Here is a 72,089-nt window from a genome sequence, read left to right as displayed (position 1 = left end):
CCTTCTACACTGGATTTTGTGAGTATAATTTTTTCAACAGGTACACCATGGATTCTACATGGAGAAGAGGACCGACCCTCGTGTGAACATAGGTAAGTATGTGTATATGGAGGTGTGGATGTATGCATTAAAGTTTTACTTTCAAGGTGTGTGTCTTATGTTTTTATTGGGGTATTTTTTTAGTAGTAGTAGTACTACAGGTACCAGCGGGCCCGGTTTTCCGTACTACAGGTACCAGCGGGCCCGGTTTTCCTCCGCATGCTGGTACTTGTGGTTCTCCAAGTACCAGCTTGCAGGGGAGGCTTGCTGGGACTTGTAGTACTGCTACTAAAAACAATATTCATTTTTTTACAAAACGGCTATCAGTCTCCCATCCGCAGCCCTTGGATGGGGGGGGGGACAGCCTCGGGCTTCACCCCTGGTCCTTGGATGGCTGGAGGGGGGGGACCCCTTGATTGAAGGGGTCCCCACTCCTCCAGGGTACCCCGGCCAGGGGTGACTAGTTGGTTATGTAATGCCAGGGCCGCCGGGACCTAGAAAAAAGTGTCCCCCGGCTGTGGCATTATGTATCTGGCTAGTGGAGCCCGGTGCTGGTTTCAGAAATACGGGGGACCCCTACGCTTTTTGTCCCTCGTATTTTTGGAACCAGGACCAGGCGCAGAGCCCGGTGCTGGTTGTTTAAATATGGGGGAACCCCTATCATTTTTTTCCCCATATTTTTTCAACCAGGACCGGCTCAAAGAGCCCGAGGCTGGTTATGCTTAGGAGGGGGGACCCCACGCAATTTGTTTTTGGATTTTAACACTGATTTTAATTTTGAAAAAGGTACACAATGAAGCCCAGCACGGATCTCTCAGATCCGGCCGAGATTCATTGTATTAAAGTCGGCAGTGTTTTACAAGTCACTCACGTAAAACACTGCCAAAAAACCCGAATGACATCGACATCGGTAAATCCGAAAATGCAGAATACGGCATCTTAGTAAATTAGTCGTACTAAATTCAAAAAGTTGCAACTTTACACTTTCGATGTCATTCGTGATTGAACTTTGACCTCAAACGGGAAAATACGAATTTTAGTAAATATACCCCATAGTGTGTTATTCACTTACAGTGAGTAGTGTTATTTACAACAAGGTTTGCACAACATATTTAGCCTAGCAAAATATTAGTCTAAAAAACATGTAGATGTAATATACTGTATGTTAGTATTGGTATAAGCATGGTGTTTGCAGATTACTCACCAGACACAGTAAGACATGGTGATTCATCAGTGTCATGCACATTTATGCCACATATCGCTTTCTGAGGGATAAATATCTTGACCCGCTCCTCATATTTATAATAGGGGATCTCCACGGGTGACCCACCTCCAGTTGCACCAGGCCATCTTTGATTTCACTAGTCTCCTTATATTGGAGAACCATTTTAAACACTGCAATTTATTGTGCTTAATGTTGCCAAGGTGATTAACAACATCTACAGCCTTCTGTCACATGCTGTAACACTTTTGCTCCTAGAAGATGTCTGCTGGGCACTCTTCCCAAATAATTCCTCAAAATGTAAACTAAAGAATTAACTAGGGCACGATTTATTTCATAACTAAATTGCACATCATAGCCAGATTTTGTTTTGCAAGGTTGTGGTTTCTCACCAGACTCCGAGAGGTGGCCTCAGTCTCCTTCAGATTAGATTCAGCAACTGCTGGATCTCTCGCCTATGAAGTAGGTCTTCTTCCTACAAGTCCACTCTCTACCACCTCCCTCTACTGTGTTCCTCTACTCCTATCAGCTGCCATCTCTAAAATAAAAGAAAAAGCAGTGCAATTTGCTCAGACCACTCTCTGCACTATGGAGCTCATTCAGAGATGAATGCAGATCGCTGCATATGCAGCCAGATCTGCGTCCATCTCCTCACATGCTGGAGGCCACCCAGCATGTGTGAAGCCGCCTCCCGATGTGTCCGCAATTAGATTGCGGATGCATTGGAACTAAGGTTGACCCCTGGTAGAGCAGCCCAGCTGCGCTGTCAGTCCGCCATTTTTTTCATCAGAATAGCTGCGCATGATGTCATATAGCCGCTCCGAAAATGGTCCTGGCCCACCCCCGTTTGGCCCGCCTCACCCCCCCCCCAAGTCACAGCGCTGCCTCGCAAATGCCCGCCGCAGTCAATCACATTGCAGTTAAATCCATCAGGGATGTGATCGCAATGTGGGTGTCTGTGCACGTGCTATGCGCCAGCTGCATGTGTGCAGTTTGCAGATTTCTGCAAACTGCGCTGCGAGCCGCATTAGTGGCCAGGTCTGAATAAGACCTGGAGTGCACAACTCTAAACTCCCTTTCACTTTCAGTTTTCTAGAGTGTGCACAGGTGCTTCCATAATAATTTTCTGATGATTATTGTGCATGTGATAACATTTGATCAATAAGAAGAAATGAGGAAGTCATATTCAATTTTGCATTCATTTGTATGTACACATATGCAAAGTTTGTACCAGTCTCTCTCCCCCTTTTGTTATATATGAGCATGGCTGGATATTGCAGTAAAGTCACATCTCACAAAAGTTGTCTGTAAAGTTTCAATGTTGTCTATTTAAATAATTTCAAAATATGATTTTTGGTTGTGCTGTCTATTGTATCAGACCAAACATTTCTCAATGACAGAAAATATAGCTCTTTGATCAAAATATAAAATCTTGAGTAAAACTGCCTTAAGTGTATCTAGAGAGGGTGAAGAAGCAACGATCCATGATTTCAAAATGACTTTCTTAGCAACTGTCAAAACAAGAATGAGAAAGGGTGAAAATTCCTGGACCCAATGACCACTTTTAAAAATTACAGCAAAGCATTGCAAGTGGGTCACGTCTAAAAGAGGTAAATGAGTTACAGAAGAAATAAATACTTTATCCCAAAATTTTCTGACTTTATAGCAATCGCAAAATTGGTGGAAAAAAACTTGCCTTAGGTTGTCTACATTTGAGACTTGCTCCCGATTCAGTCTCTGTCATATGCCTATCTGCCATCAAGATATAAAGGCTGGGATGTAACCGGTAACCGATAATGCCACCCTGGAAATTATCACACCACATCAGACATTACAAATGTGCGTCTATTATCCGGAACTCAGCCAATGTAATGGCATGCATCTTTTTCCCGTCTATTTCCTGGCTTCTGCATGTTGGATCCGAGTTGTCGTGGTATTTAATCGTCCAATATTTTTGTACCGGAATGCATTTTAAACATATGTGCATCATTTTCAGGCCTACCAGAATGTGTTTTTATTTTTACTTTAGGAGGTCCACAGTGTGACAGAAAGTCACCCATTGGCCCACCAAAGTCACATGATTGAAGCATCACACCACACCCTACATAAACCCCACACCCTCAATTTTGTCCTTTGAAAGGATGTAGGTGTTTTGGAGAGGAGCAGGTGGACTTAAATTTGATCTTTAACCTGTCTGATTACTATCTTACTGAAAGTGAAATGTCATTGCTGTCTCTTGGTTTGTCTTTTGCACTTACATTTAAACATTACAGTTGACCAATTTAAATTTGGGTGGAAGCTCAGATTGGAGGAATATTTAATGGATAAAAACAATGATGTAGTTTCAACCGTGAATGAATCCTCACTATTTACTGCACCTATGTTTGACCATCAGTCATCAAATGCAAGCGTACATACTTTTCTAAGGATGACTGATGATGATTTCAACTCAGCTGTATCAACACACCACTATGCAAATTTGTTGTCTGATCAAAGACATGCTACCAACACTCTATGTAACAATCAGACAATTGTTATACAAAGACAGGGCTGTGGTTGTGCAAAACCGCAGTGATTAGGAGGCTGAGATCAGATGTCAGCATGCGGGTAACCTGATGCCTAGGATTAAAAAGGATTATTGATGGTGTAATTGAAAGAGGTGTTAATTGTGGGTGGCTCACTGATCAAATCTCCAATTTCCTGAAGGTTGAATATCTGGTATGTGCGGTGAACTACACCTTGCCAAAGGTCCACAAGACAAGGGGTTCACTTTTGCAGCCAATAGCAATGTTTGTGGATCATTTGTTGCAGGAATTAAATACTATGATACCCAGTTACGTGAGGGACACTGGGGACTTTCTTGATAAGATCAAGCTAATGGACAACTTATTGGATGACATGCTGCTTGCAACCTTGGATGTCTCATTGTTGTATATGATAATCCCTCATGATCTGGGTATATCTGCTGTAAGGAAATGGTACAGTTGTGAGTGGTCTACCTACTGAATTTATTTTAGAGATGCTTAAGTGTATTCTGGAATACAATCACTTTATGTTTGATGGATGTTTTTATATACAAGCATCTAGAACAGCAATGTGGCCCTGGCTTATGCTGGTATCTTTATGTATGAGTATGATACTACTAACATTTTACCGCTATACGGAGATAAGATAATTCACTATAAAAGATTCATTAATTCATTTTTTTTTTTTTTGGCAGGGCACTGTGGAAGAGTTTAATATGATGCTTTTTTAGTTAAATCATTTGGATTGCACTGTGCGCTTTACTGGCAGCTGTAGCCATGTATCCATCAATTTTCTTGATTTAACTGTCGGTCATGATGGACCCAAATTAGTTACCATGCTCTTCCGTCTAGAGTGATTGCAATACAATGTTATATGCTAACAGCAATCACCTGCCTAAGTTGAAAGACAATTTACCTATCTCTCAATTTATAAGAGTACTGCAAAATAACATGGATCCTGCAGTGGCTGAACGCCAGCTTTTGGAGATGAAGGAACATTTTTTGCAACGTAGATTTAAGAGGAAAATAATAGAGGGTTCCTCATTAAGGCACGTAGGAAAGGTCCAGCAAGTCATACAAAGGCACAGAATCATGTCATGTTTGTTACTCAATTTGACAAGATGTCAACCAATGTGACTAAATTAATTGGCCCATTGTGAGGTTGAACCAACAGCTTGAAGGATTATTTGATCATCCAGCTATTTTAGATCATTTTTATGTAGGGGAAAAAGTTTGTAATTTTTTCTTTAACAATTAAAATGATTGGAACTTAAATTAAAAGTGACCACATTGTCCCAAAGATACTTTTTAAAAATACTCAAAATACTTTTAAAGTATGCATAAAGGTTTGCATATTAAAAATATGTGCCACTAGCCCTGAAGAGGTTTAAATGTTAGTATATGTAATTTGTATAAACGTTATGTTTGATAAAGTATGTTTGGTAAAGTATGACTGTATGCCATCCTCAGTCTTTTTGTGTTTGGAAGGCCATTTGCACATTATGTAAGGAATCTTTTATATGGTACAATGCATTCGAAAAATGTTGTTAATCATAGTAATACCTTTCACACTTGATTCAAGTTTTTGTGGGGCATTGTGGTTTAATGAGTACTGGCAGCTTGAGTGTGTGTGTGTGGGGGAGAAGTGGATTTATTGTGTGCTGACAGGATGAGTGTGTGTGGGGAGGGGTTGTTTAATGAGTGCTGTCAGGATGAGTGTGTGGTGGTGGATTTATTGTGTGCTGACAGGGTGAGTATGTTTGGGGGAGGTGTAATTTATTGAGTGCTGGCAGCTTGAGTGTGTGTGTGGGGGAGGGGGGATTTATTGTGTGCTTACAGGATGTGTGTGTGTGGGGAGAGGTGGTTTAATGAGTTTGTGAGGGTTTATTGAGTGCTGGCAGGGTAAATGTGTGTGTGTGGGGGGATATATAAGAACTGGCGGGGTAAGTGTGTGAGGTAACTTTGTTGAGTGTTGTCAGGGTGAGTGTGTGTTGGGGGTGTCTGATGATGATTGGCAGAGTGAGTGTGTGTTTGGGTGGGTGGATTTATTAGGTGCTGACAGGGTGTGTGTGGTGGGGGGGTTTAATGAGTGCTGTCAGGGTAAGTGTGTGTGTGCGTCTGTGCGTGTCTGTGTGTGTGTGTGGGGGGGGTGGATTTATCCAGTGATGACAGTGAGCCTGCGTGGGGAAGTTTAATGAGTGCTGGCAGAGTGAGGGTGTGTGTGTGTGGATTTATTGAGTGCTGGCAGGGTAAGTGAGTGTGTGTGTAACATTTTAATGAGTGCTGTCAGGTTTTGTGGGTGTGGCTTAATTAGTTCTGGCAATGTGCATGTAGGTTAATGAGTCCTGGCAGGGTTAGTGTGGGGGGGGGGGGAGGAGTTAGTGGGTGCTGACATATATTGGGGCACAGATGTATAGCATAAATATGTATTAGGGGCATTGCATGGCATAATACACACTATGTGGCATACAGATGTGTCCACATACACATTTCCTATATCCTGCCATGTATGGCAGGATATAGGACTCAGAGATTTAGCCATAGACTCAGAGATTTAGCCATGCTTTGTGTTTTTGTCTAATTTTCTTCTTTAATATGCTACTTTATACATATTCTATTGTGGCAAACCAAAAATGTAAAATACCATCCACTCATTACTCGTAGCAAATAACTTAGCCATGCTATGCATGGCGTGCCAATTTGAGCAAAATAGAAAAGGTGAAAGTGGACACATCAACTCTACAATACATTTGGGCCATAGCTGTTTAGCATATTATCAAAAGACGGCGGCATTCCAAATAAACACAGAACACCAGTGCTTACTGCAACATTTCAGCGCCCTGCAGCGCTTTTATCAAGCATTACAAAGAATAAAAACATACTCACATATCACATACTCACATATCACATACTCACATAATCCTCGCCATTCGGAACAAGCGCTGGCTCCTGCTTCCGGTCATCACAGCCACTGACACTCCCACAAAAAACAATACATACAAAAAGCAACTTTAACACTACAGCACATAAATAATAACATTACTTATATAACAAAAAAAAAGTACATAAAACAAAAAACAAACATGTAAAGCAGCTGGAAAATTCCAGCAAAACACAATACTGACCTGACTAGCCACTGTTGATGGCTAAGCGGGATGCATGTACAGATAGGTCCACATTTATCTTGACTTATTTGCTGCGCCTAGGCACACCATGGTTTATTAACATAAGCCCTTCATTTATTGTTCTCAGCTGCAATATAATACAGAGAACAATACAGCAGGGGATTAAGTCTGACTGACCTGGCTCAATTAATCCTATTAAAGGCCAGGATAAACATGGATCCATCTGAACATATAAACAAAAGAGGAAAAAAGAAAAAAAATGGAAACAGGCATCAAAAGGTTACATTATAGAAATATAGCAATTATAATGAAGCTGAAACACCACAAGTATAATGGACAGCAACTGTACCTCAAAGAGCCAAGCTCACTTAAAGGGCCATATTGGTACCCAGATGTTCCATAATATAAATGTAATCATACATAGTCTATCTAGACACAAAAACAGTAAAGAATCAGTTGCATCAAGGTGTTTTACAAAAAACAACTCAGACCCAGTGTCTCATTGAGACCACGAGGGGCTAAAGTATCCAGCCACTCGATCCACCTGGATTGAAGCATCAACAATTTTTTCCATCTATCACCTCCTCGAACTGATGGAGGCACCTGATCTCAAATGCGATACCGCAAGGTAGCCAGGCTATGCTTTGCCTGGGCAAAATGCCTGGCTACCGGTTGCTCACTGGAGCCTGACAAAGCTGAATGATTGGCATACTGGTGTTGGGCCATGTGTATTTTAAATTCACATTTGGTTTTGCCCACATACACTTTCGCACACGGGCAAGTAATGGTGTATACTACAAGTCAAAAAATGGCATATATTAAATTTGGCTCCTGAAAATGGGTGGAAAAAAACTGAGCCAGTCTGCAAAAACTACAGGTGGTACAATTGGGGCATTTAAAACAACCCTTGGCTTCCTAAAAAGGATGACATCTTAGGCTTGCCAAAATTTGTGATGTCGGTTTGCACTACATAAATTTGTTATTATTTATGTGTTGTAGTGTTAAAGTTGCTTTTTGTATGTATTGTTTTTTTGTGGGCATGTCAGTGGTGCTTACGTCAACTCCTGGTCCCGGGGCTGTGATGACCGGAAGCAGGAGCCAGCATTTGTTCTGAATGGTGGGGATTATGCTATATATGTGAGTATGTTTTTATTCTTTGTAATGCTTGATAAAAATGTTGCAGGGCGCTGAAAGGTTGCAGTAAGCACTGGTGTTCTGTGTTTATTTGGAGTGCCGTCGTCTTTGGATGTATGCATACCACCCCACTTGCTTGCCGGGCGTTCTCGGAGGGCACCCTCACTAAACTGTAAGAGATACTGTGAGTGCTGGTAATTGGAACTGTGTTTGCATATTGGGGGTCATTCCGAGTTGTTCGCTCGCAAGCTGCTTTTAGCAGCTTTGCACACGCTAAGCCGCCGCCTACTGGGAGTGAATCTTAGCTTATCAAAATTGCGAACGAAAGATACGCAATATTGCGAAAAGACTTCTCTGTGCAGTTTCTGAGTAGCTCGAGACTTACTCTGCCAGTGCGATCAGTTCAGTGCTTGTCGTTCCTGGTTTGACATAACAAACACACCCAGCGTTCGCCCAGACACTCCTCCGTTTCTCCAGCCACTCCCGCGTTTTTCCCAGAAACGGTAGCGTTTTTTCGCACACACCCATAAAACGGCCAGTTTCCGCCCAGAAACACCCACTTCCTGTCAATCACATTACGATCACCAGAACGAAGAAAAAACCTCGTAATGCCGTGAGTAAAATACCTAACTGCATAGCAAATTTACTTGGCGCAGTCGCACTGCGGACATTGCGCATGCGCATTAGCGACTAATCGCTCCGTTGCGAGAAAAAAATAACGAGCGAACAACTCGGAATGACCCCCATTGTGTATTGGGGCTATAAATGTGTGACATATTATGATTTGGAAGGAGCAGAGGCGGTGGGTGAAATGTTGCCTAGGGTGCCTGGAAACCTTGCCCCGGCCCTGCCTATGCCCCATGTGCGACCGCCACAGCAGATGCAACCACCACCACCTAGGCCACAGCCCAACATTCCCAATGTGGAGGAGACATCCATCTCCCTCCAACAAATGCAATGACAAATGTGGTTTATGAATTGAACTGTGGTGGGGGCGCAGGGCACCCACACCTGAATCACCTTGCAGATCAATAATCATCAGCAAGAATTAACCCAGGCCACACCGGATTGGATGTAGTTGGCCCAGGATCAACTGCAGGTGACCCAGGTGTATACGCAGGTCATCTGGGAACAAACCCAGAAGTTTGTGGCCGTGCAGATGGAGCTGGCTGTTACGTTCACTGTACTTGGTACTCCAGAGACAGGGTGGATGAGCCCCAAGTACAGGAACGTGATGCTGCAAAAGATACGGAGCTCAGCAGCAACCCCTATGGAAACATGACTCCGTTGTCTCACCCTCGTAGTCAGCTTACGCCTGCGAGACTATGGTTTCTTGGGCCCACGGCAGCCACGTTTGAAGGGCGGATTATGTCTGCCCAACTCCGATGCCCCCGGTTTTAGTTGGAGACAAGGCATAAACTGAGACAGGATGATGACAAGGGGAACCTCTAACTAAAGACAGAAATACAGAGTTAGGGGCGCTACAGAACTAAATGAAAGTATGCGCGGCACAGCCGCCAAGACAAAAAATAGAACAAAGACAGTGCTGTCCACACGCCGACACAACACCGCTGTGTTCCGGTGAGGACAGCACACGCAGAACCCTCTGCAGAAAATCCAAAGCAAAAGCAACAGGTAGCTACGGCCGAGGCCGAGGGACGCGGTGAAGCCGCTACTCACGAAACCGGTACGAATACTGGCAAAAGGACAGGAACCCCCAAAGTAGCTGACACAGGCTCTCAGGACCGGAGGACAGGCAGAATTCCAAACGACAAACCAGTGGACACCAAGAAGCAGGTTACTGGATCAGACACAGGCAAAGCCACAGGACTCTTGGACAGGAATGCTTCAAGGCAGGATACTGGATCAGACACAGGCAAAGCCACAGGACTCCTGGATAGGAGTGCTTCAAGGCAGGATACTGGATCAGACATAGGCAAAGCCACAGGACTCCTGGACAAGAATGCTTCAAGGCAGGAAGCAGCTAGACAGAAGCTATCACCGGCGTCTTTGTAATGCACTGAGACAGAATATAACAAGGATTTCTTCCAATCACAGCAGGGACCCTAATTAATTATGTCGTGCAGCTGCCCTGCTGCATAACTCCAAACTGACAGGTGCAATTAACAGACAGGTGAGGCTAAACACATGGAAACAGGCTGCAATTACACAGACTCACCACCGGCGGCCAACAAGAGTCTTTTTAAACCAGAGCAAAGGAAATCCTGGCCTGCAAGAGAACCGTAACATAAAATACATAACCAAAATGCAAAACAGGAATGAGCCACTGCCGTGGCTCATAACACTGGCGGCTCAAAGAGCAGGCCGTGAAGAAGCAAGTACAACAATGAGAAGCTCCCTCCACTCCGGAACACCAGTCACCCCCACAAGGCATAGTGCTGCGGGGAAGGGGGGGCATGGAGAGGTCAGTGGTATTCCTCCTCCCAAAGAATTTTGTTTTTCCCCCTTCTTTGTTTTCTTTCAACAATAATGTGTTTGTGTTTTATTCCAATCAAAAGTTCATTTGAAAGTCAAATTATTATTTACCTCTAATGTGTTGTCATTGTAAGTTTTGAAGATACACTAATTAGGGGTGAATTAAGGCAACATAACAGTACCCCCCCCCCTTGAGGAGGGGTCAACGGACCCCAAAATTCAGACTTTACAAAACAAGGTATACACTGGAACCTGACACTGGAACAAACAGACAATGACAATGACAAGAAACAGAAACAAGCTGTGGCAACAGCTTGTAACAGTGCCCCCCCCCCTCCCTTGACAGTAGCAACTGGACACAAGACAATGAAAAAAATCCTTTTTTTTTATATACAACAAGGCAAGAGTCAGCAATTATTTATTTTTCTTCTTTTTTTTACAAGATTCTTGAGGTCTGACCAAGATAATTCCCCAAACATTGTCTGAACTGATGGTACCTTCCAGCAAGGCTGGGTTCAAATCAGAGATTGGTTTCTTAACCTTGGGAGCTGAACTTTCAGGCAAAGTACTACTACTAGAAGAAGACAGAAAAGCACACCCTGCAGTCAAAGCAATGGGCTGAGATTTTTGTGCCGAGTTTACAGTATACGGTGGACACTCAGCAGATAAGACAGGTGACCTAGAGGAACCTGAACCAATTTCTTTGGAACCATATCTCTTAATAACTGCATCACTGAATGCAGGGGGATCCTGAAGAATGGGATCATTATTTTCAACTAAGTTGGATGCCCATTCTAAAGGCTCCCCTCTAAAGGAATATATCAGATAGAAAACCAGGTTCTCTGAGGTGATGCCCAAAAATGGTCTAGGCAGCATAATGGTGAAGTAGTGTTTGTAAAGCGCCAGAAATTAGACTAAGTCCCCATCAAAGATTATAGATGTTGAGATATCAACAGAGTCAGGAGCTACTTCATTCCCATCTGACTGACTGGAGTGCATTGCTAGGACCAGGTCACTACTGACCATACTCGAGGCTGTGGCCTTCGAGACCCTCTTTGGGGCAATGACCCTTGGAACCCCCTCTGAGGCAGTGGCGCTCGCATCCCCCTCTGGGGCAGTTGCCCTCGGAACCCCTGCTGGGGCAGTGGCCCTTGGGAACCCCGCTGGGGCAGTGGCCCTTGGGAACCCCGCTGGGGCAGTGGCCCTCGGGAACCCCGCTGCGGCAGTGGCCCTCGGGAACCCTGCTGGGGCAGTGGCCCTTGGGAACCCCGCTGGGGCAGTGGCCTTCAGGAACCGCGCTGAGGCAGTGGCCTTCGGGAACCCCGCTGGGGTCACCACCTCGAATTCTTTTACTGGGACCGGACCGTCGGCCTCCCTCTCTGGGACCGGACCGTCGGCCTCCCTCTCTGGGACCGGACCGTCGGCCTCCCTCCCTGGGACCGGACCGTTGGCCTCCCTTTCTGAGTCGATAATTATCAAGACTGCTCCCGGGATTATGACCTCCGGGACTTTTGCTGAAGCTATGACCTTCAGAACCTCCACTAAAGCTATGCCTCTTGAGTCCTTTCCTGGGGAAGTGACCTCTAGACCCTTCTCTGGGGCTGTGTCTCTCGAGACCCCACTTGGGGATATTACTTCAAAGATCCCTTCTGGGGTTTTGCTTCTCGAGTTCCCTTCTGAGATTGACACCTGAGCTATTATATCCGATGTCCCTCTTCGACCCAGAGCATCGGGCACCGCTCCAGGACTCTGGGCATCGGGCACCGTTCCAGGACTCTGGGCATCGGGCACTGCTCCAGGACTCTGGGCATCGGGCCCCACTCCAGGACTCTGGGCATCGGGCACCACTCCAGGACTCCAGGCATTGGGCACCGCTCCAGGATTCTGGGCATCGGGCACCGCTCCAGGACTCTGGGCATCCACTACCGGGGTTTGCAACTCTGATTCAACAGGAAAGTCAAGAGAGGAGAGAAACTTTCTCCTTTGGTTCCTGAATCTATAATGGGGCTCCCTAGCCCAAGGACCCCAATTACAGGACAGAGTGCTTTTTAGTGTGGGTTTTGTGACAAGTACCTCTGCCACAGTGGAGACAGGAGTAGGTCTTAAATCCTAACTTGACCAGACAGTAGGACTTGTCGCCACACTTGGCTTGCGCAACTCACAGGTCTGCAGATAGTGGCCTAAACTCCCACAATATAGGCATAAATTTAAGTTTCGGTGACGCAGACGCTCCTCTTCTGAGAGCCTGGGCCACAGAAAACTTTTAAACCTTTTCTCTACAACAAAACCTGAGGATTCTCTTGTCACAATATTGTGAGCAAGAGTCTCTTTAGAAATAGATGTACCTTCAACAACTTCGGGCAAGATAAGCAAAATCTTGGTCAGAAGGTTTTGCAGTTGCTTTAAGGATTGCTGCAAAACTTCCAGCCGCTCAGGTTTCAAAGCACTGAAAGCAGAGTTCAGGGCTGAGAGAGATGCCTGCAGGGCTTGCATAGTAGGCATAGGAGGACTTCAGACTAGACAAGACAAGACTAGACAAAACAAGACAAGACAAGACTGGGCTGGGTTCTGAACACTGGGCTGGGTTCTGAACACTGGACTGGGTCCTGCACACTGGACTGGGTTCTGCACACTGGACTGGGTTCTGCACACTGGACTGGGTTCTGCACACTGGACTGGGTTCTAGACAGGACACTGGACTGGGCCAAAAAATAAAAAAACTACTATTTAGCTTTGTTTCTTTTTTGTTGTGTGGCCGGTGATAATGTTACATTCACTGTACTTGGTACTCCAGAGACAGGGTGGATGAGCCCCAAGTACAGGAACATGATGCTGCAAAAGATACGGAGCTCAGCAGCAACCCCTATGGAAACATGACTCCGTTGTCTCACCCTCGTAGTCAGCTTACGCCTGCGAGACTATGGTTTCTTGGGCCCACAGCAGCCGCGTTTGAAGGGCGGATTATGTCTGCCCAACTCCGATGCCCCCCGGTCTTAGTTGGAGACAAGGCATAAACTGAGACGGGATGATGACAAGGGGAACATCTAACTAAAGACAGAAATACAGAGTTAGGGGTGCTACAGAACTAAATGAAAGTATGCGCGGCACAGCCGCCAAGACAAAAACTAGAACAAAGGCAGTTCTGTCCACATGCTGACACAACACCGCTGTGTTCCGGTGAGGACAGCACACGCAGAACCCTCTGCAGAAAATCCAAAGCAAAAGCAACAGGTAGCTACGGCCTAGGCCGAGGGACACGGCGAAGCCACTACTCACAAAACCGGTATGAATACTGGCAAAAGGACAGGAACCCCCAAAGTAGCTGACACAGGCTCTCAGGACCGAAGGACAGGCAGAATTCCAAACGACAGACCAGTGGACACCAAGAAGCAGGTTACTGGATCAGACACAGGCAAAGCCACAGGACTCTTGGACAGGAATGCTTCAAGGCAAGATACTGGATCAGACACAGGCAAAGCCACAGGACTCCTGGACAGGAATGCTTCAAGGCAGGATACTGGATCAGACATAGGCAAAGCCACAGGACTCCTGGACAAGAATGCTTCAAGGCAGGAAGCAGCTAACCAGAAGCTATCACCGGCATCTGTGTAATGCACTGAGACAGAATATAACAAGGATTTCTTCCAATCACAGCAGGGATCCTAATTAATTATGTCGTGCAGCTGCGCTGCTGCACGAATCCAAACTGACAGGTGCAATTAACAGACAGGTGAGGCTAAACACATGGAAACAGGCTGCAATTACACAGACTCACCACCGGCGGCCAACAAGAGAACCGTAACATAAAATACATAACCAAAATGCAAAACAGGAATGAGCCACTGCCGTGGCTCATAACACTGGCGGCTCAAAGAGCAGGCCGTGAAGAAGCAAGTACAACAATGAGAAGCTCCCTCCACTCCGGAACACCAGTCACCCCCACAAGGCATAGTGCTGCGGGGAAGGGGGGGCATGGAGAGGTCAGTGGTATTCCTCCTCCCAAAGAATTTTGTTTTTCCCCCTTCTTTGTTTTCTTTCAACAATATTCTGTTGATATTGGTGGCTTAAGTAAAGTGTGTTTTCAAAAAATGTGTTTGTGTTTTAAAAAATGAAGGCAATTATGTTTTTTAGTACATGTAAAAACATAATTTAGTGAGTACGTTTAGCTAATGGCTTAATATGTTGTCCTTTTACACATACATATATAAATGTGTCCTCCTACATCTTTGCTGCAGTCAGGCCAAATAGACACAAGTTTAATCTGTTTGCACATATAACCTCTGAAAATGTGTCTTGGCCACAAATGGGTGTACTAAGTCGCACAAGCAGATCCAGAGGAATCCAATGATATGCGACATGGCTATATTCTGTGTGTAATTTCCAAAAACTCCATGTACTGTATATGTAATTTTAATGTTTTTTTCCATGGGAAATGTGTGTTAGAGGCATATAAATGTAATAAGTCGCACAAGCAGACCAGGCTGAATACAATGATATGCAGCATAGCTATATTCTGTATATAACTGCGACTGTATCGTCATCCTAAATTATGAGTGTGTTTCAGAAAAACACTGTAACATAACATTTTGTGCAGATACACTTGAAATTAGACACAGAATATAGCCATGATGCACATCATTGGATTGAGCTAGATCTGCTTGTGCGACATTGTACTTTTATATTCCTCTAATACACATTTCCCAGGAAAAACAATGTAAAAATGACATGTACAGTATGTGGAGCATTTTTACTGATCAGATAAGTCTTTTTTTTGTGTCAAGATGTATTGTACAGTACAGTGTATATTTTGTGCAAATGTGCTTGAAAAGTGCACTTAATATTTGATTTCCAACATTTTCATAACCAACTAAGCTAAAAATAAGAATTTACTCACCGGTAATTCTATTTCTCGTAGTCCGTAGTGGATGCTGGGAACTCCGTAAGGACCATGGGGATGCTGGGAACTCCGTAAGGACCATGGGGAATAGCGGGCTCCGAAGGAGGCTGGGCACTCTAGAAAGATCTTAGACTACCTGGTGTGCACTGGCTCCTCCCACTATGACCCTCCTCCAAGCCTCAGTTAGGTACTGTGCCCGGACGAGCGTACACAATAAGGAAGGATTTTGAATCCCGGGTAAGACTCATACCAGCCACACCAATCACACCGTACAACTCGTGATATGAAACACAGTTAACAGTATGAAACAATAGAGCCTCTCAACAGATGGCTCAACAATAACCCGATTTAGTTAACAATAACTATGTACAAGTATTGCAGATAAACCGCACTTGGGATGGGCGCCCAGCATCCACTACGGACTACGAGAAATAGAATTACCGGTGAGTAAATTCTTATTTTCTCTGACGTCCTAGTGGATGCTGGGAACTCCGTAAGGACCATGGGGATTATACCAAAGCTCCCAAACGGGCGGGAGAGTGCGGATGACTCTGCAGCACCGAATGAGAGAACTCCAGGTCCTCCTCAGCCAGGGTATCAAATTTATAGAATTTTGCAAAGGTGTTTGCTAGAGATGAGCGGGTTCGGTTTCTCTGAATCCGAACCCGCCCGAACTTCATGGTTTTTTTCACGGGTCCGAGCAGACTCGGATCCTCCCGCCTTGCTCGGTTAACCCGAGCGCGCCCGAACGTCATCATGACGCTGTCGGATTCTCGCGAGACTCGGATTCTATATAAGGAGCCGCGCGTCGCGGCCATTTTCACACGTGCATTGAGATTGATAGTGAGAGGACGTGGCTGGCGTCCTCTCCATTTAGATTATAAGAGAGAGAGATTTACTGGAGCTTAGGACTAGGAGGAGTACTGTAGAAGTGTAGAGAGTGCAGAGAGTTTACTAGTGAGTGACCACCAGACAGTGCAGTTTATTTAATATATCCGTTCTCTGCCTGAAAAAAGCGATACACACAGTGACTCAGTCACATACCATATCTGTGTGCACTGCTCAGGCTCAGCCCAGTGTGCTGCATCATCTATATATATTATATATCTGTCTGACTGCTCAGCTCACACAGCTTATAATTGTGGGGGAGACTGGGGAGCACTGCAGTGCCAGTTATAGGTTATAGCAGGAGCCAGGAGTACATAATATTATATAGTGAGTGACCACCAGACAGTGCAGTTTATTTATATATCCGTTCTCTGCCTGAAAAAAGCGATACACACAGTGACTCAGTCACATACCATATCTGTGTGCACTGCTCAGGCTCAGCCCAGTGTGCTGCATCATCTATATATATTATATATCTGTCTGACTGCTCAGCTCACACAGCTTATAATTGTGGGGGAGACTGGGGAGCACTGCAGTGCCAGTTATAGGTTATAGCAGGAGCCAGGAGTACATAATATTATATAGTGAGTGACCACCAGACAGTGCAGTTTATTTATATATCCGTTCTCTGCCTGAAAAAAGCGATACACACAGTGACTCAGTCACATACCATATCTGTGTGCACTGCTCAGGCTCAGCCCAGTGTGCTGCATCATCTATATATATTATATATCTGTCTGACTGCTCAGCTCACACAGCTTATAATTGTGGGGGAGACTGGGGAGCACTGAAGTGCCAGTTATAGGTTATAGCAGGAGCCAGGAGTACATAATATTATATTAAAATTAAACAGTGCACACTTTTGCTGCAGGAGTGCCACTGCCAGTGTGACTGACCAGTGACCTGACCACACTGACCACCAGTATAGTTAGTAGTATACTTATATTGTGATTGCCTGAAAAAGTTAAACACTCGTCGTGTGACTTCACTTGTGTGTTGTTGTTTTTTTTATTCTATAAAAATAAAACTCATTCTGCTGACAGACAGTGTCCAGCAGGTCCGTCATTATATAATATATAATATATACCTGTCCGGCTGCAGTAGTGATATATATATATTTTTTATATCATTTATCATCCAGTCGCAGCAGACACAGTACGGTAGTTCACGGCTGTGGCTACCTCTGTGTCTGCACTCGGCAGGCAGTCCGTCCATAATTGTATACCACCTAACCGTGGTTTTTTTTTCTTCTTTATACATACATACTACTACGACATCTCTTTATCAACCAGTCTATATTAGCAGCAGACACAGTACAGTACGGTAGTTCACGGCTGTGGCTACCTCTGTGTCTGCACTCGGCAGGCAGTCCGTCCATAATTGTATACCACCTAACCTTTTTCTTTGCATCATGTGCTGATTGGGGAGGGTTTTTTGGAAGGGACATCCTGCGTGACACTGCAGTGCCACTCCTAAATGGGCCCGGTGTTTGTGTCGGCCACTAGGGTCGCTAATCTTACTCACACAGTCAGCTACCTCATTGCGCCTCTTTTTTTCTTTGCGTCATGTGCTGTTTGGGGAGGGTTTTTTGGAAGGGACATCCTGCGTGACACTGCAGTGCCACTCCTAGATGGGCCCGGTGTTTGTGTCGGCCACTAGGGTCGCTAATCTTACTCACACAGCTACCTCATTGCGCCTCTTTTTTTCTTTGCGTCATGTGCTGTTTGGGGAGGGTTTTTTGGAAGGGACATCCTGCGTGACACTGCAGTGCCACTCCTAGATGGGCCCGGTGTTTGTGTCGGCCACTAGGGTCGCTAATCTTACTCACACAGCTACCTCATTGCGCCTCTTTTTTTCTTTGCGTCATGTGCTGTTTGGGGAGGGTTTTTTGGAAGGGCCGTCCTGCGTGACACTGCAGTGCCACTCCTAAATGGGCCCGGTGTTTGTGTCGGCCACTAGGGTCGCTAATCTTACTCACACAGTCAGCTACCTCATTGCGCCTCTTTTTTTCTTTGCGTCATGTGCTGTTTGGGGAGGGTTTTTTGGAAGGGACATCCTGCGTGACACTGCAGTGCCACTCCTAGATGGGCCCGGTGTTTGTGTCGGCCACTAGGGTCGCTAATCTTACTCACACAGCTACCTCATTGCGCCTCTTTTTTTCTTTGCGTCATGTGCTGTTTGGGGAGGGTTTTTTGGAAGGGACATCCTGCGTGACACTGCAGTGCCACTCCTAGATGGGCCCGGTGTTTGTGTCGGCCACTAGGGTCGCTAATCTTACTCACACAGCTACCTCATTGCGCCTCTTTTTTTCTTTGCGTCATGTGCTGTTTGGGGAGGGTTTTTTGGAAGGGCCATCCTGCGTGACACTGCAGTGCCACTCCTAGATGGGCCCGGTGTTTGTGTCGGCCACTAGGGTCGCTAATCTTACTCACACAGCTACCTCATTGCGCCTCTTTTTTCTTTGCGTCATGTGCTGTTTGGGGAGGGTTTTTTGGAAGGGACATCCTGCGTGACACTGCAGTGCCACTCCTAGATGGGCCCGGTGTTTGTGTCGGCCACTAGGGTCGCTAATCTTACTCACACAGTCAGCTACCTCATTGCGCCTCTTTTTTTCTTTGCGTCATGTGCTGTTTGGGGAGGGTTTTTTGGAAGGGACATCCTGCGTGACACTGCAGTGCCACTCCTAGATGGGCCCGGTGTTTGTGTCGGCCACTAGGGTCGCTAATCTTACTCACACAGCTACCTCATTGCGCCTCTTTTTTTCTTTGCGTCATGTGCTGTTTGGGGAGGGTTTTTTGGAAGGGACATCCTGCGTGACACTGCAGTGCCACTCCTAGATGGGCCCGGTGTTTGTGTCGGCCACTAGGGTCGCTAATCTTACTCACACAGCTACCTCATTGCGCCTCTTTTTTTCTTTGCGTCATGTGCTGTTTGGGGAGGGTTTTTTGGAAGGGCCGTCCTGCGTGACACTGCAGTGCCACTCCTAAATGGGCCCGGTGTTTGTGTCGGCCACTAGGGTCGCTAATCTTACTCACACAGTCAGCTACCTCATTGCGCCTCTTTTTTTCTTTGCGTCATGTGCTGTTTGGGGAGGGTTTTTTGGAAGGGACATCCTGCGTGACACTGCAGTGCCACTCCTAGATGGGCCCGGTGTTTGTGTCGGCCACTAGGGTCGCTAATCTTACTCACACAGCTACCTCATTGCGCCTCTTTTTTTCTTTGCGTCATGTGCTGTTTGGGGAGGGTTTTTTGGAAGGGACATCCTGCGTGACACTGCAGTGCCACTCCTAGATGGGCCCGGTGTTTGTGTCGGCCACTAGGGTCGCTAATCTTACTCACACAGCTACCTCATTGCGCCTCTTTTTTTCTTTGCGTCATGTGCTGTTTGGGGAGGGTTTTTTGGAAGGGCCATCCTGCGTGACACTGCAGTGCCACTCCTAGATGGGCCCGGTGTTTGTGTCGGCCACTAGGGTCGCTAATCTTACTCACACAGCTACCTCATTGCGCCTCTTTTTTCTTTGCGTCATGTGCTGTTTGGGGAGGGTTTTTTGGAAGGGACATCCTGCGTGACACTGCAGTGCCACTCCTAGATGGGCCCGGTGTTTGTGTCGGCCACTAGGGTCGCTTATCTTACTCACACAGTCAGCTACCTCATTGCGCCTCTTTTTTTCTTTGCGTCATGTGCTGTTTGGGGAGGGTTTTTTGGAAGGGACATCCTGCGTGACACTGCAGTGCCACTCCTAGATGGGCCCGGTGTTTGTGTCGGCCACTAGGGTCGCTAATCTTACTCACACAGCTACCTCATTGCGCCTCTTTTTTTCTTTGCGTCATGTGCTGTTTGGGGAGGGTTTTTTGGAAGGGACATCCTGCGTGACACTGCAGTGCCACTCCTAGATGGGCCCGGTGTTTGTGTCGGCCACTAGGGTCGCTAATCTTACTCACACAGCTACCTCATTGCGCCTCTTTTTTTCTTTGCGTCATGTGCTGTTTGGGGAGGGTTTTTTGGAAGGGACATCCTGCGTGACACTGCAGTGCCACTCCTAGATGGGCCCGGTGTTTGTGTCGGCCACTAGGGTCGCTAATCTTACTCACACAGCTACCTCATTGCGCCTCTTTTTTCTTTGCGTCATGTGCTGTTTGGGGAGGGTTTTTTGGAAGGGACATCCTGCGTGACACTGCAGTGCCACTCCTAGATGGGCCCGGTGTTTGTGTCGGCCACTAGGGTCGCTTATCTTACTCACACAGCGACCTCGGTGCAAATTTTAGGACTAAAAATAATATTGTGAGGTGTGAGGTATTCAGAATAGACTGAAAATGAGTGTAAATTATGGTTTTTGAGGTTAATAATACTTTGGGATCAAAATGACCCCCAAATTCTATGATTTAAGCTGTTTTTTAGTGTTTTTTGAAAAAAACACCCGAATCCAAAACACACCCGAATCCGACAAAAAAAATTTGGTGAGGTTTTGCCAAAACGCGTTCGAACCCAAAACACGGCCGCGGAACCGAACCCAAAACCAAAACACAAAACCCGAAAAATTTCAGGCGCTCATCTCTAGTGTTTGCCCCTGACCAAGTAGCAGCTCGGCAAAGTTGTAAAGCCGAGACCCCTCGGGCAGCCGCCCAAGATGAGCCCCCCTTCCTTGTGGAATGGGCATTGACAGATTTTGGCTGTGGCAGGCCTGCCACAGTATGTGCAAGCTGAATTGTACTACAAATCCAACGAGCAATAGTCTGCTTAGAAGCAGGAGCACCCAGCTTGTTGGGTGCATACAGGATAAACAGCGAGTCAGATTTTCTGACTCCAGCCGTCCTGGAAACATATATTTTCAGGGCCCTGACAACGTCTAGCAACTTGGAGTCCTCCAAATCCTTAGTAGCCGCAGGCACCACAATAGGCTGGTTCAGGTGAAACGCTGACACCACCTTAGGGAGAAACTGGGGACGAGTCCTCAATTCTGCCCTATCCATATGGAAAATCAGATAAGGGCTTTTACATGATAAAGCCGCCAACTCTGACACTCGCCTGGCTGAAGCCAAGGCCAATAACATGACCACTTTCCACGTGAGATATTTCAGATCCACGGTTTTTAGTGGCTCAAACCAATGTGATTTTAAGAAACTCAACATCACGTTGAGATCCCAAGGTGCCACAGGAGGCACAAATGGGGGCTGAATATGCAGCACTCCTTTCACAAATGTCTGAACTTCAGGTACTGAAGCTAGTTCTTTTTGAAAGAAAATTGACAGAGCCGAGATCTGTACCTTAATGGAGCCCAGTTTTAGGCCCATATTCACTCCTGCTTGCAGGAAATGCAGAAATCGACCTAGTTGAAATTCCTCTGTTGGGGCCTTTTTGGCCTCGCACCATGCAACATATTTCCGCCATATGCGGTGATAATGCTTTGCCGTAACATCTTTCCTGGCTTTAATAAGCGTAGGAATGACTTCCTCCGGAATGCCCTTTTCCTTCAGGATCCGGCGTTCAACCGCCATGCCGTCAAACGCAGCTGCGGTAAGTCTTGGAACAGACAGGGGCCCTGCTGCAGCAGGTCCTGTCTGAGCGGCAGAGACCACGGGTCCTCTGAGATCATCTCTTGAAGTTCCGGGTACCACGCTCTTCTCGGCCAATCCGGAACCACGAGAATTGTGTTTACTCCTCGCTTTCGTATTATTCTCCATACCTTTGGTATGAGAGGTAGAGGAGGGAACACATAAACTGACCGGTACACCCACGGTGTCACTAGAGCGTCCACAGCTATCGCCTGAGGGTCTCTTGACCTGGCGCAATACTTCTCTAGTTTTTTGTTTAGGCGGGACGCCATCATGTCCACCTGTGGACGACCCCATTGATTTACAATCATTTGGAAGACTTCTGGATGAAGTCCCCACTCTCCCGGTTGGAGGTCGTGCCTGCTGAGAAAGTCTGCTTCCCAGTTGTCCACTCCCGGGATGAACACTGCTGACAGTGCTAGTACATGATTCTCCGCCCATCGGAGAATTTTTGTGGCTTCTGCCATCGCCGTCCTGCTTCTTGTGCCGCCCTGTCGATTCACATGGGCGACTGCCGTGATGTTGTCTGACTGGATCAGCACCGGCTGGTGTAGGAGCAGGGATTTTGCTTGACTTAGGGCATTGTAAATGGCCCTTAGTTCCAGAATATTTATGTGAAGGGCAGTCTCCTGACTTGACCATAGTCCTTGGAAATTTCTTCCCTTTGTGACTGCCCCCCAGCCTCGTAGGCTGGCATCCGTGGTCACCAGGACCCAGTCCTGTATGCCGAATCTGCGGCCCTCCAGAAGATGAGCACTGTGCAGCCACCACAGAAGAGACACCCTGGTTCGTGGAGACAGGGTTATTAAACGATGCATCTGAAGATGCGATCCGGACCACTTGTCCAATAGGTCCCACTGAAAAATTCTGGCATGGAACCTGCCGAATGGAATTGCTTCGTAAGAAGCTACCATCTTTCCCAGGACCCGCGTGCAGTGATGCACCGATACCTGTTTTGGTTTTAGGAGGTCTCTGACTAGAGAAGACAACTCCCTGGCTTTCTCCTCCGGGAGAAACACTTTTTTTCTGGGCCGTGTCCAGAATCATTCCCAGGAACATTAGACGTGTCGTGGGGACCAGCTGTGACTTTGGGATATTCAGAATCCAACCGTGCTGGCTCAGCACTTCCTGAGATAGTGCTACTCCCACTAACAACTGTTCCTTGGATCGTGCCTTTATTAGGAGATCGTCCAAGTATGGGATAATTAAAACTCCCTTTTTTCGAAGGAGTATCATCATTTCCGCCATAACCTTGGTAAATACCCTCGGTGCCGTGGAGAGTCCAAACGGCAGCGTCTGGAATTGGTAATGGCAATCCTGTACCACAAATCTGAGGTACTCCTGGTGAGAATTGTAAATGGGGACATGCAGGTAAGCATCCTTGATGTCCAGGGATACCATGTAATCCCCCTCGTCCAGGCTTGCAATAACCGCCCTGAGCGATTCCATCTTGAACTTGAATTATTTTATGTATGTGTTCAAGGATTTCAAATTTAAATTGGGTCTCACCGAACCGTCCGGTTTCGGCACCACAAATAGTGTGGAATAGTAACCCCGGCCTTGTTGAAGTAGGGGTACCTTGATTATCACCTGCTGGGAATACAGCTTGTGAATCGCTGCTAGCACCGCCTCCCTGTCTGAGGGAGCAATCGGCAAGGCGGATTTTAGGAAACGGCGGGGTGGAGTCGCCTCGAATTCCAGCCTGTATCCCTGAGATACTATTTGAAGGATCCAGGGATCCACCTGTGAGCGAGCCCACTGATCGCTGAAATTCCTGAGGCGGGCCCCCACCGTACCTGGCTCCGCCTGTGAAGCCCCACCGTCATGCGGCGGACTTGGAAGAGGAAGCGGGGGAGGACTTTTGTTCCTGGGAACCTGCTGTTTGCTGCAGCCTTTTTCCCCTGCCTCTGCCTCTTGACAGAAAAGACCCTCCTTTTCCCCGCTTGTTTTTCTGGGACCGAAAGGACTGAACCTGATAAAATGGCGCCTTCTTAGGCTGTGAGGGGACATGGGGTAGAAATGCTGACTTCCCAGACGTTGCTGTGGAAACAAGGTCGGAGAGACCATCCCCAAATAATTCCTCCCCCTTATAAGGCAAAACTTCCATGTGCCTTTTGGAATCTGCATCTCCAGTCCACTGGCGAGTCCATAAGCATCTCCTAGCAGAGATGGATAATGCACTTACTTTAGATGCCAGCCGGCAGATTTCCCTCTGTGCATCTCTCATGTATAAGACTGAGTCTTTGATATGGTCAATTGTTAGCAGGATCGTGTCTCTGTCTAACGTGTCAATATTTTCTGACAGTTTATCTGACCACGCAGCGGCAGCACTGCACATCCATGCTGACGCAATAGCTGGTCTGAGTATAATGCCTGAGTGTGTATATACAGACTTCAGGATCGCCTCCTGCTTTCTATCAGCAGGTTCCTTAAGGGCGGCCGTATCCTGGGACGGTAGTGCCACCTTTTTAGACAAACATGTGAGCGCTTTATCCACCCTCGGGGGTGTTTCCCAACGTAACCTATCCTCTGGCGGGAAAGGGAACGCCATTAGTAGCTTCTTAGGAATTACCAATTTCTTATCAGGGGAAGCCCACGCTTCTTCACACACTTCATTTAATTCATCTGACGGGGGAAAAACTACAGGTAGTTTTTTCTCCCCAAACATAATACCCTTTTTTGTGGTACCTGGATGTAAATCAGAAATATTTAACACCTCTTTCATTGCCTCAATCATGCAGTGAATGGCCTTAACGGGCATTAAATTTGACTCATCGTCGTCGACACTGGTGTCAGTATCCGTGTCGACATCTACTTGTGCCACCTGAGATAGCGGGCGTTTCAGAGCCCCTGATGACTTTTGAGACACCTGGACAGGCACGAGCTGAAGACTCGGCTGTCCCACAGTCGGCATGTCGTCAAATTTTTTATGTAAGGAGTCTATACGTGCACTCATTTCCTGCCATAATACCATCCACTCAGGTGTCTGACCCCCAGGGGGTGACATCCCTGCTAAAGGCATCTGCTCCCCCTCCACATCATTATCCTCCTCAAACATGTCGACACAGCCGTACCGACACACTCCACACACACAGGGAGTGCTCAAACAGAGGACAGGACCCACAAAAGCCCTTTGGGGGGACAGAGTAAGAGTATGCCAGCACACACCAGAGCGCTATATATATACAGGGACTAACTGAGTTATGTCCCTAATAGCTGCTTTTCAATACAGGTTGAGTATCCCATATCCAAATATCCGAAATACGGAATATTCCGAAATACGGACTTTTTTGAGCGAGACTGAGATAGTGAAACTTTTGTTTTCTGATGGCTCAATGTACACAAACTTTGTTTAATACACACAGTTATTAAAAATATTGTATTAAATGACCTTCAGACTGTGTATATAAGGTGTATATGAAACATAAATGAATTGTGTGAATGTAGACACACTTTGTTTAATGCACAAAGTTATAAAAAATATTTGCTAAAATTACCTTCAGGCTGTGTGTATAAGGTGCATATAAAACATAAATGCATTCTGTGCTTAAATTTAGGTCCCATTGCCATGATATCTCATTATGGTATGCAATTATTCCAAAATACGGAAAAATCCGATATCCAAAATACCTCTGGTCCCAAGCATTTTGGATAAGGGATACTCAACCTGTATAATATACTGTATACAGTGCCAATTTTAATGCCCCCCCTCTCTTTTCCCTCTTACTGTACTGTAGAATTGCAGGGAAGAGCCAGGGAGCTTCCTTCCAGCCGAGCTGTGAGGGAAAAATGGCGCCAGTGTGCTGAGGAGATAGGCTCCGCCCCTTTTTCGCGGCGTATTCTCCCGCTTTTTATGGGATTCTGGCAGGGGTATTTACCTCATATATAGCCCCAGGGGCTATATATTGAGGTATTTTAGCCAGCCAAGGTGTTTTTATTGCTGCCTCAGGGCGCCCCCCCCAGCGCCCTGCACCCTCAGTGACCGGAGTGTGAAGTGTGTATGAGGAGCAATGGCGCACAGCTGCAGTGCTGTGCGCTACCTTGGTGAAGACAGGATGTCTTCATGCCGCCGATTTTCCGGACCATCTTCTTGCTTCTGGCTCTGTAAGGGGGACGGCGGCGCGTCTCCGGGACCGAACATCAAGGCTGGGCCTGCGGTCGATCCCTCTGGAGCTAATGGTGTCCAGTAGCCTAAGAAGCCCAATCCGGCTGCAAGCAGGCGAGTTCGCTTCTTCTCCCCTTAGTCCCTCGCTGCAGTGAGCCTGTTGCCAGCAGGTCTCACTGAAAATAACAAATTCTAAGACTATAACTTTCTAAGAGCTCAGGAGAGCCCCTAGTGTGCATCCAACCTCGGCCGGGCACGAAATCTAACTGAGGCTTAGAGGAGGGTCATAGTGGGAGGAGCCAGTGCACACCAGGTAGTCTAAGATCTTTCTAGAGTGCCCAGCCTCCTTCGGAGCCCGCTATTCCCCATGGTCCTTACGGAGTTCCCAGCATTCCCATGGTCCTTACGGAGTTCCCAGCATCCACTAGGACGTCAGAGAAAACTCCTAAATTCTTTGAGCGTTTTAGAGCTGTTTTGTGTCTGACTTGCAATATCGACTCCATTACATCGGCCAAGTTGTATACTTAACATGGGCAAAACATCTGGATCTGACTTTCTATCAGGCTCTCTACGTTAGAGCCAAAACCGTCCAAAAAATCCTGTTTGCGGCTGCTAAAATGGCCGATGTTTGTGGCTATAGCTGCAAATATCGAACATTTTGCCATTATCGGCTCCCATTACATCCCAGCCTTACACCCTCTGTAAAGTTTTGAAATGCACTCCTTGAAGCATTGTTAAGTGTAAAATAGTCATGATTCCATCATAGTAAGTAGTTAGGTGTTTGGGGTTTATATTCTTATATTTTATGACAAGTGTTCTGCCATTGATTTGGAAAGTAGGCATTGCACTCCTGTAAAATTCTCAAATTCAATTTATATTTGTATTATTTTTCAAATGAACAGTTCTGTTGCATAAGGTATAAAGCATACATGAAAACAAAATAGATCTCAGAGGTTACAACCTCTAATATAAGTATATATATAATTATAGTTAAATATAATTATATATAAGTATATATACATTATCTGCATATCTGCAGTGTCATTGTATCATACTATATACTGCTTTATTGTTTTCAGTTCTATTTTTTGTAGATGGTAAGACTTAAAACAAGAAGTATAGTACTAGAGTCTAAAACCTCTTTACAAACTTTAGATTCAATTTCTCGGAAGACATCTAAACAAGAAATTGCTTTAATTAACTTGTTGTCATTGAAAATAGCTAATTATTAACTCCAGGGTGTAACAATAGCGCTGTGGGTATTAATAAGTGTGAGGCTCAATAGTGCATAAAGACAATTTTGAAGAATTTATGCAAAGTATTGTTTCCATTTTCTAGTGCCATCTGCCAGAACATCCTGAATTGTTGCCTATAGGGAAAAAAATGGGGTTTTATTATTCTGTTAGTGAGATTATGACAAAATAATACTTATAAATCTTATAATTATTAGTCTGTACAAAATAATTATAGCATAATAGATAGTATCTGGAGAGAACAGCTCAAGCTCTAACAGACGTTTCAGAAATGTCAAAATAATCTCTCTAAAAGAAGTTAGATTTCAGGCATGCTTTATTCAGTGTTTTATAATACCATACAAATGTGGATAGGGTTGGGGTTCCAAAAACTCCACATGAACTGGGAACTAGAGATGAGCTGGTTCAGTTAAATGGAAACTGAACTCACCCGAACTAAGGGGTTCTGAGCACAACCGAGACCCAGCTTGAATCTTCCTGCCAGACTTGGATCTGAAAATGAGTCAAAACACAGAGATCCTGGCTTTGGATCTCAGTGTTTTGGTACAGGGAGCCAATCAGTGGCAGTTACCATGATAACCGGATGCTGGTTGGATGAGATTGGCTGTCTCTCAGCAAACCAGTGGCCTGTTACCATGGTAACAGGCCACTTATTGGATCCAACAAGCAGAAGTGAGAGGACCTGTCAGTCGGGGGGGAGGAATGCATGCATGGCCAGGGTAGAGCTGCTGCTGTGGGAAACCCTGGAGCAGCAGGAGACAGAATAGCGACACTGGGGTGACAAAAGTTGCCTGGATGAAGCCCAGACAATCCTGGGATCTGCATTCCTCTGGGAATAATTCCTTATCAGGACCAAGATGCCAGGTGAGTGCTGTCAGTGTCATCCAATAGCAGCTGTAATGCGGGGATCCCAAGGAGCGGTGAGCCCAGGGGTCCAAACCAGGCAGCAACCTGCTCTCCACCAACTGTCCCCATCTCTGGTTCTCCCTCCTCTGTGTCAGCTGCCCCATTGCATTGTCCCCCCTGTGCCCCCTCTGCTACCTGCCCCTGTGCCCTCTCTGCTAGCTGCCCCTGTGCCCCCTCTTAGATCTGATCTGAGATTTGAGATGTAGTTAATGTCAGGGGGCCTGATTTAGTGATTTTTTTTTAAAACTCTTTATGTGTGAAAATTTTAAAAAAACCTCTTACAGCACATGTATTACAGAGTGTTCGTAAAAAGGTGCTGTGACTATCAATACGGATGGTATCAGAAATGTTGTTGAAAAGTGCTGGGCACACAAAATTGTCCACTCTGTCTATGCAACCACTTTAATTAATATGCCTGCGACACGTTTGTGTGTTCAGGTTCAGGCACTGTGTTATAAATAACATGAGGTAATTTAGTTTGTTAAACTGCCAGCCTGGCTGCCACTGTAATGCCACTTTGTTTCCTACATTTGCCATGTGTTAAGTTGAATTGCCCCAGGGCCGGTTCAAGGGCGCTCTGCGCCCCGGGCAGGAAAAGGGGTGTGTCCTAATACAGGGGGCGTGGTCAGTTACGCCCCCTGTACTTTGCTAGCGCCGCTTGAATGCTGAGCGGTGCGCGATGACGTCATCGCGCACCGCACAGCAAAAGGTCCTCTCCACGAAGGGAAACTAGACGCTATGAGTCTAGTTCCCTTCGTGGAGAGGACCTTTGCTGTGCGGTGCGCGATGACGTCATCACGCACCACTCAGCAAAGTTACTCTCCACGAAGGGAAACTAGACGCATAGCGTCTAGTTCCCTTCACAGGAGGTGGACGGGGACGGCAGCGGGCAGCGGAGGCGGACGGGGGACACAGCGGGCAGCAGTGGCGGATCTTGCCACGGTGCGGCGCCCCCCGGATGGCGCCAGCGCCCTCCGGAAGGCGGCGCCCCGGGCAAAAGTCCTGCTTGCCCGTGGCAAGATCCGCTACTGATTGCCACGTGTTTGTGCCGCCCACTGCTGTCACTTTGCTTAGTCAGTCAGTTACCTTCGTGCAACCCTTTGACCTGAAAACTATATTGTGAGCTGTGAGGTGGTCAAAATTTACTGGAAATGACTGAAATTGAATGTTATTGAGGTTAAAAACTGTAGGATCAAAATTATGTCATTTTAGCAGTTTTAATCAATTTAAAAAAAATACAGATCCAAAACCAAAACATGTGATGGCCGTTTTGGCAATACCAATACCAAAACACAAAGTTAATATAGATCCCAAACCTAAACAAGGTTGTAAGTGCACATGTCTACTGGGAACATAAATGTTTTACACACCTTTTTTCAACTTAATTTGCAAAACAATAGTGGCATGTGACATGGCGGCTGCATCGGGCTGACTCACTGGGGTTCTGCTTCAGGTCCATTATGCCGTCACAGTGTTTAGAAGCACCCAGCTCTCTGCACTAGCACTTGCAATCACCTTGTGTGATGACAGTGATGCCTAATGCACACTGAGTGAAAAATAATACTACATAATAATCAGATAATACGGAGATCTTAGTTGCGTATATCTGCAGATATAGGGTTAAGCCCCCAGACCAATCGGCAAGGCGTCTCCATCACTGGGGGTCCCAAATACTAGGTATGGGTCCGGGGTGCAGGACCCCATCACGTCAGCACAGGTCGTCTACCCCAGGTCAGCACACAGGTGAAAATTAATAAGGGTTAATAAGCACATAAGTGCTATGTAAGTGAAGTGTGATTAAAATAATACAAAAATATATACAAAGTGATAGGGAAAATTATAAGTGTTAATAAAGTGTTAGGGTGTGCCGACCTGAAGCCGCCCAGCCATACCGACATAGGGACCACCGCACCCCACACCGACCCCATAAAAATTTACACATATGTCTGGGTCCGAATGCCCAGTGTAAGGCCACATGATAATGGCTCCTACAGCATCTGAGAGCCAGCTTACCTGGAGACACCCCTAGCTTATCCAATGGCACTCTGGAGTCAGCAATCCCTCCTAATGCTGACCCCTCCCTTTTAGCACCTGAGTGACATCACAATCTGATTGAGCAGTTTACGAGCTTGCCAGGTGCTTCAAAACAATGTCCATGCATAAATGGACCAAAAGCACATGCCCAGTTAGTCATGTTGCCATATAGGCCATTACATAACAATATAATTTAGTAGGTACCAAAGTTAGAACAAATTATGTAAATTAAATAATATGATTTATTACCCAATATGATTTTAACCAGTTAAGAGTGTGTGTATATATATATTATTGTAAGGTATAACTTAAATAGGTTTGAATGTATTAGTCTTATGTTTTGAGAATTTAGTAGCATGTATTTCTGTGTGTTTTACTGCAAGATTATGGGTCATTATGTAAGAGACAGGTTTTCTCTGTGTAAGCCATATAGCCAGAATACACAATATATTGAGCATTACACAAATTCATCCCTTCCATTCCATTATTCATATCTGTATTAATCAAAGGATTAACGTCTGATCTGCGCTATACCAAGTACAATTAAATCAAAGTTTACATGATATGTAGATATATGTATACTGTATACTTGATTCACACACAGCAAATAAATAATCATAACTTGGTGGATAAAGTCAATAGGTCACCTAGCTCAGGTCTCATAATATGCAAACAGTTACTGGTATGAACAGGGTACATTGGAATTCACAATCAAAGATCTTCATACCTTTAGAGAGTACATCAACCAGCTGGCCTATTGTCCAGTTATACTGCTGGCCAGAGGCAATGATAATATAGGATCAAACGCACTATAAACAGGTCACAATCATTTATGCTAACACCCTAGGGCCTAGGCGAAATAGATCGTTTACACATCCATACAAAGGTAGATCTCTGATGGATAAAGGAATACCAAACTTTATGATCCCAAAATTCTCTACATGCTCACCACCGTGGGACGGAGTTAGCAGAGAACGTTTTATTACACTTTGGAATCTGTCAAAACCTATAATTATGTACTCCATTGGAAACTGTGGGCATATACTAGTTTTGAATTGGTAGAATATAGGATATAAGGGGCAGTCTGATAGATAGAGAGTTAGAAGGAGAGGAGGAAGGAACAAAGTCCAGAGGGAGTCAGGATCCTAAGACGGTAGCTATGAATTATGCCCTCACATATTCTTGCAAGTGTATAGTATGTGTATTAATTGTTTAAGTTTGTAAAACTGTTTGTGTTTTATGTATGTACCATGGTTAAGGAAGTTTAGATAAATTATAAGATTTATTATCATTGTGTTATCTTATCTTGTAATTTGTATCACCTATAATAAATGTACTAGACAAAATAGAGCTGGTATTCCAAGTCTTGAACTCATTTTCGGAATCACTAAAGTTATACATGAAATCTGCATATATTATATAAGGCTCTGCAAGTTGGGACAACTGACTTGTAGTCAAAGTATAGTACTTACATGTTCAATGAGCCAGGATTATATATCTCTGTAAAGTATATTTAGGCTTTGCCTGGAAATATTTCCTGGACAGTAGAGATATAGCTCCTTTAATCTGAGCCAATCACAGGTATCAAATAGGAACGTCCACGCATAACATATTGTGTGATTGGACCAGTACTAAACATCACCCCTTTTGTTATGAGCCCACCTATTTGTAAGCCTATTATAATATATTTGCAGATATAAAATACATAAACCATTATATCAATATATGATATAATAAATATATGTTATATAAGATTCCATAAATCAACATTGGCGACCACGGAAGGGACTTGGAATTATTCAGTATCAATTTTGACTAAATACAATATTTAGGGGCAGCGCAAGGGCTATAAGCCCGCTGGGCAAAATACAAGATCACAGTGGAATAAGTTGCAAATGACTAGAGAATTTTATTTTCTAAAAAAGGCCTAAAGTAAGAAATTAAAAAACACGGGTGTTAGAGTTTAACTTATCAGGCTAGCGAACAGATAAGGGAGGATACCACGTGCAAAATATAGGAAATATTGTTCCCAAAGACTAAAATTTGTAATTCTCAGTGATAGAATACATATAACGAAAGGGAATAAATCTGTAAAATGGCTACAATGTCAAATATAGACAGCTTGGTAGTGAAATACATCACAAAGCAAAAGTGTACAGACTTTGCTTGTGATGCCAAATTAAAAGAAAACCCATGGAACTATGTCCAGGGTTTGTTTGATGATGAAATTAAATCATCAAAGAAAAGGAAACAGAAAGGAATAGCCATTGCAGGCTTGTATGCAGCCTGTTTGGCTATGGATGCTAAATTAAGCAGTTTAGCTAAAACCCTACAAAAATGTAGAGAAGAATCTAATTTAAAAGAAACAGAAAGCAAAGAAAAAATAGATCAGCTAAATATCCAAATTAAAACTTTAACAACACTTAATGACATGGGTAAAATCTCCCAGGATGAAGTGTTACAGAAACATAAAAATGCTCAGAGGGAATCCACAGAATGTAGGAGAGCTCTAACAGAGGTTACAACAGAGAGAGATGAGATAATAAGTGCATATAAAGTTATGCAGGGACAGCTCACAGAATGTATGAAAGGGAAAGCAATTGACCATACCCCTTGTGTGGACAGGGAGATGCAGCTTATGCAAGAGATATCTGTTCTGAAAGGACATATTGCTGCAAACATTAGGATAGGAACTGCAGCCACTGCCCCATATCCTATCTATGCATATGAAAGAGAACAATGGGACACAAATCATGAGGACAGAGAGGACTGCTGGGGAGAGGGGAATTCTACTGAATCTACCCTCAGGGTACCCATAGCAATGGGAGAGTTTGCAGAATCAGCAGCGAATAGGGAGTGCTCTATATTAATAGGCACAGATAGTAGTGATGAAGAAGTACAGACAGAAATTGAGGCACACAGGGCTCATAAACAGCCAGCATTCCTCACTGAGAGTAGGAACACCCTATTGGGATTCAATAGTGAAGGAGAGGCCATTCACTCAAGGGCCCCTAGTGCCAATCATCCCCCACAACCCATAAAAACACTTATGGGAGTGGCAGATATGATTGGAAAAATGAGTTCAGGAGAACACATCACCTCCCATGCAGCTAATGTTCAGCAGAGGTGTGAACTTCTAGGAATTAGAAATCTCACTGATCAGGTTAAGGTACTGCAATTAACAATTCCATTAGCTGCTTGGAGCGCTTTGCCAGATCTGATTAAAGAAGGTAAAGGTACATATGAAGAAACTGTAGAGGAGCTACAAAAGATAATTAACCCTTCAGTAGCAGGCACAATGGTTGCATATGAAATCAAACAGCAAAGTGAGGAGAACCCATTAATATATGCAAATAGATTGTGGGCAGCATATAGTGCAGGAAACAGCAAAAATGACAACAGTCAGAAAAACAGCAAAGATTTCAAAAACTTGTTGGTGCATAACTCGCACCCCACAATTAAAGCTAAGTGTGAACACTTGATAGATACCGTAAAGCATAGCTATGATAAAATAATGGGATTAATGCAGCGGTCCTTTCAAGCAGTACAGGCCAGTAAGCAACGTAAGATGGCAGAAAGGAATGAGAAATGTGTTATAAAGAGGGTTGCAGCATTAGAGTCAGAAGGTAAACCAATGGTGGTTGAAGGGCCCCACATTCCAGGGGAGGTAAACACACCATTTAACCCACGATGGAACACAGGGTCACAAAGGAGAGGGGGAATGTTTAAAGAGAGATCCATTTTTAGAGGTGGAGGTAGAGGATACCAAGGACATTCAAATGATGGAGCTTGGAATAGACACATGGGTTACTCACAACATTTTGGGAACAGAGGAAAGGACACAGAGTTTAAACACCAGGGTCCCACTTACACAGAGCTAAGACACCAGCTACAGGCCATAAAAGAGAAGTATGAGAATTTAGAAAAAGCAAACAAAGTGCAGCAAGCTGACACACAAAAGGAGAAAAATTGACAGTCAGTGGCCCCAAGGATAGTTGCACCAATCACTTTAGATAGGTGCGGGCGCCCTCAAGTCTCGGTTCTGGTCAGGGGCCACCAGCACACAATGTTACTAGACACCGGTGCCGCCATATCAATCCTACATGATGATCAGCCACATCACTCTCCTCTGTCAGCAGGAAAAACAATACATCTCCAAAGCTTTGCAGGGAATAAGGTAGATACAGTGCTGTCAAACCCTCTCCAAATACAAATAGGAGATGTATCTGCAATTCACACATTTGCATTAGCCTCACTGCCAAGTGAAACTAATTTATTAGGGTCTGACTTTATGATCCCTAATGGGTGTATATTGGATCTGACTAACCTTTTACTTCTGCAGAGTTCTCCTAATGTAACACCTGAGGTTGTAATTATACCAGATTCCCATGTAATTGCTGCTGTAAAACCCAATAATGCGAAATATGATGTGCTTAAGGCTAATGTAGATCATCCTGACAAAGATTTGGTATTACCATTACTTGAACAGTTTCAGGATGCTTTTGCTAAACACAAACATGACTGTGGGAAGGTAAACAAGGTGATTGAAGTCAGTGGTCTTGACCCTCCCCCACAGAAGCAGTACAATTTCCCACAGGAGGCCATAAGCTTCATTCAAGAAACAATTGACTCTCTGTTAGAGCAGCGTGTAATCAGACCATGTGTATCCACTAACAATGCGCCAATATGGCCAGTACGGAAACCGGATGGTTCCTGGCGGCTCACAATTGACTACCGCAAACTTAATGGCCTTACGCTTAGCTGCGCACCCACTGTTGCGTCAATGCCAGACATTCTAAAAATGTTAAGCCCAGAGCATAAATGGTTCACAGTTTTAGATATTTCAAATGGGTTTTGGTCTCTGCCTCTATCTGAAGAGTGTCAATACAAATTTGCCTTCACATTTCTGGGAAAGCAATACACGTTTACATGTCTTCCACAGGGCTTCCATAATTCTCCATCATTTTTCCATACTACGATGAGAGAAATTTTAACTGATTTTTCTTCCCACAAGAATTTATTGCAGTATGTAGATGATCTCTTACTAGCAACAGAGACAAAGGAAGAGCATCTTCAGCTACTGGGAGAACTCCTTGGCATCCTCAAAGACGCAGGTTTGAAGTGTAACCCATCTAAAGCTCAGATTTTACGGGAATCTGTTTCCTTCCTGGGGATCAGTGTTACGGCTGATGGGAGAACAATATCGGCAGATAAGGTAAAAACCATCCTTCGTTTACCCCTTCCTGTCAGCATACCTACACTGAGATCCTTCCTGGGGTTGGTAAATTACTCTAGGTCCTTCATTTCTGATTTTTCACAAATATCTGCACCTCTCTATTCTCTCCTCAAAAAGGATATAAAATGGGAATGGACCCCCAGTCACACAAAGGCAGTAGAAACATTAAAAGAAGCACTAGCTAGTGCCCCTGCCCTTGCAAATCCAGACCCACAGTTACCCTTTCACTTAGAGACAGCAGCAACAGAAACAGCCATGTCTGCAGTCCTGTCACAGGAAATACATGCACAGCAAAGGCCCATAGCTTATGCATCAAAGTTACTGACACCAGTGGAATTAAAATACTCTGTGTGTGAAAAACACCTTCTTGCCACATTTTGGGCAGTAAAACAGTTCACATACATGATAGGCCTGAACCCTATCATCTTACATTCCACGCACACACCAACAAGGTTCCTCCTCACAGACAGAATCAAAGATGGGAATGTCTCTAATGCCAGGTTAGCACATTGGGCCCTTTTGTTGCAGGATCGAGATATAACAGTGAAGGCAACTAACAGTCCATCCACCTGTGCATATGGACTAATATACCAGGGACTGACACACACATGTGACTTACTCCCAGCTGACCATTCAAAACATTTGTTTAGAGCAATGCCACAGGAGGCTACAGCCCCTGAACAAACCACCCAGATCTTTACAGATGGTTCATGTTTTTATGTACATGGGTCACCCCATGCAGGTTTTGGTCTGTACATAATGCATCCCCAAACCACACCACAATCTGTATTTCGATCTTGTGATGTAAAGTCTGCACAGTACGCTGAGCTGGCAGCAGTAGCACATGCCCTTGAATTATTCCAAGACCACAAACATGAAATCGCATTGTACTCGGACTCAGCATGGGTGTGTAATGCCCTTACTGAATTTTTGCCCTTTTGGCAAACTCATCAGTATACCTCATCTGATGGAAGCCCTCTTAAATATGCAGACCTTCTCCAGTACATAGTTTCCCTGGCACAGAGAGTAACACATGTCCCCTGGGTCTGTAAAGTCAAAGGGCATTCACCTGCATCACCACACCATGAACAGAATGAAATGTCTGACCTTTTAGCCAAACAAGGGGCACAAGAGGGGGAGCTGTGGCAGATACCGAAAGCAAGCCCAGAGCCAAAAGTGTGCCCTCTTGTATGTGCAGTGGCAAAAAGGCCAGAGATGATAAATGCACCAGACATTTCAGAGATCCAAATGCAGGACCCTGAAATTAAAGAAATCATACAAAAGTTGAGGAATGAGGAGTTGGACTTAACAGAGGGAAATACATTGGCAAAACACACACCAAATCTAACACTAACAGAGGACAAGGAAATGCTTATCCACAATGGGGAAGATACAACATGGGTAGTCCCAAAAGAGTACAGGAATGAAATGATATATCTTGTACACGACCTCCCCACAGGTGGACACCAGGGTGTAGAAAAGACACAGCAGAGACTAAAAACAATAGGTTGGTGGCCAGATATGGTAAAAGATGTACAGCAATACTGTGACAACTGTGTGGTATGTGCCCAAGTTAACCCAGCACCTAGAAAGATAAATGCTCCACTGAGAATCCAGAGAAGGGAAGGTCCCTGGAATGCCTTACAAATTGATTACATGGGCCCTCTGCCTGCCACAGCTAAAAATAACAAATACGTGTTGGTTGTGACTGACCTATTTTCAAAATGGGTAGAAATTTTTCCCTCTAAAAGTAACACAGCCCTGAGCACAGCAAAAATTCTGGTTGATCAGATATTCACACGGTGGGGCCTTCCAACATCGGTTGAATCAGACCAAGGTTCACATTTCACAGGTAATGTGATGCAAACATGCCTGGAAATGCTGGGAATAAAACAAAGCTTCCATGTCCCTTTTCATCCTGAATCTTCTGGACAGGTGGAACGTGCCAACAGACAGATCAAAACTATGTTGAGAAAGTTTGTTGGCATAAATGGTAAGAACTGGGATAATTTGCTACCCCTAGTGGCAATGGCAATAAGGGCCACACCTTCATCAGCGACCCGATTGACCCCCTTTGAATTAATGACAGGCAGGCAAATGAGATTGCCAGAGCACCTTTGGATAGATCTACACACCCCTACTATTGATAGACTATCAATGGATCAGTACCTTACAAAACTGCAAAAAGCACTCACAGAGGTTCATCTGTTTGCAGCACAGCAGTTAGGGAAAGCACAGAGAAAAGCAAAGGCTTATTTTGACAAAGGTGTAAGAGAAAATTGTTGGGAAGTTGGAGAAAGGGTCATGTTTCTAGAACTCCGACCCACAGACCATGGTCTGGGCAAGAAATGGAGAGGACCATTTTCAATAGTGGACAGACTGAGTCCCTCAGTATACAAATTAAGAATCAACGATGCAAAGAAAGTGCAGGACAAATGGGTACATGCCAATCAGATTAAACTGTACAAAGGAGAAGGGTCAACTGAGTAGCGCATCTCTCTTTCTTTCTTATAATTTTATTTTGTTTTGTTTTGGTTTTACAGAAAAATGAGAATCCCGACTTTGGTCCTGTCCTTCGTGGTGAGCCTCCAGATCCAGTGTACCAGTGAGGTCAACATTTCAATTAGAGTGGAAGCCAATCCGATTCACTGTAAAGAGGGAGAATCCATCCTCCTTCCAGTGTCAGTACAAGGCACAACAGGGAAACAGGTATCCTGGTGGGGCCCAGCAGACAAAGAAATTAAAGCCTGGGATAATGGAAACGCAGGAAACTCACCACATTACATGGGTAGAATACATGTTTTTCCAAATGGATCACTATTGCTTAGCCATGCAAACCCTACAGGAACCTGGATATATGGTTTTATCATCCCCATTCCCATGTATGGGAATCCACCCACAGTAAAGAGGACTTATGTTCCTGGGAGCATCACACTGAATGTGTCCCAGAAAAGAGACCCTACTCCCCCAAGTACCACAACAAAGGCTAAATCACTGCCATCTACTAAAACAGCTGAGTGCCCACCAACAAGTGAAGGACCCACAAGTGGCCTTACTGCCACCTCCATTCCTGGTTCCTTGATAAACAATGTACAATATATACATGTACCAGTAGTCCTAAATCTATCAAAATGGAATATGGCAGAATTTGGTTATTGTGTAAATAGTAATGTTTCTTTATTCTATGCTTCATTACTAGTAGATATTGTTGCTTCTCACCAGAGCAGAACTCAAGACCCATACACAGGACAGGCAACCCCTAACCAAAAAGGTATTTTTAGATCCAGGAAATTACAAAGCTTAGATGGGATCATTGGATCCATCCCTGGACTGTTTGGTTCCGGGATGTCAATTTGGAATAGGGCGGATTTGGAAGTCATCCGCAGACACATAGGCAATTTTGAGCAGAAAGAGGGGCAATATGTTTTGAAGCCTGTCCTGCAGGGCATTGAGGGTCTGGCCAGTGAAGAAAAATTTACTGTTTATAACATGCATGATATAGCAAGATTGTTTTCAGAGACCCAAGCCAAGATAAACGAAATCATTGAACTGAACAATAGAGAAGCCAGACAAAATCAGGTGGGGAAAGAAATAATATGCACTGCATATGGTAATTATGTCCTCAACGCAATCACACATGTAATTAGAGACCTACAATCTGGTAGAATACCTGACATTTTAAGAGATAATGACCTGACCAATTGGTATTGCTCGCAATCTGACATTGGGCATGGGGAAAATACCCCAAGAGATGGTTGCAGACCTCTGCCCATCTCCACAATTAGGAATTTAGGCACTGTGACCCCCCACCCAAATAGAGGTTCACCCCGTTGTTACAACAAGCAGCAACCTTGTGCAGTCAGCGATATCCTATATGTCTCCTTTACCATTTCTCTACCTGTGTTCGACCCAAGCAAGTCTTTATTTGACAAACTGTCTACAGTTCACTCCATTGGATATTTGGAAAAGGACATTTACAAAGAGCGGCTGGACCTGCCAGAACTACTGGTCCGAGTCGACGACATCTGGAAAGTTCCACATACTGCTTGCTGTGCAGTCAAGGGAAACCAATACTTGTGTCGCTGCAATGTTTTCGAAATTGAGACGCCAATCTGCGGCCTAGAATCAAGTAAACCAAGTACCCTAATCACAGATATAAATGAACTTGCCACCATTCCCAGCAAAGATATGGATATGGGAGGACCTGAACACAGTGCAAAGCCAAATACATCAACCAGCTATACAGCCAGAGACATTGCTTGTCCAGTGCAGCTAACAAAATGGAGAACTCCAGCGGTGAAGGTTACATACAACATGAATGGACAGTACTGCATAGTCACAAATCACGGAGAGTTCTTGTATGGGGAAAAGTCATGTCCAGTGCCAAACCCAAATTTCTGCTTTAGCCCACATGAGTATACCACCATTGGTCAGACGGTTATCACCCCAATCCCCGTTTATGAAGAGGACATAAATATAGATAGTGAACCAGAAATCTCAAACCTTGGAGAATATATACCTGTGTTCAACATACACATAGATAGTTTAACCTTAGATTTACAGAAACTCCTGGATAGGAAAGACACACACATAGTTCAAATTAATAACATGGTTGAGAAGGCAGAGGCCACACTAAATAAATTACTGCATGATGGAGATTTTGAAATAACCATGACAAACACCTGGCTGGAGATTGGTTTAAAGGGCTTGCTGATCGGTCAAACAATCTTGCTAATCATTTTAATTTCACTGATATTGTGGCTTAAGCGCCTTATAAGGCAGGAACGCAGTAAGCTAGAAAAACTGGTAGATGCAAGATATAAGCAATTATTATGTTAATGTATGTGTGGCCATCATCATCAATTCTCACGGCCACAAGGGGGCGACTGTTGCCATATAGGCCATTACATAACAATATAATTTAGTAGGTACCAAAGTTAGAACAAATTATGTAAATTAAATAATATGATTTATTACCCAATATGATTTTAACCAGTTAAGAGTGTGTGTATATATATATTATTGTAAGGTATAACTTAAATAGGTTTGAATGTATTAGTCTTATGTTTTGAGAATTTAGTAGCATGTATTTCTGTGTGTTTTACTGCAAGATTATGGGTCATTATGTAAGAGACAGGTTTTCTCTGTGTAAGCCATATAGCCAGAATACACAATATATTGAGCATTACACAAATTCATCCCTTCCATTCCATTATTCATATCTGTATTAATCAAAGGATTAACGTCTGATCTGCGCTATACCAAGTACAATTAAATCAAAGTTTACATGATATGTAGATATATGTATACTGTATACTTGATTCACACACAGCAAATAAATAATCATAACTTGGTGGATAAAGTCAATAGGTCACCTAGCTCAGGTCTCATAATATGCAAACAGTTACTGGTATGAACAGGGTACATTGGAATTCACAATCAAAGATCTTCATACCTTTAGAGAGTACATCAACCAGCTGGCCTATTGTCCAGTTATACTGCTGGCCAGAGGCAATGATAATATAGGATCAAACGCACTATAAACAGGTCACAATCATTTATGCTAACACCCTAGGGCCTAGGCGAAATAGATCGTTTACACATCCATACAAAGGTAGATCTCTGATGGATAAAGGAATACCAAACTTTATGATCCCAAAATTCTCTACATGCTCACCACCGTGGGACGGAGTTAGCAGAGAACGTTTTATTACACTTTGGAATCTGTCAAAACCTATAATTATGTACTCCATTGGAAACTGTGGGCATATACTAGTTTTGAATTGGTAGAATATAGGATATAAGGGGCAGTCTGATAGATAGAGAGTTAGAAGGAGAGGAGGAAGGAACAAAGTCCAGAGGGAGTCAGGATCCTAAGACGGTAGCTATGAATTATGCCCTCACATATTCTTGCAAGTGTATAGTATGTGTATTAATTGTTTAAGTTTGTAAAACTGTTTGTGTTTTATGTATGTACCATGGTTAAGGAAGTTTAGATAAATTATAAGATTTATTATCATTGTGTTATCTTATCTTGTAATTTGTATCACCTATAATAAATGTACTAGACAAAATAGAGCTGGTATTCCAAGTCTTGAACTCATTTTCGGAATCACTAAAGTTATACATGAAATCTGCATATATTATATAAGGCTCTGCAAGTTGGGACAACTGACTTGTAGTCAAAGTATAGTACTTACATGTTCAATGAGCCAGGATTATATATCTCTGTAAAGTATATTTAGGCTTTGCCTGGAAATATTTCCTGGACAGTAGAGATATAGCTCCTTTAATCTGAGCCAATCACAGGTATCAAATAGGAACGTCCACGCATAACATATTGTGTGATTGGACCAGTACTAAACATCACCCCTTTTGTTATGAGCCCACCTATTTGTAAGCCTATTATAATATATTTGCAGATATAAAATACATAAACCATTATATCAATATATGATATAATAAATATATGTTATATAAGATTCCATAAATCAACAGTCAGTCCAATGCTGCATGGGTGTATACTGTCAGTATGATTTTAAGCTCAATAACAAGCTTTGGACATTATCAATAGATGTGTAGTTGCCACCATTCCTACAATTATATTGCTACTAATATGTTGGACCTGTCAGTTGCAGGGTCGATAGTTTCTACCATCAATTCTGTCCCCACCTGTATCTCCTACTCATTCTCTATCCATCCCTTTTTCCTCTAAGCCCCACACTAACTGCAGATTGCCATAATCTTCTGCGGTCTATCCTTTCTCTCAGCTCTGAGAGCCATAAGCATGGGTGTGGGCACCCACTGAACATGATGTAGATGGCATAGCCTTTCAAGATTATATAATAATTGTGCCTTGGACAGATTTTTTACTAGTCATGATTTTTTTTAAACATAGCATGTTTTTAGTTGGAAAAAAAAGATCTGCATCCACAGAAGCAAAACTATGGATTCCAGGCCCAATATAAAAGGCCACTGCCCTGGTGGAAAATGGTGCCCATGTGTATTGAGAGCACGCAAGCACATCAGATGGGGAGATTCAGTGAATGTTGGGTGAAATTACGGATTGGGTGTACACACTACATTATAAGATGGTCACTCCAATCTGCCTCTGGATGATATATTGGATGATAGCTCTTTTAGCATGTACCCAGCTTTAGTCTCTCCTGCTGCAGTCAGAGGTTCTGCGACATGGTTGCACATAGAGAACCACAAGTTGATTGCCTTTACATTCAGCACTTGTCACTATCACTTATCATTAGTGCTGGTTATGGTCCTAATTAATTGTGGGGTTTTGGTTTTGAATTCAGTTTTGCCAAAACCGCCTCATGTGTTTTGGTTTTGGATCTGCATTTTTTCGCCAAAAAAATTGTTAAAACAACTAAAATCACATACTTTGGGCTTTTTTTGTTCCTACAGCATTTTAACTTCATTAACATTAATTTCCAGTAAATTTTGGACACTTCACAGCTCACAATATTGTTTTCATCTGCTTTAGGCCAAAGGCTGCAGCGAGTTGGCTGAGTGACAGAGCAGCGGCACCAAAACACGGTAGTTTATAGTACATCTATAAAAAATTTCCACACAGCAGTGGCAGAAAAGAAAAGTGGTGCAAAATGGTATTGTCCTTGTGTCCTCCCACCTACCCTTATGTTGGTTATTAAAAAGGACATGCACAGTTTAACAAACCAAGCACTTCAGCGACAGGGACTGACACTTTTGTGGCTGAAGTGCTTTGTTTGTGTGGGCCCCACAAAACAGGCCAGCTAGACTAACAGCTCTGCAGTGGCAAGATGTCATCATCATTGCTATCCTCACCCTCATCATCCTTACACAATATTAATTGATCCCAGCTGGAATGCACAATTACAGAAGTCTATGTACTTTGCTGAAATTCCCAGTAAATGTCTTCATCATTGAATTTGTAGTTCATTTTGATAAACATCATCCTATCCACATTTTAAGGAAGTAACCCCCTACACTGATCGTGGACCAGCGGTGGCGAATACTATTTCTGATTACACACTGGAGGGTGGGCAGCTCAAGTAATGCAAAGTGAGTTTGTATAGGGGCTTCTAAATTATTTTTTTCCTTCCAATACTCAAAGGGACTCTGTGAAATGCCTATTTGTATGGTGCTATTTAATTAATCCTCCATATTCTTTGGATGTTGACTGTATTAAATGAAGTTATGGTAGATGTGTCACTAGTTTTGGGTAATTCTTTTAGACCCAACCAGATGTCAAAATGTTGTTTTGACTCCTCTGCATCACCGCTGGGTCTATTGGGAAAGCTGAGTTTTTTCCTGGGAGCAAAAGTTGCTGGAGAAACTGAAGGAGGGGACATCTTTGTGTCATGTGCAACTTGAGCTGACAACTTGCTCACCAAGAGCTCTTGGCATCCCTCAAGAACTGGGTCATGAAAGAAAGACACTTAAACATAGCATGGTAGCCAAAATGTGGTGATACAATTTCAAGATATTGACAACCTTTGGATCCCGGTAAAGCAAATAAAGGACTTTAAGCCTGACATACTTAATAGAATAGCTTAATTTCATCTCCTGCTTCATTTTTTTGAGCTGCTTTTCCAAAAGTCTAATTAGGACAATCACCCGACTCAAGCTAGCAGTGTCTGAACTCACTTCATGGGGTTTCAGCATCTTTCACAACACAGGAAGTATTCTCCACTGCACTGGACTAAAGTACACTCCCATTCCTCTTCCAATGTCATGGCTTGTTGTGTAGCAGTGAATTGCTTTTTGCTGTTCCTCCATCTGTTGAAGCATGTAAAGGGTGAAATTGCATCTTGTTACCACCTCTTGCTTCAGCTGTTGGCATAAAAAATTGAACTGCTTTTGCAGCTGCTACAATCTACTATGTGCTGTTGCCGTATGCCAAAAATGTCCTGAAATTTTTGGGCCACAAACAGCATCTCCTGCACGCACCTGTCATGCTTAAAACATTCTGTACCACCAAGTTGATTGTGTGAGCAAAACATGGGTCAAGTTCAAATTTACCCAGCTATAATTCTCTCACAATTTTTGTGGCATTAAAGGAAATCACAAATCTAAAAGGAGACTCCAGGCAGGGTAAGCCATTTTCCTATGACATCTCTTAGTTTTTCTAACAGACTGTCAGTGAAATGCCCCTTAGTGAAGCCAGTGATACAGAATGTAGCCTGAAGGAGTTTGCATTGTTTGTTAAATGTTGCTGATGCTGAAGGCAATTCACCTACCCAATCACCTACCCGATCATGTAATCTTTAGTTTGCTCAGTTCCATTTGCTCACATATCTGTGGTTAAGTGGACTGTGGGTACAATGACATTATGTAGGCTAGTAATTAGTATTTTTTAATATCCTAGTAGAGGCAAGGAATTGCTTTTCAGGTAAAATTGAACCGAGTTGGAATTTGGGTGTTGAGACACAGTACCTCAATTAACTGTGTATAACCCACTACATTAATGGTGGATATTGAATGCAGCTCTAATTCTAGCATAGCCTTCATGGTGTCAGTGATCTGCTGTGCAACTGTGTGACAGCTGTCATATTTGCTTCCTCTTGCAAAAGATTATTTATCAGTTAATTGATTTTTTAAACTAACATTAATAGTCTTCTTGGACCCCTTCTGGGATGAAGATCCACCCAGCAGCAGCATACATACTGTAGCATTTAAAGATTCTTCTGAGGAATCCTGAACACTGGAGGAGTCACCAAGCCTTATAAAATTGGATACTGGACTACTGTCGATCAGTAGTGAGGATATTGATGATGAAGGTGTTCTTGGTGGAGATTGCAGGTGCTAGAATCTAGTTGCAGGAGGGTAATCAGCTGATGCTGGACTGTTTGTTGTTATTTTGTTAGCATACGTTTCTGATATTGACATAAATATCCCTCTTATACTATTGCAGTTCCATGGTAACATCCTCAATTACTATGTTATCATGTTGACCTGTGCTACTTATCCTCACGTTTACAGAAGGTGCATAAATGCTGTAATGAAGCTTTTCTACTTGTACAGTATCAGAAAGGTCAGGCTCAGATGTAGCACTCATGAACACACTTAGACTCTCCTCAGGAATTTAAGATTTTTCTGAACACACAATTGTTCTACTGCTTTAGTAATTTTGACACCTTTTCTAGACTCTGAGTGAGAAGGGCTAACATTGTCTTGAAAGGCAAAAGGAGATACTTCACTGACAGTTGCAGAACCACCACTCATAAATAGAGGCCATGACCTGAGCCTTTCCTTGCCACTCTGTGGGGTGAATAGCATGTTTGCAATTTTATGATTTTGTGCACCAAACTTTCCCTTTATTAGAGGTGTTTTTTCTTTATCACTGTAAATTGTTTTTGTTTTTTTGCCTTTAGATACCCTGACTTAAACCCTCTATTACCTTGGGCATTGGCTTTAGTAGATGACATTGAAGGACTAGTATAGTCATGACTGGTGGCAGCAGCTGCAGTGCTAGTATTTAGTTGCTGCTCCTGCTCTTCTTTCAACTGATCATTATCCATATCGACAAACATGTAGAAGTAGTACAAGCAATAGAACAATATGGGGGAAATGTAGTAGGGTGTAATGCTGCATAGTGTCTCCGCAGGCTGCACATACATAGCAAAACTAGGTTTATTTTGCATGTAAATGGTTGGCACTTTAGAAAAAAACAGGAACACTCTCACAAAATCTCTCACTTCTGATTTTTAAACCCTATTACATTCCTCCCTACAGTATATATATTTTTCCCACACAAATGACCACTCACACAGGGGAATCTCATTGCTTATATGTATGTGAATGAACGCAGTGAGGTAGTACAATTCACAGGAGAAGCAGTACAAACAGTAGAACAATATATATTTTTGTAAAAATTTTTTGCAAAAGAATGCTCACACTGCGGGGTATCACAGTGCTTATATGTATGCGAACAAACGCAGTCGGATAGTAAAATACACAGAAGTAGTACAGTAGTACAAACAATAGAACAATATATATTTTGTTTTGCAAATGACTGCACACACTGTGGGGTATCACAGCGCTTATATGTATGTGAACAAACACAGTGGGGGACAGCACACACAGTTTAAACAAATAAAAAATATTTTTCCTTTTTTTTACTTATTAACTTTTTTAAAATTTGTGTGCAAATGAGACTGCAGAGTCACTCCAATTATAATTATTGTGAACACAGTTGGGTACGGCCTGTGGAGTCACAGATGCACACAATAGCTGTATAACTCATTTCATGAACTATAAAAATAACAAAGAATTATTTGCTAACTGCCAGTACTATAAATCTATCTTGGCCAAAAATACACTTAGGCAGCTTGATTACGTGGACAGATGGGTCAGCTCAGCGTGGCATGGATGGACACAGTGGACAGCTCAGCTCAGCAACTTGAGTTGATGGATACAGCACAGTAGCAGCCACTGGAGTTGATGGACACAGCACAGCAGCAGCCACTGACTGGAGTGGATGTACACTGGACACAGCAGCAGCCACTAAGAGTAGATAAACAGTGGACAAAGCAGCAGCCACTTAGAGTGGATGGACAGTGGACACAGCTACAGCCAATGAGAGTGGATAGACAGTGGACACAGCACAGCAGCAGCAGCCACTGAGATTGGGTGGACCGTGGACATAGCACAGCAGCAGCAAGCACTGAGAGTGAATGGACAGTGGACACAGCACAGCAGTAGATGACACTGAGAGTGGATGTACAGTGAACACAGCACAGCAGTAGATGCCACTGAGAGTGGACAAAGAGTAGACACAGCTGCAGCCACTGAGAGTAGATGAACAGTGGACACAGCAGACAATGAGAGTAAATGGACAGTGACAACATCAGTCATTGGAGACAGCACAGCCCAGCTCAGCAGCCAGACAGTGGTAGACAGTGAGAAATGTTGCCCCAATTACCGCCATGGGGGGTCTTATATAGAATATAAAATGTGAGAGATCCAATGCCAGAAAATTATTTTTTGCCCTTTTTTAGAGTTCAGAATTGGCGTGGAGATCCGAGAGGCAAGTCCAGATTTCTCAAATTGGATAAGTTTGTGTGGGTCCCAAGCCCACTCATCTCTACTAGTCACATAACATTAAGAAAGGGTGTCTTTTTTATTATGGAAAGTAGGTATATATATATATAATATGCACAGTATGCTATTCATTTTGGAGCCAGAAGCATCCATATGGGAGCACATATGGTATATGACAAGAGAGCACAATTACCAATGACTGTACATGATGTCTGTACAGTGATATCAGACTCACTTGAGTATTCACACTGGCTCTATATATACAGCAGTGTAGCTGTCGTGGTGCAGTGGAACTATCTGGTGTCACTGGTCGTATCTATGTGAGTATCATTGGAGACTCTCAGTGGCATGTCTTAGCATGAAAGATGGAGTAGAAGATGTGCAAACACACTGCGCTTGCACCGTAGCGCAAATTGTTAGAGGTTGTGGATAGAGAGAGCGTGAGGCTATTCACTTAATAAGATTTGTTTGGTGGGAAGGAGACGTAAAAGTAGGTGCTAGTGATTTCATGTCAAGCTAGTAAGGAGGAGTGAGGTCTCATTGTTCTGTTTTCTAGGAGGTGAATAAAATCTCTCTTTTCCAAACAGGTCCTCAATGTTAATGGATCAAGCCAAGCAACAACTGAGTTTCAGACAATAACTGCAGCAGCACCAGGTAGTCAAATCCACAAGAACAGGTAGGAGAGAGTGGAGCAGGGTTGAAGGGTAGTCTAGCACTTATAGGGCATACCACATCTCTTCTGGCATTACACCAGTGTTCTGTCTTGACCAGGGTGCTAAAATATATTGTTACAACTCCAAAGCTGAAGATAATTGGACCATTTCCCTGTTGCTGACCCTTGCAGCAACAGCAGCTACTTCTGTTACCAGTGTTCCTGGAGTAATTTAGTCATTTTGCTGATTTATATGGTGTCTCATTCTCATACTGTAGATCTGTTGAACATAGACATAACTATAATGGTTTCCAGGTGTGATGTGCACATGGGCTCTGACTGGGTTGGGATTGATACGCCAGCGTTTAGGATGCTGGTAGTCATAATACCGATTGCGGCATCCTGATGTTTAGACTACCAACAGGGGAAGATAATTATACTAACCTTCCCACAATGTCCCACTAACCCTAACTGTTCTTTCTAGCAGCCTAAACCTAACCCTCCCCCCCCCCACAGCTTAATCTTAACCCTTCCCAGTGGTGCCTACACTTAACTCCTCTCCCCGCAGCCTAACTCTAACCCTTCCCAGTGATGCCTAAACTTAACGTCCCTCCCGCAGCCTAATCCCAACTCCTCCCCCCCACAGCCTAGCCTTAACCCTTCCTGGGGGCCCTTAACCTAACCCCCTCCCCATAGCCTAACCTTAACCCTCCCCCCATAGCCTAAACCTAACCTCCCCCCACGGCTTACCTCTGAGTCAGGGATGCACACGCTCATTCAGGATCCCAGCAGTCAGGATTCCGGCACCGGGCTTGTGACCCTTTTTGGGATGCTGATGTCAGTATTTCAAGTAGTGTCAGGATTCTGGTATTTCCTGACCAGATCTCCTCTAACTAGATGGGGAAAGCTTTGGGCAGTTGGTCAGCTTAACAAATGTTGCATAAATTGAACCTAACATTCCCTGTTTATTAAGTGTAGAGAATACAGCTTGGACAATATGATGTATACGGTAATTGTAGAGCTTCTGTGAATCTTATTTAAATAGTGTGGACATGCACCCAGATATAGAAGTGGTGAGTCCATTGGATTGAAGCTTTTTGCTTATATGTATATATAATTATATTGTGGTTAGAGGGGTGGTATCTCACCTGATTTGTTCACATTCTGGTGGTACCAGCTTCCTTCAAGGAAGAAGAAAACCAGACCTGCACATTCTGCACCTGCTCATCACAGCTCAAGGTGGAAAAATAGAATTCTGGGTCTTCCAGCGCACCAGCAGGAAGTCAGTAGCAAGAGAGGGGTTTAAAACTCCCTTACATCCACTGCACTAATGCCTGTTAGGGACTGTGGACATTGGCCATGCCAGGAGAACATGATGGCTGCAGGTCATTGCAGCAGAATGACTGTTGACCATGGGGAGTGCTAAGACATTTGCTTTCATTTGTTAATTTTAAGTTATGTATTTGTGTGACCCTGTCCAAGACTGAGTTTGTTGCTGTGTCCATATCTGATGCCAGTAAAGACACTGTGATTTACTGGATACATGCCTTCCAAGTCCTTATTTACAGTACCCATTTTACATTTGGTGGACCATACTCTGGGAAAAATTGCGCCACTGAGTCACCGCACAAATGCCAGATGCCTCCAAAGTGGCCATGGATGTGAAGGTAAATATTCTGGTGTCCATGAGTAATGGTTGGCAGACCTAAGTAACCATAGTTATATTAAATCACTAGGTAATCTGATGTTTTTATCATTAGTTCAAATGCTGTCTGCCATTCAACAGATTGGTTTAAAAAAGAACAATAGATTGTCAATATTTACTAATAAAGATTATCAATATTTACTATTTCTTTATGGATGCCCACACAGGGAGGATCTGGGTATCCACCAATGCAATTATACAATAAAAAAAGAACTAGTATGGGCACTCAAAATGGATAAAGAGAGTTGAATCAGCTGCTTGTTTAACAAATATGAAAAATTTATTGAAAAAAATAATTTATAAAATATAAGTGTATAATCACTTTTTGAACACTATAATATATGACAAGGGAACAATAAAAACAAGACAATAATATCCCTTCTAAATATATGGACTAGTAATTGCTGGTTTCAGATAACAGATAATAATTAGACATGCATAATCTGGCTATTAGTTGCAATTTATAAGAATAGAGCAAAAGCACAGTCTGTTGTTAGTAATGCGGTCTCTGTTAATAATATGCTGGTAAAAGTAATACTTCACCGGACTTTTAGGATTCAGAACCAGACGTTTGAAAGTCCACTGTAGATGTGTTGCTTCACAGCTTACTTTTGTATAGTATGTCCCAACGGAACTATCGGTGTAATTCAAAGTTTGGATGCCATTGCCAACACTGCTCAGTATCCCGCACTGCGGCAGCTTGGAAGGCCCAGCAATGTTTTAGAGCTGTGTAGCAAAGTCCAGTAAGACAGGGGACGATGGTAGCAGCCGTGTAACGTGACTTCTGGGTTCGGAGATTTCTGGCTTCCACAGTTGTTTTTACGGTCAGCTGACGCATTTCTCCTCCTGATTGGATGGCGGTTTCATCAGACGATGAAACAATATGGAACTCACTTCCCTGCACAGTTTGAGAGGCCCACATTCTAGAATACTTCAAAAACAGACTCAAAACTTTCCTGTTTACTGAAGCATTTCCTTATTGTCCCTTTAGTCCCTTTAGTATCTCCATGCTCTGTATTATAAAGCCTTTCTGTACTGTATTATGTTCATTCTATCTGTTAAGCTCCTGAAGTTCTATTGTAGAAAGAACACTTAATAAATAAAATAATAATAATAACAAAAATAATAATAATAATAATAAAAAAATAAAAATAAATCACAATCTGTTTTTCAGAAACTAAGGGAAACTGCCATAAAAATACATGGATAATAGCAAAGTATTCCTGACAAGGGTTGAGAGAACTAATTAATTTGTTGATTCATTTAATTTAATAGATTAATTTAGAAAAAAAATCACAATCTGTTTAGCAGCCACTGACAAAATGTCATAAGAGTACACTGTATATAGCAAAGGATTCTTGACAAGGGTTGAGAGAAATTATTAATTATTTGATTCATTTATAGAAAAAAAATCATAAGAACTGTTTTACAGCCACTAAGAGAAAAGGCATTCCATAAAACAAGAGTACAATTTTAATAACAAGGGATTCTGACAAGGGTTGAAATTTATTGATTAATTTGATTAATTTATAATACAAAAAAAAAACATGGTTCTGTTTTGCAGCCAGTAAGAGAAAAGGCCATCCATAAAACAAGAGAGTACTATATTAATAACCAAGGATTCCTGACAAGGGTTGACATTTATTGATTCATTTAGAATATGAAAAAAATTACAAGAATCTGTTTTGCAGCCACTATGAGAAAAGGCTTACATAAAAAGAATACAATGTCAATAGCCAAGGACTCCTGATCAGAGATGAAAGAACTGATTAATATAGAATAAAAAAAATCTCAATCACAAAAAAACACACTAATACATATAGTATTAGGAGGCTGACCTGCTGGCCATATCACCCCCTACCCATTCCTTCCTAATAGGGTAACTGGCACTTGTAGTACATTTATGAGGTACAGCAGAGAGTCTAAGGGATAATATCATGATTCTTGTCTTAAATCTAGTCCTCAAGTGGTGTAAGTTCTAATTGTTTTTGGGCCCTACCACCCACTCTTATGTTTGGTATTAAAAAGGACATGCACAGTTTACCAAACTAAGCACTTAAAAAACAGAGACTACCATTTTTGTAGCTGAAGTGCTTGGTTTGTTTGGGGCCCCACAAAACAATTTTTTGAGGTACTACCTCTGATCATTAATTAGGAGGTTGATGATAAACTGTGGGCAGTGGAGATTCCACGTGCTGGTCAAAACTGTTTGTAGTTGATACTGGACTGCTTGTTATTATTTTATAGGATTTTCATTTTTTTTTCAGATTTTGATACATAAGTTGCGCAAACTTACTGCAAATAACATAACAGGGAGGAACTGCCTAGATGATTAATGTCTCTAACTCTACTAACTTTGACCCCACAAATTGTACAGATGCCTTAACAAATATTGTCAGGATATGGGTAAATATATTTTCACACCCAAGAGTTGGTTCTTCAGCCTTAGTGTTCTTTATTTGGGTGCACTGCTCTACCTACCTCTGTGTCGTCAAGTATACTATCCATCCATACCTGTGGTGCATTTAAGTTTAGCGCAGTATATATAGTAGGAGGACAGTGCATAATTTTGCTGACCACCAGTATATAATATATAGCAGTACGGTACAGTAGTCAACTGCTCTACCTACCTCTGTGTCGTCAAGTATACTATCCATCCATACCTGTGGTGCATTTAAGTTTTGCACAGTATATATAGTAGGAGGACAGTGCATAATTTTGCTGACCACCAGTATTTAATATATAGCAGTACGGTACAGTAGTCCACTGCTCTACCTACCTCTGTGTCATCAAGTATATACTATCCATCCATACCTGTGGTGCATTTAAGTTTTGCACAGTATATATAGTAGGAGGAGAGTGCATAATTTTGCTGACCAACAGTATATAATATATAACAGTACGGTACAGTAGTCCACTGCTTTACCTACCTCTGTGTCGTCAAGTATACTATCCATCCATACCTGTGGTGCATTTTAGTTGTTGTGCGCAGTATATATAGTAGGAGGACAGTGCATAATTTTGCTGACCACCAGTATATAATATATAGCAGTACGGTACAGTAGTCCACTGCTCTACCTACCTCTGTGTCGTCAAGCATACTATCCATCCATACCTGTGGTGCATTTAAGTTTTGTGCAGTATATATAATAGGAGGATAGTGCATAATTTTGCTGACCACCAGTATATAATATATAGCAGTACGGTACAGTAGTCCACTGCTCTACCTACCTCTGTGTCGTCAAGCATACTATCCATCCATACCTGTGGTGCATTTAAGTTTTGCGCAGTATATATAGTAGGAGGACAGTGCATAATTTTGCTGACCACCAGTATATAATATATAGCAGTATGGTACAGTAGTCCACTGCTCTACCTACCTCTGTGTCATCAAGTATACTATCCATCCATACCTGTGGTGCATTTAAGTTTTGCACAGTATATATAGTAGGAGGACAGTGCATAATTTTGCTGACCACCAGTATATAATATATAACAGTACGGTACAGTAGTCCACTGCTCTACCTACCTCTGTGTCGTCAAGTATACTATCCATCCATACCTGTGGTGCATTTTAGTTGTTGTGCGCAGTATATATAGTAGGAGGACAGTGCATAATTTTGCTGACCACCAGTAGATAATATATAGCAGTACGGTACAGTAGTCCACTGCTCTACCTACCTCTGTGTCGTCAAGTATACTATCCATCCATACCTGTGGTGCATTTAAGTTTTGTGCAGTATATATAGTAGGAGGACAGTGCATAATTTTGCTGACCACCAGTATATAATATATAGCAGTACGGTACAGTAGTCCACTGCTCTACCTACCTCTGTGTCGTCAAGAATACTATCCATCCATACCTGTGGTACATTTTAGTTGTTGTGCGCAGTATATATAGTAGGAGGACAGTGCATAATTTTGCTGACCACCAGTATATAATATATAGCAGTACGGTACAGTAGTCCACTGCTCTACCTACCTCTGTATCGTCAAGTAAACTATCAGGGCTGTTTCTAGCTAATTTGGCTCCCAGTGCGAGAATTAAAAATGCGCCCCCCCATGACATTAAAAAATGTGTCCCCCACACACAAACACACCTAGAAAAATAAAAAACGTGCACGCGCACCCGGCAAGGGGGCGTGGCCTCATCTAAATGGGTGTGGCCTCATTTAAATGGGCATGGCCTCGTCTGAAAATACTACCTCACAATCCAGTTTTTAACCCTGCTCCAACAGATCACGACCACCACAGGAAAAAAAAATTCTACCATATTAAGCCCCACACAGTAATGCTCCCTGCACCATATTATGCCACACACCGCAATGCCCTTGATACATTAAATCCCCACACTACAGCAGGCAAGAGTTCCCATTTCACACATTACGGCAGGTGTCCCCATTTTACACATTGAGAGAGAAAGAGAATACTTACAGAGGCGATTACCGCTCTTCGGCCCACCTCACCAGTCGCTCCTCGCACCGGCCTTTCCCTCTTCCTAACTTGGATCCCCCTCTTTACTCCGCTTGGGGGGGGGAGTTTCGCGGAGTGACGGGGTTGCGTCGTGACGTAACAACGCAACCGCATCATTCCGTGAAACTCCGCCCCCCGAGCGGGTTACTCGGGGAGAAATAGGAGGGGAAGTAGGGAGCCACAGTTAGTGCCACGGCGGGCGCCCAGTGCGGTTGCACTGCTCGCCTGCCCCAAGAAACGGCCCTGTATACTATCCATCCATACCTGTGGTGCATTTAAGTTTTGCGCAGTATATATAGTAGGAGGACAGTGCATAGTTTTGCTGACCACCAGTATATAATATATAGCAGTACGGTACAGTAGTCCGCTGCTCTACCTACCTCTGTGTCGTCAAGTATACTATCCATCCATACCTGTGGTGCATTTAAGTTTTGCGCAGTATGTATAGTAGGAGGACAGTGCATAATTTTGATGACCACCAGTATATAATATATAGCAGTACGGTACAGTAGTCCACTGCTCTGCCTACCTCTGTGTCATCAAGTATACTATCCATCCATACCTGTGGTGCATTTAAGTTTTGCACAGTATATATAGTAGGAGGACAGTGCATAATTTTGCTGACCACCAGTATATAATATATAGCAGTACGGTACAGTAGTCCACTGCTCTACCTACCTCTGTGCCATCAAGTATACTATCCATCCATACCTGTGGTGCATTTTAGTTGTTGTGCACAATATATATAGTAGGAGGACAGTGCATAATTTTGCTGACCACCAGTATATAATATATAACAGTACGGTACAGTAGTCCACTGCTCTACCTACCTCTGTGTCGTCAAGTATACTATCCATCCATACCTGTGGTGCATTTAAGTTTTGCGCAGTATATATAGTAGGAGGACGGTGCATAGTTTTGCTGACCACCAGTATATAATATATAGCAGTACGGTACAGTAGTCCACTGCTCTACCTACCTCTGTGTCGTCAAGTATACTATCTATCCATACCTGTGGTGCATTTAAGTTTTGCGCAGTATGTATAGTAGGAGGACAGTGCATAATTTTGATGACTACCAGTATATAATATATAGCAGTACGGTACAGTAGTCCACTGCTCTACCTACCTCTGTGTCATCAAGTATACTATCCATCCATACCTGTGGTGCATTTAAGTTTTGCACAGTATATATAGTAGGAGGACAGTGCATAATTTTGCTGACCACCAGTATATAATATATAGCAGTACGGTACAGTAGTCCACTGCTCTACCTACCTCTGTGTCATCAAGTATACTATCCATCCATACCTGTGGTGCATTTAAGTTTTGCACAGTATATATAGAAGGGGGATAGTGCATAATTTTGCTGACCACCAGTATATAATATATAGCAGTACGGTACAGTAGTCCACTGCTCTACCTACCTCTGTGTCATCAAGTATACTATCCATCCATACCTGTGGTGCATTTTAGTTGTTGTGCACAGTATATATAGTAGGAGGACAGTGCATAATTTTGCTTACCACCAGTATATAATATATAACAGTACGGTACAGTAGTCCACTGCTCTACCTACCTCTGTGTCATCAAGTATACTATCCATCCATACCTGTGGTGCATTTTAGTTGTTGTGCACAGTATATATAGTAGGAGGACAGTGTATAATTTTGCTGACCACCAGTATATAATATATAGCAGTACGGTACAGTAGTCCACTGCTCTACCTACCTCTATTTCGTCAAGTATACTATCCATCCATACCTGTGGTGCATTTTAGTTGTTGTGCGCAGTATATATAGTAGGAGGACAGTGCATAATTTTGCTGACCACCAGTATATAATATATAGCAGTACGGTACAGTAGTCCACTGCTCTACCTACCTCTGTGTCGTCAAGTATACTATCCATCCATACCTGTGGTGCATTTAAGTTTTGCACAGTATATATAGTAGGAGGACAGTGCATAATTTTGCTGACCACCAGTATATAATATATAACAGTACGGTACAGTAGTCCACTGCTCTACCTACCTCTGTGTCATCAAGTATACTATACATCCATACCTGTGGTGCATTTTAGTTGTTGTGCGCAGTATATATAGTAGGAGGACAGTGCATAATTTTGATGACCACCAGTATATAATATATAGCAGTACGGTACAGTAGTCCACTGCTCTACCTACCTCTGTGTCATCAAGTATACTATCCATCCATACCTGTGGTGCATTTAAGTTTTGCACAGTATATATAGTAGGAGGACAGTGCATAATTTTGCTGACCACCAGTATATAATATATAGCAGTACGGTACAGTAGTCCACTGCTCTACCTACCTCTGTGTCATCAAGTATACTATCCATTTATACCTGTGGTGCATTTAAGTTTTGCACAGTATATATAGTAGGAGGACAGTGCATAATTTTGCTGACCACCAGTATATAATATATAGCAGTACGGTACAGTAGTCCATTGCTCTACCTACCTCTGTGCCATCAAGTATACTATCCATCCATACCTGTGGTGCATTTTAGTTGTTGTGCACAATATATATAGTAGGAGGACAGTGCATAATTTTGCTGACCACCAGTATATAATATATAACAGTACGGTACAGTAGTCCACTGCTCTACCTACCTCTGTGTCGTCAAGTATACTATCCATCCATACCTGTGGTGCATTTAAGTTTTGCGCAGTATATATAGTAGGAGGACAGTGCATAATTTTGCTGACCACCAGTATATAATATATAACAGTACGGTACAGTAGTCCACTGCTCTACCTACCTCTGTGTCATCAAGTATACTATCCATCCATACCTGTGGTGCATTTAAGTTTTGCACAGTATATATAGAAGGGGGATAGTGCATAATTTTGCTGACCACCAGTATATAATATATAGCAGTACGGTACAGTAGTCCACTGCTCTACCTACCTCTGTGTCATCAAGTATACTATCCATCCATACCTGTGGTGCATTTTAGTTGTTGTGCACAGTATATATAGTAGGAGGACAGTGCATAATTTTGCTTACCACCAGTATATTAATATATAACAGTACGGTACAGTAGTCCACTGCTCTACCTACCTCTGTGTCATCAAGTATACTATCCATCCATACCTGTGGTGCATTTTAGTTGTTGTGCACAGTATATATAGTAGGAGGACAGTGTATAATTTTGCTGACCACCAGTATATAATATATAGCAGTACGGTACAGTAGTCCACTGCTCTACCTACCTCTATGTCGTCAAGTATACTATCCATCCATACCTGTGGTGCATTTTAGTTGTTGTGCGCAGTATATATAGTAGGAGGACAGTGCATAATTTTGCTGACCACCAGTATATAATATATAGCAGTACGGTACAGTAGTCCACTGCTCTACCTACCTCTGTGTCGTCAAGTATACTATCCATCCATACCTGTGGTGCATTTAAGTTTTGCACAGTATATATAGTAAGAGGACAGTGCATAATTTTGCTGACCACCAGTATATAATATATAACAGTACGGTACAGTAGTCCACTGCTCTACCTACCTCTGTGTCATCAAGTATACTATACATCCATACCTGTGGTGCATTTTAGTTGTTGTGCGCAGTATATATAGTAGGAGGACAGTGCATAATTTTGATGACCACCAGTATATAATATATAGCAGTACGGTACAGTAGTCCACTGCTCTACCTACCTCTGTGTCATCAAGTATACTATCCATCCATACCTGTGGTGCATTTAAGTTTTGCACAGTATATATAGTAGGAGGACAGTGCATAATTTTGCTGACCACCAGTATATAATATATAGCAGTACGGTACAGTAGTCCACTGCTCTACCTACCTCTGTGTCATCAAGTATACTATCCATCCATACCTGTGGTGCATTTAAGTTTTGCACAGTATATATAGAAGGGGGATAGTGCATAATTTTGCTGACCACCAGTATATAATATATAGCAGTACGGTACAGTAGTCCACTGCTCTACCTACCTCTGTGTCATCAAGTATACTATCCATCCATACCTGTGGTGCATTTTAGTTGTTGTGCACAGTATATATAGTAGGAGGACAGTGCATAATTTTGCTTACCACCAGTATATAATATATAACAGTACGGTACAGTAGTCCACTGCTCTACCTACCTCTGTGTCATCAAGTATACTATCCATCCATACCTGTGGTGCATTTTAGTTGTTGTGCACAGTATATATAGTAGGAGGACAGTGTATAATTTTGCTGACCACCAGTATATAATATATAGCAGTACGGTACAGTAGTCCACTGCTCTACCTACCTCTATTTCGTCAAGTATACTATCCATCCATACCTGTGGTGCATTTTAGTTGTTGTGCGCAGTATATATAGTAGGAGGACAGTGCATAATTTTGCTGACCACCAGTATATAATATATAGCAGTACGGTACAGTAGTCCACTGCTCTACCTACCTCTGTGTCGTCAAGTATACTATCCATCCATACCTGTGGTGCATTTAAGTTTTGCACAGTATATATAGTAGGAGGACAGTGCATAATTTTGCTGACCACCAGTATATAATATATAACAGTACGGTACAGTAGTCCACTGCTCTACCTACCTCTGTGTCATCAAGTATACTATACATCCATACCTGTGGTGCATTTTAGTTGTTGTGCGCAGTATATATAGTAGGAGGACAGTGCATAATTTTGATGACCACCAGTATATAATATATAGCAGTACGGTACAGTAGTCCACTGCTCTACCTACCTCTGTGTCATCAAGTATACTATCCATCCATACCTGTGGTGCATTTAAGTTTTGCACAGTATATATAGTAGGAGGACAGTGCATAATTTTGCTGACCACCAGTATATAATATATAGCAGTACGGTACAGTAGTCCACTGCTCTACCTACCTCTGTGTCATCAAGTATACTATCCATCCATACCTGTGGTGCATTTAAGTTTTGCACAGTATATATAGTAGGAGGACAGTGCATAATTTTGCTGACCACCAGTATATAATATATAGCAGTACGGTACAGTAGTCCATTGCTCTACCTACCTCTGTGCCATCAAGTATACTATCCATCCATACCTGTGGTGCATTTTAGTTGTTGTGCACAATATATATAGTAGGAGGACAGTGCATAATTTTGCTGACCACCAGTATATAATATATAACAGTACGGTACAGTAGTCCACTGCTCTACCTACCTCTGTGTCGTCAAGTATACTATCCATCCATACCTGTGGTGCATTTAAGTTTTGCGCAGTATATATAGTAGGAGGACAGTGCATAATTTTGCTGACCACCAGTATATAATATATAACAGTACGGTACAGTAGTCCACTGCTCTACCTACCTCTGTGTCATCAAGTATACTATCCATCCATACCTGTGGTGCATTTAAGTTTTGCACAGTATATATAGAAGGGGGATAGTGCATAATTTTGCTGACCACCAGTATATAATATATAGCAGTACGGTACAGTAGTCCACTGCTCTACCTACCTCTGTGTCATCAAGTATACTATCCATCCATACCTGTGGTGCATTTTAGTTGTTGTGCACAGTATATATAGTAGGAGGACAGTGCATAATTTTGCTTACCACCAGTATATTAATATATAACAGTACGGTACAGTAGTCCACTGCTCTACCTACCTCTGTGTCATCAAGTATACTATCCATCCATACCTGTGGTGCATTTTAGTTGTTGTGCACAGTATATATAGTAGGAGGACAGTGTATAATTTTGCTGACCACCAGTATATAATATATAGCAGTACGGTACAGTAGTCCACTGCTCTACCTACCTCTATGTCGTCAAGTATACTATCCATCCATACCTGTGGTGCATTTTAGTTGTTGTGCGCAGTATATATAGTAGGAGGACAGTGCATAATTTTGCTGACCACCAGTATATAATATATAGCAGTACGGTACAGTAGTCCACTGCTCTACCTACCTCTGTGTCGTCAAGTATACTATCCATCCATACCTGTGGTGCATTTAAGTTTTGCACAGTATATATAGTAAGAGGACAGTGCATAATTTTGCTGACCACCAGTATATAATATATAACAGTACGGTACAGTAGTCCACTGCTCTACCTACCTCTGTGTCATCAAGTATACTATACATCCATACCTGTGGTGCATTTTAGTTGTTGTGCGCAGTATATATAGTAGGAGGACAGTGCATAATTTTGATGACCACCAGTATATAATATATAGCAGTACGGTACAGTAGTCCACTGCTCTACCTACCTCTGTGTCATCAAGTATACTATCCATCCATACCTGTGGTGCATTTAAGTTTTGCACAGTATATATAGTAGGAGGACAGTGCATAATTTTGCTGACCACCAGTATATAATATATAGCAGTACGGTACAGTAGTCCACTGCTCTACCTACCTCTGTGTCATCAAGTATACTATCCATCCATACCTGTGGTGCATTTAAGTTTTGCACAGTATATATAGTAGGAGGACAGTGCATAATTTTGCTGACCACCAGTATATAATATATAGCAGTACGGTACAGTAGTCCACTGCTCTACCTACCTCTGTGCCATCAAGTATACTATCCATCCATACCTGTGGTGCATTTTAGTTGTTGTGCACAATATATATAGTAGGAGGACAGTGCATAATTTTGCTGACCACCAGTATATAATATATAACAGTACGGTACAGTAGTCCACTGCTCTACCTACCTCTGTGTCGTCAAGTATACTATCCATCCATACCTGTGGTGCATTTTAGTTGTTGTGCGCAGTATATATAGTAGGAGGACAGTGCATAATTTTGCTGACCACCAGTAGATAATATATAGCAGTACGGTACAGTAGTCCACTGCTCTACCTACCTCTGTGTCGTCAAGTATACTATCCATCCATACCTGTGGTGCATTTAAGTTTTGTGCAGTATATATAGTAGGAGGACAGTGCATAATTTTGCTGACCACCAGTATATAATATATAGCAGTACGGTACAGTAGTCCACTGCTCTACCTACCTCTGTGTCGTCAAGAATACTATCCATCCATACCTGTGGTACATTTTAGTTGTTGTGCGCAGTATATATAGTAGGAGGACAGTGCATAATTTTGCTGACCACCAGTATATAATATATAGCAGTACGGTACAGTAGTCCACTGCTCTACCTACCTCTGTATCGTCAAGTAAACTATCAGGGCTGTTTCTAGCTAATTTGGCTCCCAGTGCGAGAATTAAAAATGCGCCCCCCCATGACATTAAAAAATGTGTCCCCCACACACAAACACACCTAGATAAAAAAAAAACGTGCACGCGCACCCGGCAAGGGGGCGTGGCCTCATCTAAATGGGTGTGGCCTCATTTAAATGGGCATGGCCTCGTCTGAAAATACTACCTCACAATCCAGTTTTTAACCCTGCTCCAACAGATCACGACCACCACAGGAAAAAAAAATTCTACCATATTAAGCCCCACACAGTAATGCTCCCTGCACCATATTATGCCACACACCGCAATGCCCTTGATACATTAAATCCCCACACTACAGCAGGCAAGAGTTCCCATTTCACACATTACGGCAGGTGTCCCCATTTTACACATTGAGAGAGAAAGAGAATACTTACAGAGGCGATTACCGCTCTTCGGCCCACCTCACCAGTCGCTCCTCGCACCGGCCTTTCCCTCTTCCTAACTTGGATCCCCCTCTTTACTCCGCTTGGGGGGGGGGAGTTTCGCGGAGTGACGGGGTTGCGTCGTGACGTAACAACGCAACCGCATCATTCCGTGAAACTCCGCCCCCCGAGCGGGTTACTCGGGGAGAAATAGGAGGGGAAGTAGGGAGCCACAGTTAGTGCCACGGCGGGCGCCCAGTGCGGTTGCACTGCTCGCCTGCCCCAAGAAACGGCCCTGTATACTATCCATCCATACCTGTGGTGCATTTAAGTTTTGCGCAGTATATATAGTAGGAGGACAGTGCATAGTTTTGCTGACCACCAGTATATAATATATAGCAGTACGGTACAGTAGTCCGCTGCTCTACCTACCTCTGTGTCGTCAAGTATACTATCCATCCATACCTGTGGTGCATTTAAGTTTTGCGCAGTATGTATAGTAGGAGGACAGTGCATAATTTTGATGACCACCAGTATATAATATATAGCAGTACGGTACAGTAGTCCACTGCTCTGCCTACCTCTGTGTCATCAAGTATACTATCCATCCATACCTGTGGTGCATTTAAGTTTTGCACAGTATATATAGTAGGAGGACAGTGCATAATTTTGCTGACCACCAGTATATAATATATAGCAGTACGGTACAGTAGTCCACTGCTCTACCTACCTCTGTGCCATCAAGTATACTATCCATCCATACCTGTGGTGCATTTTAGTTGTTGTGCACAATATATATAGTAGGAGGACAGTGCATAATTTTGCTGACCACCAGTATATAATATATAACAGTACGGTACAGTAGTCCACTGCTCTACCTACCTCTGTGTCGTCAAGTATACTATCCATCCATACCTGTGGTGCATTTAAGTTTTGCGCAGTATATATAGTAGGAGGACGGTGCATAGTTTTGCTGACCACCAGTATATAATATATAGCAGTACGGTACAGTAGTCCACTGCTCTACCTACCTCTGTGTCGTCAAGTATACTATCTATCCATACCTGTGGTGCATTTAAGTTTTGCGCAGTATGTATAGTAGGAGGACAGTGCATAATTTTGATGACTACCAGTATATAATATATAGCAGTACGGTACAGTAGTCCACTGCTCTACCTACCTCTGTGTCATCAAGTATACTATCCATCCATACCTGTGGTGCATTTAAGTTTTGCACAGTATATATAGTAGGAGGACAGTGCATAATTTTGCTGACCACCAGTATATAATATATAGCAGTACGGTACAGTAGTCCACTGCTCTACCTACCTCTGTGTCATCAAGTATACTATCCATCCATACCTGTGGTGCATTTAAGTTTTGCACAGTATATATAGAAGGGGGATAGTGCATAATTTTGCTGACCACCAGTATATAATATATAGCAGTACGGTACAGTAGTCCACTGCTCTACCTACCTCTGTGTCATCAAGTATACTATCCATCCATACCTGTGGTGCATTTTAGTTGTTGTGCACAGTATATATAGTAGGAGGACAGTGCATAATTTTGCTTACCACCAGTATATAATATATAACAGTACGGTACAGTAGTCCACTGCTCTACCTACCTCTGTGTCATCAAGTATACTATCCATCCATACCTGTGGTGCATTTTAGTTGTTGTGCACAGTATATATAGTAGGAGGACAGTGTATAATTTTGCTGACCACCAGTATATAATATATAGCAGTACGGTACAGTAGTCCACTGCTCTACCTACCTCTATTTCGTCAAGTATACTATCCATCCATACCTGTGGTGCATTTTAGTTGTTGTGCGCAGTATATATAGTAGGAGGACAGTGCATAATTTTGATGACCACCAGTATATAATATATAGCAGTACGGTACAGTAGTCCACTGCTCTACCTACCTCTGTGTCGTCAAGTATACTATCCATCCATACCTGTGGTGCATTTAAGTTTTGCACAGTATATATAGTAGGAGGACAGTGCATAATTTTGCTGACCACCAGTATATAATATATAACAGTACGGTACAGTAGTCCACTGCTCTACCTACCTCTGTGTCATCAAGTATACTATACATCCATACCTGTGGTGCATTTTAGTTGTTGTGCGCAGTATATATAGTAGGAGGACAGTGCATAATTTTGATGACCACCAGTATATAATATATAGCAGTACGGTACAGTAGTCCACTGCTCTACCTACCTCTGTGTCATCAAGTATACTATCCATCCATACCTGTGGTGCATTTAAGTTTTGCACAGTATATATAGTAGGAGGACAGTGCATAATTTTGCTGACCACCAGTATATAATATATAGCAGTACGGTACAGTAGTCCACTGCTCTACCTACCTCTGTGTCATCAAGTATACTATCCATTTATACCTGTGGTGCATTTAAGTTTTGCACAGTATATATAGTAGGAGGACAGTGCATAATTTTGCTGACCACCAGTATATAATATATAGCAGTACGGTACAGTAGTCCATTGCTCTACCTACCTCTGTGCCATCAAGTATACTATCCATCCATACCTGTGGTGCATTTTAGTTGTTGTGCACAATATATATAGTAGGAGGACAGTGCATAATTTTGCTGACCACCAGTATATAATATATAACAGTACGGTACAGTAGTCCACTGCTCTATCTACCTCTGTGTCGTCAAGTATACTATCCATCCATACCTGTGGTGCATTTAAGTTTTGCGCAGTATATATAGTAGGAGGACAGTGCATAATTTTGCTGACCACCAGTATATAATATATAACAGTACGGTACAGTAGTCCACTGCTCTACCTACCTCTGTGTCATCAAGTATACTATCCATCCATACCTGTGGTGCATTTAAGTTTTGCACAGTATATATAGAAGGGGGATAGTGCATAATTTTGCTGACCACCAGTATATAATATATAGCAGTACGGTACAGTAGTCCACTGCTCTACCTACCTCTGTGTCATCAAGTATACTATCCATCCATACCTGTGGTGCATTTTAGTTGTTGTGCACAGTATATATAGTAGGAGGACAGTGCATAATTTTGCTTACCACCAGTATATTAATATATAACAGTACGGTACAGTAGTCCACTGCTCTACCTACCTCTGTGTCATCAAGTATACTATCCATCCATACCTGTGGTGCATTTTAGTTGTTGTGCACAGTATATATAGTAGGAGGACAGTGTATAATTTTGCTGACCACCAGTATATAATATATAGCAGTACGGTACAGTAGTCCACTGCTCTACCTACCTCTATGTCGTCAAGTATACTATCCATCCATACCTGTGGTGCATTTTAGTTGTTGTGCGCAGTATATATAGTAGGAGGACAGTGCATAATTTTGCTGACCACCAGTATATAATATATAGCAGTACGGTACAGTAGTCCACTGCTCTACCTACCTCTGTGTCGTCAAGTATACTATCCATCCATACCTGTGGTGCATTTAAGTTTTGCACAGTATATATAGTAAGAGGACAGTGCATAATTTTGCTGACCACCAGTATATAATATATAACAGTACGGTACAGTAGTCCACTGCTCTACCTACCTCTGTGTCATCAAGTATACTATACATCCATACCTGTGGTGCATTTTAGTTGTTGTGCGCAGTATATATAGTAGGAGGACAGTGCATAATTTTGATGACCACCAGTATATAATATATAGCAGTACGGTACAGTAGTCCACTGCTCTACCTACCTCTGTGTCATCAAGTATACTATCCATCCATACCTGTGGTGCATTTAAGTTTTGCACAGTATATATAGTAGGAGGACAGTGCATAATTTTGCTGACCACCAGTATATAATATATAGCAGTACGGTACAGTAGTCCACTGCTCTACCTACCTCTGTGTCATCAAGTATACTATCCATCCATACCTGTGGTGCATTTAAGTTTTGCACAGTATATATAGTAGGAGGACAGTGCATAATTTTGCTGACCACCAGTATATAATATATAGCAGTACAGTACAGTAGTCCACTGCTCTACCTACCTCTGTGCCATCAAGTATACTATCCATCCATACCTGTGGTGCATTTTAGTTGTTGTGCACAATATATATAGTAGGAGGACAGTGCATAATTTTGCTGACCACCAGTATATAATATATAACAGTACGGTACAGTAGTCCACTGCTCTACCTACCTCTGTGTCGTCAAGTATACTATCCATCCATACCTGTGGTGCATTTAAGTTTTGCGCAGTATATATAGTAGGAGGACGGTGCATAGTTTTGCTGACCACCAGTATATAATATATAGCAGTACGGTACAGTAGTCCACTGCTCTACCTACCTCTGTGTCGTCAAGTATACTATCTAACCATACCTGTGGTGCATTTAAGTTTTGCGCAGTATGTATAGTAGGAGGACAGTGCATAATTTTGATGACCACCAGTATATAATATATAGCAGTACGGTACAGTAGTCCACTGCTCTACCTACCTCTGTGTCATCAAGTATACTATCCATCCATACCTGTGGTGCATTTAAGTTTTGCACAGTATATATAGTAGGAGGACAGTGCATAATTTTGCTGACCACCAGTATATAATATATAGCAGTACGGTACAGTAGTCCACTGCTCTACCTACCTCTGTGTCATCAAGTATACTATCCATCCATACCTGTGGTGCATTTTAGTTGTTGTGCACAGTATATATAGTAGGAGGACAGTGCATAATTTTGCTTACCACCAGTATATAATATATAACAGTACGGTACAGTAGTCCACTGCTCTACCTACCTCTGTGTCATCAAGTATACTATACATCCATACCTGTGGTGCATTTTAGTTGTTGTGCGCAGTATATATAGTAGGAGGACAGTGCATAATTTTGCTGACCACCAGTATATAATATATAGCAGTACGGTACAGTAGTCCACTGCTCTACCTACCTCTGTGTCGTCAAGTATACTATCCATCCATACCTGTGGTGCATTTAAGTTTTGCACAGTATATATAGTAGGAGGACAGTGCATAATTTTGCTGACCACCAGTATATAATATATAACAGTACGGTACAGTAGTCCACTGCTCTACCTACCTCTGTTTCGTCAAGTATACTATCCATCCATACCTGTGGTGCATTTTAGTTGTTGTGCACAGTATATATATTGTAGGAGGACAGTGCATAATTTTGCTTACCACCAGTATATAATATATAACAGTACGGTACAGTAGTCCACTGCTCTACCTACCTCTGTGTCATCAAGTATACTATACATCCATACCTGTGGTGCATTTAAGTTGTTGTGCGCAGTATATATAGTAGGAGGACAGTGCATAATTTTGATGACCACCAGTATATAATATATAGCAGTACGGTACAGTAGTCCACTGCTCTACCTACCTCTGTGTCATCAAGTATACTATCCATCCATACCTGTGGTGCATTTAAGTTTTGCACAGTATATATAGTAGGAGGACAGTGCATAATTTTGCTGACCACCAGTATATAATATATAGCAGTACGGTACAGTAGTCCACTGCTCTACCTACCTCTGTGTCATCAAGTATACTATCCATCCATACCTGTGGTGCATTTAAGTTTTGCACAGTATATATAGAAGGGGGATAGTGCATAATTTTGCTGACCATCAGTATATAATATATAGCAGTACGGTACAGTAGTCCACTGCTCTACCTACCTCTGTGTCATCAAGTATACTATCCATCCATACCTGTGGTGCATTTTAGTTGTTGTGCACAGTATATATAGTAGGAGGACAGTGCATAATTTTGCTTACCACCAGTATATAATATTTAACAGTACGGTACAGTAGTCCACTGCTCTACCTACCTCTGTGTCATCAAGTATACTATACATCCATACCTGTGGTGCATTTTAGTTGTTGTGCGCAGTATATATAGTAGGAGGACAGTGTATAATTTTGCTGACCACCAGTATATAATATATAGCAGTACGGTACAGTAGTCCACTGCTCTACCTACCTCTATGTCGTCAAGTATACTATCCATCCATACCTGTGGTGCATTTTAGTTGTTGTGCGCAGTATATATAGTAGGAGGACAGTGCATAATTTTTCTGACCACCAGTATATAATATATAACAGTACGGTACAGTAGTCCACTGCTCTACCTACCTCTGTGTCGTCAAGTATACTATCCATCCATACCTGTGGTGCATTTTAGTTGTTGTGCGCAGTAGTAGGAGGACAGTGCATAATTTTGCTGACCACCAGTATATAGTATATAGCAGTACGGTACAGTAGGCCATTGCTATTGATATATTACTAGCATATAATTCCACACATTAAAAAATGGAGAACAAAAATGTGGAGGGTAAAATAGGGAAAGATCAAGATCCACTTCCACCTCGTGCTGAAGCTGCTGCCACTAGTCATGGCTGAGACGATGAAATGCCATCATCTTCGTCTGCCAAGGCCGATGCCCAATGTCATAGTAGAGAGCATGTAAAATCCAAAAAACAAAAGTTCAGTAAAATGACCCAAACATCTAAATTAAAAGCGTCTGAGGAGAAGCGTAAACTTGCCATTATGCCATTTACGACACGGAGTGGCAAGGAACGGCTGAAACCCTGGCCTATGTTCATGGCTAGTGGTTCAGATTCACATGAAGATGGAATCACTCATCCTCTTGCTAGAAAAATGAAAAGACTTAAGCTGGCAAAAGCACAGCAAAGAACTGTGTGTACTTCTAAATCACAAATCCCCAAGGATAGTCCAATTGTGTCGGTTGCGATGCCTGACCTTCCCAACACTGGACGGGAAGAGGTGGCGCCTTCCACCATTTGTACGTCCCCTGCAAGTGCTGAAAGGAGCACCCGCAGTCCAGTTCCTGATAGTCAAATTGAAGATGTCACTGTTGAAGTACACCAGGATGAGGATATGGGTGTTGCTGGCACTGAGGAGGATATTGACAAGGAGGATTCTGATGTTGAGCTGGTTTGTTTAAGTCAGGCACCCGGGGAGACACCTGTTGTCCGTGGGACAAATATGGCCATTGACATGAACCAAAAAACTAAATGACTGCTTATAAGCGCCCAAATAGTAGACTGTGCAATGTTAGAGAATTCCCCGATATAATGCGCGGCCGACAACACTAGGTGAGTGTCATAAAGAATTCACAGAAAACAAAGAAACGGCTGCGCAATGTAACAGGGAAAGAAATTAATGAGAGCCGACGTTTAAAAAATTAACACAATTTATTAACCAGAACACTTAATAAAAACATGCTGATAATAATACCAATGATATAAAATTGTTAATGTGTATGGCTATATGATAGAACACACCTTGATAAATATGGATATCTTATGAGATTTTTAAAGCAGCTTGTAAAATGAACTTGCTGAAGATCCTGTAATCACTCACAAGGTTGACACTTGTGGATTCATTTGTGTAATTGAATAAGGAATGGTCCCAGGTAATGCACAAAGTTCCCGTCACAGAGCTCTACTGCTATAATATGTACCTCTCCTGTGGGCTGGTCCGAGACCGGGCGTCCCCGGTTCTTAGTCCTGCGTTGCCCACTCGTGCTGTGCAGCAAGGAGATGGTGATGACCGCCGGGCTGTTGTAGCAAGTGAGGCCAATGACTGCCGGGTTGTTGTAACAAGTGAGGCCGATATGACAGATGAGAGACGCAGGCTGATGTGTGCGGCATGCGGGAACCAGAGTGCCGGTAGAGAAGACCGTGGGAACTCGGAGAAGAGCTGCTGGTGTAGATACCTTAATCAAGGTGGATAATGAGGCGGTAAAAATCTCATAAGATATCCATATTTATCAAGGTGTGTTCTATCATATAGCCATACACATTAACAATTTTATATAATTGGTATTATTATCAGCATGTTTTTATTAAGTGTTCTGGTTAATAAATTGTGTTAATTTTTTAAACGTCGGCTCTCATTAATTTCTTTCCCTGTTACATTGCGCAGCCGTTTCTTTATTTTCTATGACCATTGACATGCCTTGTCAAATTACAAAAAAAATCACCTCTTCGGTGTGGAATTATTTCAACAGAAATGCGGACAACTGGTGTCAAGCCGTGTGTTGCATTTGTCAAGCTGTAATAAGTAGGGGTAAGGACGTTAACCACCTAGATACATCCTCCCTTATACGTCACCTGGAGCGCATTCATCAGAAGTCATTGACAAGTTCAAAAACTTTGGGTGACAACGGAAGCAGTCCACTGCCAACTAAATCCCTTCCTCTTGTAACCAAGCTCATGAAAACCACACCACCAACTCCCTCAGTGTCAGACAGGAAAGCCAATAGTCCTGCAGGCCATGTCACTGGCAAGTCTGATGAGTCCTCTCCTGCCTGGGATTCCTCCGATGCATCCTTGAGTGTAACGCCTACTGCTGCTGGCGCTGCTGTTGTTGCTGCTGGGAGTCGATTGTCATCCCAGAGGGGAAGTCGGAAGACCACTTATACTACTTCCAGTAAGCAATTGACTGTCCAACAGTCCTTTGCGAGGAAGATGAAATATCACAGCAGTCATCCTGCTGCAAAGCGGATAACTCAGGCCTTGACAGCCTGGGTGATGTTAAACGTGTTTCCGGTATCCACCATTAATTCACAGGAAACTAGAGAATTGCTTGAGGTACTGTGTCCCCGGTACCAAATACCATCTAGGTTCCATTTCTCTAGGCAGGCGTTACCGAGAATGTACACAGACCTCAGAAAAAGAGTCACCAGTGTCCTAAAAAATGCAGTTGTACCCAATGTCCACTTAACCACAGACATGTGGACAAGTGGAGCAGGGCAGACTAAGGACTATATGACTGTGACAGCCCACTGGGTAGATGTATTGCCTCCCGCAGCAAGAACAGCAGCGGCGGCACCAGTAGCAGCATCTCGCAAACGCCAACTTGTTCCTAGGCAGGCTATGCTTTGTATCACCGCTTTCCATAAGAGGCACACAGCTGACAACCTCTTACGGAAACTGAGGAACATCATCGCAGAATGGCTTACCCCAATTGGACTCTCCTGGGGATTTGTGACATTGGACAACGCCACCAATATTGTGCGTGCATTACATGTGGGCAAATTCCAGCACGTCCCATGTTTTGCACATACATTGAATTTGGTGGTGCAGAATTATTTAAAAAACAACAGGGGCATGCAAGAGATGCTGTCGGTGGCCCGAAGAATTGCGGGCAGCTTTCGGCATTCAGCCACCACGTGCCGAAGACTGGAGCACCAGCAAACACTCCTGAACCTGCCCCGCCATCATCTGAAGCAAGAGGTGGTAACGAGGTGGAATTCAACCCTCTATATGCTTCAGAGGATGGAGGAGCAGCCAAAGGCCATTCAAGCATATACAGCTACCTACGATATAGGCAAAGGAGGGGGAATGCACCTGACTCAAGCGCAGTGAAGAATGATTTCAACGTTGTGCAAGGTTCTGCAACCCTTTGAACTTGCCACACGTGAAGTCAGTTCAGACACTGCCAGCCTGAGTCAGGTCATTCCCCTCATCAGGCTTTTGCAGAAGAAGCTGGAGAGATTGAAGGAGGAGCTAAAACAGAGCGATTCCGCTAGGCATGTGGGACTTGTGGATGGAGCCCTTAATTCGCTTAACCAGGATTCACGGGTGGTCAATCTGTTGAAATCAGAGCACTACATTTTGGCCACCGTGCTCGATCCTAGGTTTAAAGCCTATGTTGTATATCTCTTTCCAGCAGACACATGTCTGCAGATGTTCAAAGACCAGCTGGTGAGAAAATTGTCAACTCAAGCAGAACGTGACCAGTCAACAGCTCCTACTTCACATTCTCCCGCAACTGGGGCTGCGAGGAAAAGGCTAAGAATTCTGAGCCCACCCGCTGGCGGTGATGCAGGGCAGTCTGGAGTGAGTGCTGACATCTGGTCCAGACTGAAGGACCTGCCAATGATTACTGACATGTCGTCTACTGTCACTGCATATGATTCTGTCACCATTGAAAGAATGGTGGAGGATTATATGAGTGACCGCATCCAAGTAGGCACGTCAGACAGTCCGTACATATACTGGCAGGAAAAAGAGGCAATTTGGAGGCCCTTGCACAAACTGGCTTTATTTTACCTAAGTTGCCCCCCCTCCAGTGTGTACTCCGAAAGAGTGTTTAGTGCAGCCGCTCACCTTGTCAGCAATCGGCGTACGAGGTTACTTCCAGAAAATGTGGAGAAGATGATGTTCATCAAAATGAATTATAATCAATTCCTCCGTGGAGACATTCACCAGCAATTGCATCCAGAAAGTAC

At 43.1% G+C, this 72,089-nt stretch overlaps 1 long non-coding RNA gene across 1 annotated transcript; it reads left to right on the top strand.

Annotated features, from left to right (window-relative positions):
* Positions 1–27,861: 27,861 nt before the first annotated feature.
* Positions 27,862–48,065, top strand: LOC135052242 (uncharacterized). Its single transcript, XR_010242224.1, has 2 exons — positions 27,862–28,041; positions 47,977–48,065. It is a non-coding gene; the product is annotated as an uncharacterized LOC135052242 (long non-coding RNA).
* Positions 48,066–72,089: the final 24,024 nt, after the last annotated feature.

This window comes from Pseudophryne corroboree, chromosome 1 (genome assembly GCF_028390025.1).
Source record: "Pseudophryne corroboree isolate aPseCor3 chromosome 1, aPseCor3.hap2, whole genome shotgun sequence".
NCBI classification, from domain to species: domain Eukaryota; kingdom Metazoa; phylum Chordata; class Amphibia; order Anura; family Myobatrachidae; genus Pseudophryne; species Pseudophryne corroboree.
Note: the sequence above shows the minus strand (reverse complement) of the source record. Positions and strands in the feature narration are given on the sequence as shown.